The sequence below is a fragment of the Zea mays genome, chromosome 1, assembly GCF_902167145.1.
Source record: "Zea mays cultivar B73 chromosome 1, Zm-B73-REFERENCE-NAM-5.0, whole genome shotgun sequence".
Taxonomy (NCBI): Eukaryota; Viridiplantae; Streptophyta; class Magnoliopsida; order Poales; family Poaceae; genus Zea; species Zea mays.
The window spans coordinates 44081260-44151933 of NC_050096.1; the positions used below are offsets into that span (position 1 = coordinate 44081260).

Below are 70674 nucleotides of genomic sequence, written 5' to 3' on the forward strand. Positions count from 1 at the left end.
CTGGTATTCGCTCCGATACCAGCTGTGGCGGAACCTCCCGGATTATTCCAACTTAAGTGCCTAAGTCCCACTTTAGAGGCTAGACCACACTTAAGTAGGAATAAAACGTCAGTCCCTCGGATCTAGTCCGATAAAGCCACTTACCAGGATCGAATACCACTAGCTCACACGAAGGTGAGGCACAAAGAAATACAATAAAACATAATACCACAAATTTAATAAGCATAGTTAGTGATTACATTATCGGAGTTTCAGAAATAATAACCATAAATTTTAATGCAGCGGAAATAACTAACGGAGGAAACCGAGTAACATGGCGAAGCCTGGCCACGCTACTCCTCCTGGTCCTCTCCTGCGGAAGCAATAACCCACTCGACCGTCTATCCCGGTGGCTGGGATGAAGGCCAAGTCACACCATCACCTAAATCTAGGATGTACCTGCAAAAATTATGCCACAAGCAAGGCTGAGTATACTAATACTCAGCTAGACTTACCCGGTGCGAGGAGTCTACTCCTCTACCTCTAGACATGCAGCTGTTTGGCTGAGGGGTTTGGTTTGCCAAAAGCACTAGCTGAGTCTAAAATCAAGTTTTAGCTTTTCAAGTTTTAGTATGATCCTTTTAAACTAGATGTGTACCTAGCTAGTCATACATGGTATCAAACATTTTATCAATCAACATCTTTTGCCAGTCAACTCATTTCCACTTATTACTCAATGTAGCAGCATGGATCAAGCAGTCTCATTAGCTGCGAGAAGCAGACGATTCGAATCGAGTTTTTAAACCTTGCAAGGTAAACCTAAACACACGACATGCAGGGGCACTCCATCCCCACACACATCAACCGTCCCCATCGATTCCCCGTCAGCAGATCAGGGCTCACCGCCTTGGCGTACAATGCCTCACTGACCCCGACTGCCGTCGTGCAGTGACCGCACTTGTACCCACCATAACCGGAATGGGAGACCACGTCTCAGGTCGCGTGAGGGGATATGTCCACTGCCAGGTTCACTCAGGTACTAGGCTTACCGATTTACCATATTTCTCGGCATGTGCTTAGTACGTTCAAACGCTTGACTCACGGTACCACACCATAATCCTTATTCCAATTTCCGTCTCGGAGACGACGCATCCCCATGGACCGTCGTCAACAGACCATCATCATTCCGATATAAAATGGATACAATCAATTCCTGACCTCGCGCGAGTGCTAGAAAAATCACTCGACTTCTACCGAGATCCCTAATTAGTAAAGCAGCTACTCGACCTAGCATACTAGTATCCATCTCAAAGGTATCCTGAGTTCATGCAACTAGGGTTTCAGTCAACTCCTACACTTAAGTGCACAGTACAAGCCTACAAACATTAAATATAGTAAAATAGCATATATAAACGGTTATACATAAAACCGGGGCTTGCCTTTAATTTAACACTTAGGTAGTGTTTGCTGGGGAGATACTCGTTTGGCGAGTATCTACTGGTTATGTCCATTCTTCAGGTCGTCCACCGACTGCATCTTGTGGGGGGGGGCACCACATCACTTGCACGATCAGCATCTCTCGGTCCTAAATGAGATGCAAGATGCATATGTATGAATATAATGAAGTAGCACATGATACTTTAAGTACACGCTAGTGAATTAAACACTAAGTAGCGAGACATCACAAATAACCACACACACTAGCGTTAGCTAACTACATATCGTCGAACGCACAACATTAACACCACTAAAAAGACGACAAACATTTTGGACATTTACGCAACACAATACTACATCACAATTTACTAGAGAAAGAAACGTATAAAAACCTGACACATATGTTATCTCAAGCTTAGCCATGGTAATTCTATATGAATTTAGTGCTAACCAATCATTTTTAGCCAAAAGGGTGAACTAACAATCAATTAAGCACTAGCAGAATTTTTGGACAGCAATACAGCAGTCACTTGTTTTGATCATAACTTTTCAAATATTAATCCAAAAATAGAAAACTAGAACTTTCTGGAAAGCTTAAAAAGTGTTCTACAACTTTGGTATTTTCACCTAAACAAGATTCAACACTTAGCAAGGTTAAAAGTGCTAACACAACAGATCTGTCCAGATTTGGACAGATTCAGACTTGCAACTTCAAAAATTCACAACTACAGATTCAGACATTCAAACAAGGTGATCCTAGACTTTCTGGAAAGGTAATTAAATTGCCTACATATCATTTATAAACATCTCAAGGTGATTCAATATTTAACTAAGGATAAAAGACACTATAAGGCTTTGCTGTCCAGATTTGGACAGATTCAGTCTTCAGACTTTAAACATCCATAACTTAATCTTCAGATCACCAAAAATAGTGATCCAAGACTTTTTGCAAAGCTTAGAAAAAGCACTACATAACTTTTATAATCACCAAGAAGTGATTCTAGTTTTAATCAAATCAAACATTACAGTTTTCGAAATCTGTTCTGACAGAGGACACAACACAGCAAGCAGTTTGTAAAATTCATAACTCTTAAACTATTAGGCTTGTGGTTATGAAATTTTAACACAAGCCAGATAAGAAAAGCACCTACAACTTTCTTATAATGACCATGAACAGATTGTAACATTAACTTAAGCAAACAGTGCAGTTTCTGATATTTGTACAGAATTTGGACAGATTCAGTTACTGAATTTGTAAAAAGCATAACTCCTAAACTGTCAGACCTATGACTGTCAAATTTTAACACCAGCAAGATAATAAAGTTATCTACCACTTTTCTATAGCACATATCTACAGAAAACATAATTTAGTTCATCAAACATACAGCACAACTAAAACAGTGTGTGCAGTCCAAAACAGCAATCAATAAATTTCAGCTCCTATATAATTCAAGAATTGCCGCGTTCTAGAGATTTGAATTATTATAGCACTTTGACAATTGTTAGAGTTAAAATAACCAAGTGGGAACTAATAAGTCGACTTACTAATTTTTATCCGTGACATTTAGTGCACTAAAATTACCACATAAATTCAACAAACACATTCACCATGTAAATAGCATGATCACACATGATCTCGACTTAACCGCAGAGAAAGCAATGACTACTTCGGCATGTCACCACCTCTCTACAATCCAATCCATATTAACTACATCGATCGAACCTTATATCGCGCAACTCTCATAATTTACTACCTCAAATACAACCATAGCACGGCATGCACTTGAGACTCTTATTCAAGTTAACGCAATTACTACTACAACATACCTCGACATACACGTCCAACAACACAGTGCTCAACAAACCCACACTTCCAATCTACTTATCACATCCAACCAACTTCTAATTGAGTAAGACCTACACCTCCTTGTCACGAGTACAACCATACACTATGCGCGACGTGAAAATTAATGAACGCCTAATGGGTATTGACTCGGCTTATAAACATAGGGAAGCAGTGACTACTTGGGCATGTCACCACCTCACCTCACACGCAAAATCATTCTTAATTGGAATGACCAATTTGAACGACTGTTCTTCCAATTATTATTATTATTAATCCACATGCCTAGATAAGCATAATTTCACTCAAATTGCCCATATTTTAAATTTCGGCATAAGCTTGGCTATTGGCTAACGTCGTGACTATTTTCTAATTACCAACATACACCAGTTGTCACCATTTTCGGATACTCGTTCGACACACAGTTATTCTAAGACAGCACAAGTACATTCACCCCATCAGTAAAACACCAGCACATTTCCGAAAATTCCCCGAGACTACGACGACAAGGCATCGATCCGCCATACAACAAAAATCATGACGATGTCAATAGGTGCTATTAACTAATCGTTTAAAAATATTGAGCTTACTTCTCGCTTGCCACTATATCACCTTTTAGTCACATGACCATCGCAAGCCTTCTTCACACGGTTATACGACAGCAACCTAAACATTGTGTTAACAAGACATACACATTTCCTTGTTGCGAGTATAACCATATTACGACATATACCCGCACACCTCAACAAATATCTTACGCCACCACTACCAAAACACACCACGACACCACACACATACGTGTACTAATTAAATCCTCGCATCCCATGTATTTCCAATTTACTCATCATATTAACAACACAACACGTTTGCTTTACCTAAATGTTAAGGCAACCTTGCTACGGCATATAACCAAAACATTTTTATACCCACACACATTCCAACACCAATGTACACCACATCGACCAAAATATAATTATACAAACTACAAATCGCACACCTCAACAACCGCTTGTTCTTTAACCGCAAATGCGATCCTACTAACGTGTATTGCCGAAACATATTACACACATCCACATATATACATGCATTGTCCGACATCAACCAAAGCATATGTATTATAAACTATAAATCAATCAACCTGAACGGGTCGTGACTAGACGCATGGCTGTCCACATGGCTCGGTATTTCGTCGAACGGGCAAGGCACGACGTCGACCACTAGCTGCGAAAACACACAATTTGTTGGCGGCAGTTCATCGAACATCACACACATTGGAAAATAAACATCGAGAACAGCGGGGGTTTCTCACCACGGTTTTCGACGGCGTCGCGGATGGGATGCGCAAAACAGCGACCAACCGGTGAGCGTCGACGGTGCTGCAACAACACGTCTCCCTCGACATTTTGCCGAACACTTGGCACGCGCGCAGCGGTGGCAGCGAGACGAAGCAGGGAAGGTGCCGGGGCTGTTGGGTGCCATCTCGAAGGGGCGTCGGGGAGGAGATAGCAGGGGAGGTGCTGCTCCACCCAAACCAGAGAGAGGGCGCGAGATCCGGTGTTTCCTGGCCGTGACAGGGAAGAGGAGTGAGGGGGCGAGCTCACGTGCTGCTGCATTGGAGAGGGAGGGAGCAGAGAGCTTGGGCGCCATAGCTGCTGGGCGAAGCTGGTAGGTGGAGGCGCCATGGGAGGGAGCGAGCAGAGCCGCTGCGTTCCAGGGAGAAGGAGTAGGGGAACAGGGGCGCTGCGCAGAGAAGGGCGCAAGGATTGGCGGCCATGGACAGGGAGGTTCACAGGGGTGCCATGGACGACGGCGAGGAGGATGTCGCCGGGGCATGGGAGCTGCTGCTCCACGCCATGGACATGGAGCTCGGTGGCCCTGGAAAAAATGGAGCCCACGCCATGGCTGGTGAGCATCTGCTCCAAGGGAGCTTGGCCATGGAGCAGAAGGGGCGCGGCTGCCCTGCGCGCTGGAGCTTGGGGAAGGCTGGGCGCAGGGACGAAGAAGGTGTGGGCTGCTTCCGTGTGCCATGAACAGAGAAGAAGGAAGCTGCGCGTGAGAGGAGAAGAAGGCAGGGAAAATGGCTTGTGGTGGCTAGGGGGGTAGGTGAAAAATTGCCAAGTGCAAGGGGAGAGAGCTCCTATTTATAGGCATGTGCTAGGGTTAGGGTTTCAAATGGGCCAAATGGGCTGGGTTGGGCTGGCCCAAACACGTAATCGGGTCGCGCTAATTTATTTTCCGGAATAAAAATGTTCCTGCAAATTTCGTCTGTACGCAAAACAGAGTGAACTAAAGTTCAGACGAACGGACGAATGGACGATTGAACGGTTAATTCGGCCGAGAGTCTGATTTGATTTCGCTCAACAATAATTCCTCGCGCACTATTTTAGAAATGAATGTTTCTCTCAGACTTCTGATCGGCTTTAGATTTTTAGTCGGAGAAAGCGAATCGTGACATTTTAAAATTGTTGTCGATACGGGGTTTTGAATTCAGTTCGGACATGAGATATTTGGCCGAGTCAGATAAAATTGATTAGAGGACGACATATTGAGCGTTCCGTTTGAGAGTACGGACTCAGATTAAAATAGTCAGACATCGATCGAAGTTCAAGGAATTAGACTCGGGCTCATATCAAATAACAGCCATCGAGAGTGTGCTTGAACGAGCTTTAGATGAGATTTATAAATCGAGATTGATTAACGAGTCTGCATTCGCGCCGAGAATAAAAGTTTTAACATGCTCCAAAATTGGCTATTTCTCGCGATCGAATAACTTCGAATTCGGTGAACTTCCATGAGAAAGCCTGATAGACAGAGATAGACACGATCGAGAAATAGAAATTTTCACGGAGCATTCAAGATTAGGATAATTCTTCCGACATAACCCGAAATAGACACTTGGGGTGTCACAAGATAGTTCCGAAGCAGAATACAGATCCGGGATGGAGGGTGATCTTGCGATGGAAGGTAACGGCCATTGAGCTAGCTTAGATCGGCGACACACCCCCTACCTGGCGCGCCAGCTGTCGGTGTTTTGGGTCCGACCGCACACCCGGGGTTGCCCCTCAAGGTGTTTTAGGTGTAGGACGGTGTCGCCGACTGTAGCTAAATGGTTCGTGCCGGATGCACGAGGAACAATGGACAGTGTTTACAGGTTTGGGCCGCTTTGAGATGTGTAACACCCTACGTCCTGGCGAGTATGCTTTATGTAATGGGTTACAAGGGAGCTCTCTAAAGCTAGAAGCCTAGAACGTAGAGAGCTGGGATGGATGGCTGAGTAGTGGGATCGATCGTTCTGAAGGGGTGCCCCCTAGGCCTTATATATTCGACCATGAGGCAATACATGCGGATGAGATAACAAACTGCACCTAAAAGATAGTGAACTGATTGAGTCTATCTTCCTATAATTCTGCCGACTTATCCTCGCTTAGCTCCGTTGTATGGGGCTCCAGCGCGGGAAAGTCGGGTCTTCTGTTCTTGCTCAGCGTTGTTGGATCATTCGGGCTCGCACCGATCCGGCCTCATGTCGATCTGCTTCACTGGTCGTTCCTCCCCAGGCCCATGAAGGAGTGACCTTACGATTTATTGGGCCCTTGGGCCTTTCGTGAGGTCTTTTATCCTTCCAGTGGACCCAGGGGATATCTGTCCCCCACACGTAGTAGGTAGTAGACCACCTTCTTCATCGTCTTCTTCTTGTCACCCTTCCGTTGGGACTTGATGGAGGAAGAGGATTCCTCCTTGTGCTTGTGGGTGGACTCTTTTGAGTGCGTTCTCCCCGAGCTTGCGGACTTGTCGTCGGTCCTGATCTCCCTCTTAGCGGATGCTCCCGACATCACTTCGAGCGGTTAGGATCTAATGAAGCACTGGCTCTGATACCCATTGAAAGTTGCCTAGAGGGGGGTGAATAGGCAAATCTGAAATTTATAAACTTAAGCACACACTACAAGCCGGGGTTAGCGTTAGAAATATAAACGAGTCTGAAAGAGAGGGCGAAAACAAATCACAAGCGAATAAGAGCGGATGACACGGTGATTTGTTTTACCGAGGTTCGGTTCTTGCAAACCTACTCCCCGTTGAGGTGGTCACAAAGACTGGGTCTCTTTCAACTCTTTCCCTCTCTCAAACGGTCACCTAGATCGAGTGAGCCTTTCTCTTCAATCAAATGGGATACTAAGTCCACTACAAGGACCACCACAACTTGGTGTCTCTTGTTTTGTTACAAGTGAGTTGAACACAAGAATAGAGGAAGAAGAAAAGCAATCCAAGCGCAAGAGCTCAAAAGAACACAAATGTCTCTCTCTCTAGTCACTAATTTGTTTGGAGTGATTCCGGACTTGGGAGAGGATTTGATCTCTTTTGTTTATGTCTTGTATTGAATGCTATAGCTCTTGTATGAGGTGTGAAGGCTGAAAAACTTGGATGCGATGAATGATGGGTGGTTGGGGGTATTTATAGCTACAACCACCAAATGAGTCGTTGGTGGAGGTTGTTGTCGCATGGCGCACCGGACAGTCCGGTGCGCCAGCCACGTCACCCGACCGTAAGGGTTCGACCGTTGGAGCTTCTGTCTTCTGGGCCACCGGACAGTTCGGTGGTGCACCGGACAGTCACTGTTCACTGTCTGGTGCGCCTTCTGGCTCTGCTCTGACTTATGCGCGCACTGTAGCGCATTAACTGCTCTCTGTAGATGACCGTTGGCGTGAAGTAGTCGTTGCTCCGCTGGTACACCGGACAGTCCGGTGCTACACCGGACAGTCCGGTGAATTATAGCGGAGTGGCTCCCAGAATTCCCGAAGGTGAGCAGTTCGGAGTCGGGTTCCCTGGTGCACCGGACACTGTCCGGTGGCACACCGGACAGTCCGGTGCACCAGACCAGGGCACACTTCGGTTGTCTTTTGCTCTCTTTATTTGAACCCTTTCTTGGTCTTTTTATTGGTTTGTTGTGAACCTTTGGCACCTGTAAAACTTATAATCTAGAGCAAACTAGTTAGTCCAATTATTTGTGTTGGGCAATTCAACCACCAAAATCAATTAGGAAAAGGTGTAAGCCTATTTCCCTTTCAGTAAATCTATACCCACCAGTGTATATGGGTGACCCGATGGGGTTATTTTTGTGTCGTGGGTATGGGTATGGGGTAGTAATACCGGGTGGGTATTTACCCATTGCCATCTCTAGTCGTGCCTCAAATTCTGGCTCATCGGGCCCTTGGCATGGCCGGCACAAATAGGTCGGGCTTGGGGCAACACAGTCCAATAAAGCTCATATTGTTTAATTACTTTAATTTAGTAATCTATAAATTTTATATTTGTCGGCGTTTCGACCCCGGGTGGTCCCTGGACCGACGAGTAAAATTGTCGCTGCGTGTCCCAGCCCAGATGGGTTGGCGCGAGATGGAACACAAGGGGGGAAGAACGTGGCTCGTGTTATCCTGCGCCAAGGGGGGATGCGCTTGCAGTAGGGATTACAAGCGTTCGCGAGGGAGAGAGAGCGAGCATGTTCGTCAGCCCGTGCTCCCGCGCGACCACCCTCTCGTATGAGGGCCCTGGACCTTCCTTTTATAGATGCAAGGAGAGGGTTCAGGTGTACAATGGGGGTGTAGCTATACGCTAACGTGTCCGGCAGAGAGGAGCCAGAGCCCTATGTATATGCCAACGTGGCTGTCGGAGAGGTGCTAGAGCCCTGTGTACTCGGTGTGGTGGCCGTCGGAGGAGCGCTTGAGCCCTGTAGAAGCACAGCTGTCGGGGCTGCTGGGACCTTGCTGACGTCTCCTTGCTTCCGTAGGGGGCTAAGAACCGCCGTCGTCATGGACGCACGTGGGGAGCCATCATTACTTGTTACCGGGGCGAGCCGGGATGGGACGCCGGTCTTGTTCCCCCGTAGTCTAAGCTAGCTAGGGGTAGGGTAATGATGTATCCCCTGTGGCATGGTCGGTCCGAGCCCAAGGTCGGGCGAGGCGGAGACTCCTCCTAAGGCCGAGGTTGAGGCCGAGCCCTGGGGTCGGGTGAGGCGGAGACCACCTTTCGAGGTCGAGGTTGAGGCCGAGCCCTGGGGTCGGGCGAGGCGGAGACTGTCGGTGTTTCGGGTCCGATCGCGCACCCAGGGTTACCCCTCAAGGTGCTTTTAGGAGTAGGACGGTGTTACCGACTGTAGCTCGATGGTTCGTGCTGGGCGCACGAGAAATGATAGACAATGATGTACAGGTTCGGGCCGCTTTGAGATGCGTAACACCCTACGTCCTGGTGGGAGTGGTTTATGCGATGGGTTACAAGGGAGTTCTCTAGTGCTGGAAAACGTAGAGAGCGGGGTGGATGGCTAAGTAATGAATGATGTCGATCCTCTTGAAGGGGTGCCCCCTAGGCCTTATATACTCGACCGTGGGGCATTACATGTGGATATGATAATAACGTGTGCCAAAGTAATAGCGAACTAACTGAGTCTATCTTCCTATAGTTCAGCCGACTCATCCTCGCTCAGCTCTGATGTACGGGACCCCTGCGCGGGAAGGTCGGGTCACTGTTGCGATTACTGCTCGAATTTATTGGGCCGTCTGGGCTTGCGCCGACCCGGCCTTGTGCTAATCCGTTCCACTGGTCATTCCTCCCAGGCCCACGAGGGGATGACCTTACGAATTATGGGGCCCTTGGGCCTTTCGTGAGGTCTTTTATCCTTCTAGTGGACCCGGGGGATATCTGTCCCCCACAAGCCCCCGATCTTTGGGCTGATTTTGGAATAAACGGCCCAAAGATCCTAGGTCCAGCTTGCAGTATTTGATTTTAACAACGAATGCTTTGGAAATAAGTCTGCCAGGCCACTGCTTCTGAATTCTGAGTGATCCGGTTAACACGTTTTTCTTTTTACTGTCTTCTTCTGCTATTATTCCTCGAAATTTGGCGTTCTGTCTCAGGTTCATGCTTCGGAGGTCAGCATTTTGCACTGTTGGACTTCGAACTTCATTGGGTGCACCGAGGGTGCACCCAATGGGTGTAGCCCCCGAGCTTCGAGTGGATTTTTGCAAACAATCCACTCGAAGGTCTTCACTTCAAGTATTATCAGAAACCACTTTCATCTTCCACTTGTGCTTTTTCAGAGGTCAGCCTTGTCTTAATTTTGCCTTGTGGTTTAGAGGTCAGCATTTTGCTTCTTCGGGGATGATGATTCATTGGGTGCACCAAAGGTGCACCCAATGGGTGTAGCCCCCGAGCTTCGAGTGGATTTTTGAGAATAATCCACTCGAAGGTCTTCATTTCGTGCCTTTTTCTGGGAATCGTCCTTTCCTTTTGTCGAATGCCTTCGGAGATCCACGTTATATTATTAACACTATGCTTTAGAGGTCAGCACACATTTTTGTCTTTGAGGCTGAGTACACGATCTGCCCATATCTTGCTAGGTCCTGCAATTTATTTGATCTGTGACTGATTGGACGTTTGATAGATGGCCCTTGACTAGTCTTCATGTCACTTCGTGCTTTGATGCTTCTGTTGATTAGACTTGTACCTTATCGACTATATTTGGCTTTCCTTTGATCCTTGGTGATATCTCTCTTCTGTCTTGGAGTATTCATTGCATGTACTGCACAGATATGACCGTTTTGGAAAATATACTGATAATTTTTGGGCGTCCCCCCCAATGGGTGTAGGCAATGGATGGCTTGGTACGCTGAGCGTTTAGCAAACTGCTTCTGAGTAGTAACTTGACTGGAGTCCCAATGGGTGTCGTGTTACGTGAAATGGCGTCAGCCGCCTGACGTGTCTTCAGACGGCTTGAATTGCATATTGAATTTTTGTGACTGTTCGGTGGCCGTGGTAGGAGGTGAGCGGTTGCCTCCTTCTATAAATAGTGCTCTTGCTTCTCCGGCGTTTTCACATTTCTTGCTACTGCTTGCTATTTCATCTCCTCTCCTTCCTTCCACTCCTCCATGGGCAAGAGCAAGAAAGGTGGTGGCTCTTCGCATCACTCGGGCGACAAGCGCAAGCGCGAGCCGACTCCTCCCTCGGAGGACTTCGGTGACTCGGAGTACTCGGAGGAGGAGTTCTCCTCCGAGTCCGAGGGCTCTCCGGCTCCTGCCTCTCCCCCGGCGTCGTCTGATGATTCAGACGACTCCTAGGGGATCGCCGCAGAGGTATGGACTTACATCTGGGCCGTCGAGCGTGCCGGGCTCGAGGGCTCGGATGAGTCAGAGTACTCCTCGGACGAGGAGAATTCCTCCGACTCGTCCGAGGAGGGCAGCGGCGGCGACGACGACAGAGGTGATGGTGACGGCGGCGGCGACAGCGGCAAGGGCGGTGACGGCAGCGGCAAGGGTGGCAGCGGCGACGGCAGCGGCGGCAGCAAGGGCAGCAACAAGGCCAGTGGCTAGACGCCACTGGTTTTAGATGTTAGTGTAGATTAGTAGTAGAAATAGTATTAGCGAAATAATGTAGTAGTAGCTAGTAGTATAGTTAGTGAAGTGTAATGTAGTAGTAGGGAAAGCATCAGCTCATAATGAGTTGATTTGTAAGTTCGGTAGTGCTTCCCGTATAATGAAGAATGATTTCGCTCCATCTTGTGTGTATCATTTTGCCTTCTTGCTGATCGTCGATCGTGTTAGTGCCTACTGCAGAGGCTGTTTCTGAACATAATGCTTGAGTAGTGACTTAGAATCATTGAGTCGTGCTTCAGACTGCCTTCTTCACGATGCCAGCGCTTTAGTAGTGGTGGCCGAGTGATTATCAGCGATGTTGGGGCTTTTAGGAGTGATAGCCGAGCGATAGCGGGCCATGTCAGTGTTTTAGAAATAACGGCCGAGCGGTTACTGGCGATGTCGGCGTTTTAGAGGTAACAGCCGAATCTTTTGGAGCCACGCCACTATTTTAGGAATAACAGCCGAGTGACTGCTGGCGACGTCGGCGTTTTAGAAGTAACAGCCGAGTGATAACGGTTCACGTCGGCCGCTCTGGAAATAGTGGCCAAGTGATAACTGGCGATGTCGGCGTTTTGGAGGTAACAGCCGAATCTTCTCGAGTCACGTTACTGTTTTAGGAATAATAGCCGAGTGACTACTGGCGACGTCGGCGTTTTAGAAGTAACAGCCGAGTGATAACGGACCACGTCGACCGCTTTGGAAATAGTGGCCGAGTGGAGTCAGGTAAAGTCAGCGTTTTTAGAAATAACAGCTGAGTTAATTTGGGCTGCGTCGGCCGTTTTGGAAATAACGGCCGAGTGATGACATGGCGCGCCAGCGTTTTAGAAATAACGGCCGGGTGCTGACATGGCATGCCAGCGCTTTTAGAAATAACCATTGGGTGATGACTGGGCACTTTTTAGAAATGGCGTCTGGCCCGGGAAAACCCCATATGTACTGCACTGTCACACGCCTCCACGTTCTGTGCCCTAGTTTCTGCTTTTCTGCATCCAGGCTTTCTCTGCTCTCCTGTAATATTGCTTCCGCTCCGTTCGCTAGCAAGGTTGAGATGGCGCCCAAGCAGAAAGCTTTGAGTTCGTCTGTCGCAATCATTCCCCCCATCGATCCCAACAGTCAGTTGCCTTTCGCAGGTAACCATATGTCTGTTGTCTCTGAATCTGACCTTCTTCATCTTGTTTCTATCGGAGTTCTTCCTCCGAAGGAGCTCTGTTCATGGCGGATCTGCCGTGGGGTCACTGTTCCGACAGAAGACACCCACGAATCCGTCATTTACGTTCTTTTTCTTATCCGCGTACTTGCTCTTCCCATTTCTCCTTTCTTTCGCGGTCTCCTTGATTTCTATCACTTGAATCCGACCCATCTGAACCCCAATTCCATTCTTCAAGTTAGTGTTTTTGTTCATTTATTTAAAGCCTTTCTTGGTGTTTTGCCCCACTTTGGCCTTTGGAAGTATTTGTACCACTGTCGGCCTGGGATGGCTGGAGGGCAGCACCAGCTGGTGGGGGCGCGAGCTTGGAGATGCGCCATGGGAGGAAGACTGACTACCTCGACATCCCACTCAAGGATAGCATCAAGGGATGGCGCCTGGAATGGTTCATCGTGGAGAATCATGGGAATTCCCTCCCCCCACGGTCAGGGAGACAGCTGGATGTCCACACTCCGAGCTGGACCGAATCCCCCACAGACCAGGAGGTGGCTGAGGCAGGGGCTCTGCTAGCTGAAGTTGGATTGTTTAAAGAAAGGGGTCTGACTGCAGAAGTTGTGGTCGCTGACTTTGTTTTCAAGAACATTCAGCCGCTGAAAGACAGAGCGTATCCGGCCTATCTGTATCGAGGCTCGGCTGATTCAACCCGGGTAACCAACAGAAGAATTCCTGTTGTGGACTTGGTGAGCTGGCTCGAGATGATGCTCAGAGGCAAGGTGTCTAACATCAGCGCTCTTGTTGCATACTCGGCCTGGAATCTACCTCCTTCCCAGGCCTTTACTAGTTTCGTGTCAAATCCTCCTGCTGGTGATAGCGGTTTGGGCCTTAGAGTGCGACCCTCTCCCGAAGAAGTTAGTGCTTTGGTTGCCGCACTCGGAGAAATTCCTGACGACGAGAGGCGGGTTCATTTTGAGGTGCCTTTGAATCCAAGTGACGCAGAGATAAGTGCCATGCTGGATATGTTAGCTGAGGATTCTTCTGACGCTGCTCCTGCTGAGACACTGGTGGCTGCGCCCATCCCTAAGGCCGGCAAAGCTTTGGATGCTCAGAGGTCTGATAGTGTTCGCCCGAAGCGTTCTCGCCGAGCCGATCAACCCACTTCTCCTGCTGAGGGGCAGAAGAAGAAGAAGAGACGTCTTCGTCGAGTGTCTAGCTTGGATCAGGATGCCGGTCCTTCTGTTCCTGTTGCTGAGGAAGTGCCAGTGCATGAATTTGCTGAAGCTGACCCCAATGGGTGTGACCCAACTGCTGCTGACCCCAATGGGTGTAATCCTGCTGAAGTTGACCCCAATGGGTGTACTGTCCATGTTGTTGATGAGGATGATGAAGAAGAGGATGAAATCCCTCTGATTCGGAAGAACAGCCGGCGTTACATAGCTAGTGGGGAAAGTAGTGGTGTTCCTTCTCCTGCCTTGTCTGCCCTCATTGGTCTGCAAGAATTATCTCTGGCGAACTTTGATCAAACTCTTGAAGACATGGTTCCAGAAGATCTGTTGTCAGAGCCGGCAGATGGTGGCGTGATGGATGTTTGTGCTGATGTGCCCGATGCCGGGTTGGGGTCATCCCGGGCAGCGTCCCGCGCCTCATTGACCTTAGAGCGCGGCCTTGAGGGTCAGGAGGCTGGTCTGGATTGCACTGCTCCCACGGAAGTGACTGAGGGTCCTTCAGCCTTAGAGGTGGTTGTTGCAGAGAACTCGGCCCTCAAGGATGGCGCTGGCGCTTACCCAGCCCCCGAGGGTGTTGCCGGAGATGATCCGGCTCGGATGGGTAGCGCGAGCTGTGACCTAGCCCCCGAGAGTGTCCGAGTGGGTTCTCCCTCCCACACTTCCATGGATGTTCACGTAGGGTCTTCTCCTCCACACTCTGGTTGCATGGCGATAGCCCAAGCCTTGGGTCAAGGAGTCGCTTTAGAGGCCAGCGCACCCGATGACAGAGTTCTGGCTTCTGCTGATGACACTGAATTGGTTTCTGTTGATTCGTTGCGAGTTGTTCCGGTTGGTGATCCTTCGCCAAGCCATCAATTTACTTCTCACGACTTGGGGGTTCCCTCATTCTTCTCCAACCTCCAGGTATTTTGGTTTCTTCTGGTCTGACTTTACCCCAGGCAGATAATTGTTCTCATGCTTGTCTGTTTTTAATGCCAGACATTGGTTGATGAGATGTCTAGTCGGCTGAAGTTGCAGGGTGCCTCTGTCCCAGAAGGAGCTTTGTCTCTGGCGCATTGGAATCCAGTGCTGCTTCAGCGGTGTGTATCTGATTTGGAGGTGGCAAATGCTTGTCAGTGCTCTTTTGCTTCCTTTTTTGGCTACCTAGTTAATCTGTTTTTGTCTGAACACCTTTGCTTGACTATTTCTTGACAGATATGGCTCGACAGTACTCTGATCTTGAAGAAAAATATTCTCAAGGTCAGACTGAGCTGGCCCAGCGGTGCTCTGATCTAGAAGAAAAATATTCTCAAGGTCAGACTGAACTGGCCCGGGTTTCTGCTTCTCTGAATGTTGCTAACACGCTAAACTCTACTCTCCATGCTCAGCTCGACTCTGAAAAGGTGACCTGTGAATCTTGGCTTTGTTTGTTGTGTTCTTATTGCTTGCTCAATGTTTGGAGAAACTGATTCTTGTCTGCAGGAAGAAAAGCGTGCCCTCGCCACTTCTAGTGACAACCTTGACAAGCTATACCGCGACGCTAGCAATTCGTTGACCATCTTGGAGAGGAGTCATCGCTTCACCAGGGAGGAGTTAGATAATCATCGTTATAAGCTGCAAGAGTCCTTGGATGATGTGATTCTCCTCAGGCAGTTAGTGTCGACCAAAGATGTTGTCATCAATGATCTGCGTGCTTCCAAGAAATCCGTCGCCCAGGAGCTAGAAACCGCTCGGTTGGCTGTCAAGGCTGCTGAAGAGACTTCTGCTACTCTGAGGGCCCAGCGCGATAAAGCTATGGATAAAGCTATTCTCGCGGGGCGGATCATGATGAGGAGACCCGACGTGGTTGTTCCTGACGACATAGTGGCTAACGTGAATGCCGCTCCTGATTCCTCGAGTCGTCTTTCTTCGTCAGTTGCTCCTGATAAGAACATTACTAAATAGAAAACACTGAATGCTTTGAATGTGTGGTTAATGTGCTCGGATGTCTTGTTAGAGAACACTTTTGAATACTGAATGCTACTATTGTTTTCCCATTGTTAGAATTCCATAGTATCTACAATTGTAGAAGTAAATGCAGTGTGATGGTTTTGAAATTTCATCGTGGGGCATAGAAGTTGCCCTAAGATGGGTGATTGTAGACGTGCCAAATGTGCTGTGCCGTTTTAAGTCAGTACCAACTTAAACCGACCGCTCCGCTAGTAGGGCATAGTGGCCACCCCGAGTTAAGTAAGCGTGATAATGTTGCACCTGCCTTAAGTCATTGCCGACTTGAGCCGATTGCTCCGTTAGTAGGGCATAGTGGTCACCCCGAGTTAAGTAGGCGTGAGCATGTCGCACCGCCTTAAGTCATTGTCGACTTAAGCTGATTGCTCCGTTAGTAGGGCATAGTGGTCACCCCGAGTTAAGTAAGCGTGAGCATGTCGCACCGCCTTAAGTCATTGTCGACTTAAGTCGATTGCTCCGTTAGTAGGGCATAGTGGTCACCCTGAGTTAAGTAAGCGTGAGCATGTCGCACCGCCTTAAGTCATTGTCGACTTAAGCCGATTGCTCCGTTAGTAGGGCATAGTGGTCTCCCCGAGTTAAGTAAGCGTGAGCATGTCGCACCGCCTTAAGTCATTGTCGACTTAAGCTGATTGCTCCGTTAGTAGGGCATAGTGGTCACCCCGAGTTAAGTAAGCGTGAGCAAGTCGCACCGCCTTAAGTCATTGTCGACATAAGCCGATTGCTCCATTAGTAGGGCATAGTGGTCACCCCGAGTTAAGTAAGTATGCCAATTGACAGCGAACAATCTGAGTGCCTTTGAAACCTTTTTTTATTGATGATATATTTCTCGATTTACAGAATACATCGTCGTTCCAAGAGCTTCTGGGATGTAGCTAGGGGTAAAACTTCCTGAGGTGTTCTATGTTCCATGAGTTCCCAATTTCCGTGCCGTCCATCTGAGTGAGACGATATGATCCCGGCCGAGTGACTTCTGCTACTATGAATGGTCCTTCCCATAGAGGTGACAATTTATGTTGTCCCTCCCCCGTTAGAATTCGGCGGAGGATGAGATCTCCCACTGCGAAGGATCGATGTCGTATGGCCTTATCATGATAGCGCCTCAGAGTTTGCTGATACCGCGCTGATTGAATCACCGTATTCAGTCGCTCTTCTTCAAGTATATCAACATCCTCCAGCCTAGTAGCTTCAGCTTCTGCTATGTTTTCAAAGATTAACCTCGGTGCCCCAAACTTGAGATCAGCAGGTAGCACTGCCTTCGAACGATAAACCATAAAGAAGGGAGTATTTCCATGTAGAGCTCGGCTAGGTTGAGTTCTCAGGCTCCAAACCACATACGACAGCTCTCTGATCCACTTTCCTGCGAACTTCTCGTTTTTGTCGAAGACTTTCTTTCTGAGTGCTTCTAATATCATCCTGTTGGCCCTTTCTACTTGCCCGTTGGCTCTTGGGTGCGCCACCGAGGCATATTTGATCTGAATGCTCTTTTGCTCGCAGAAATCGAAGAACTCTGAACTAGTGAAGTTGGATCCTAGGTCAGTTATGATGCTATTCGGTATCCTGAACCTGAATATTATGTCTTGTATGAATTCCACTGCCTTAGCTGAAGTTAGAGAAGCAATGGGTTTGAACTCTATCCATTTAGTGAATTTGTCGATAGCCACCAATACATGAGTGTATCCTCCTTGAGCTTTCTTGAAAGGTCTAATCATATCCAATCCCCAGCATGCGAACGACCAAGTTACGGGTATAGTCTGCAGCTGCTGTGCTGATAGATGCTGCTGTTTTGACAAGTACTGGCAGGCTTTGCACCTCTGGACTAACTCGGCCGCATCACTCTTTGCTGTTGGCCAGTAAAAACCCGACTTGAAGACCTTCCCAACCAGGGTTCTGGATGCTGCGTGTACTCCACATTGCCCAGCATGGACCTCATCCAGAAGTTGCTTTCCAGTAGCTGAGATAAAGCATTTCATGAGGACTCCTGATGCGCCCCTTCTGTATAGTGTTTCCCCAATGAGTGTATAGTGAGCTGACTGTCTTGCGATGCGCTCGGCTGCATTCTTGTCATCTGGTTCCTCCTCGTTCTTTATATATTTGATGATTGGCCCCCTCCAGTCATCAGAATCTGACTCTGGTTGGCTCAGAGTATTACATTCTTCTGCCCGATCCAGTGAGATGCTTGGGTGTGATATTTCTTGAACAAAAACTCTAGGTGGGACCTGAGTTCGACTGGATCCTAGCTTGGACAATACATCGGCTGCCGTGTTTCGATCTCTCTCTACATGGTGAAATTCCAGACCTTCAAATTTGTCTTCTAGTTTCCAGACAGCAGTGCAGTATTTTCCCATGGAATCGCTCGAACAATCCCATTCTTTGTTTATCAGACTTATGACCACCAGAGAATCTCTATATACCATCAGTCTCTTGATGCCCAGTGATATAGCAATGTTCAGTCCATGAATCAGAGCTTCATATTCTGCTGCGTTGTTAGAGGCTGGAAATAACAACTGAAGGGCATATCTGAGGTGTTCGCCTCCAGGTGCAGTAAAGAGGATCCCTGCGCCTGCTCCCTGCAGTTTTAACGAGCCATCGAAATACATTCGCCATACTTCTGCGGTTTCTGGGTTATCCGGTACTTGTTGTTCGGTCCACTCCGATACGAAGTCAACCAGTGCTTGAGTTTTGATGGCAGTGCAAGGTCGAAATTCAATGTCATGAGATCCCAGCTCGTAGGCCCACTTGGCTATTCTCCCCATGGCTTCTTTGTTGTGAAGAATATCTCCTATCAGAAATCCAGTGACTACTATGACTTTGTGGTCGTCGAAGTAGTGACGGAGCTTGCGTGCAGTTAGAAGTACTGCATATAATAGCTTCTAAACTTGAGGGTATTTCTTCTTCGAGGGACCCAGGACTTTACTGATGAAATAAACAGGATGTTGTATTGGGTATGCATGTCCTTCTTCTGCTCGCTCGACTACCAACGCGGTGCTCACCACGTGAGTCATGCAAGAGATATATAACAGCAGATCTTCAGCTGGTTGAGTCAGTGTGGCTCGACACGGTGGTTTCAGCACTGGTGGTGTCGTCAAGAACTTTTCAATGCATCTAGGGCTTCCTGTGCTTCTGAAGTCCACTGAAATTTGTCCACCTTCTTGAGTAACTTATAAAATTGTAAGCCTTTTTCTCCCAGCCTGGATATAAATCTGCTCAGAGCTGCCATACATCCGGTAAGTCTTTGAACTTTCTTCTGTGATCGTGGTGCTTCCATTCCCATGATAGCCTCGATCTTTTCTGGATTAGCTTCAATCCCCCGGTGGCTGACAATAAACTCGAGTAACTTTCCTGTTGGTACTCCGAAAACACATTTTTCGGGATTAAGCTTCCATCGATATCGCCGTAGACTGTTGAAAACCAGCTGTAAATCTTCAATGGAATTTTCTGATTTTTCTGTTTTGATCACCACATCATCCACATAAGATTCCACACGCTTGCCCCAGTGATTGGCTAAGCATGTTTGAATAGCTCTCTGATAAGTCGCTCCAGCGTTTTTGAGGCCGAACGGTATGGAGGTATAGCAGAAAGCTCCGAATGGAGTGATGAATGCTGTTTTTTCCTCGTCTTCTTTTGCCAGACTGATCTGATGATACCCAGAGTAGCAATCCAAAAAAGACAACACAGAACATCCAGCGGTGGAATCTACCACCTGATCTATCCTAGGAAGCCCGAAGGGATCCTTTGGACAGTGTTTGTTGAGATCCGTATAGTCGACGCACATGCGCCAATCCACTTTATTCTTTTTGAGTACAAGAACAGGGTTGGCTAACCACTCAGGATGTAACACCTCTCTAATAAATCCAGCCGCGACCAAGCGAGCCAGCTCAGCGCAGATGGCTTCTCTCTTGTTGGGCGTGAAACGACGTAATTTTTGCTGAATTGGCCTCGCCTGGGGGTAGACCTTCAATTTGTGCTCGGCCAGTTCTCTCGGGACTCCCGGCATATCCGCAGGTTGCCATGCGAATACGTCTCGGTTATCTTGCAGGAACTGGACGAGCGCGCCTTCCTATTTATCATCCAGGTTGGAGCTGATGATGGCGGTTTTGTGTTCATCAGCGAACCCAAGGTTGATCCTTTTAGTTTCTTCAGTCGGTCGCATAGAGGTCGCGGCTTGAGCTTCGTTCGCGGGTACTGCGAGGTCTTCCTCAGGCTTTGAGTTCGCCTGCGCACAAGAGGTCGCCGATGGTTTGGTGGTGAGGGCCGCCTGAATGGCCACTCAGAAACATTCTGCGGCGCCTTGGAAGTCACCGCACACAGTTATGATCCCTTGTGGTCCAGGCATCTTCAATATCATGTATGTATAATGCGGAATGGCCATGAACTTTGCCAATCCAGGCCTCCCGATGATGGCGTTGTACCCGCAGTCGAAGTTTGCCACTTCGAACCTTAGGAACTCGGTTCTGTAGTTCTCCGGAGTTCCAAAGGTGACCGGCATGTAGATGTGGCCCAACGGGTATTCTCCTTCAGTCGGTACGATGCTGAAGAAAGGAGTGTCTGACTCGTGGAGCTCTTTGAGGTGAACTCCCAAGCCTTGAGTGTCCGGGGGAAGGTGACATTGATGCTGCTCCCCCCGTCCACTAATACCTTCTTCACCCTGCTCTCTCGGATCACCGGATCGACGAGGAGCGGGTATTTGCCTGGGTGGTCGAAGTTGAGCCACTGATCTGCCCGGGTGAAGGTGATCGGGTGCTTCGACCATCGGTATGGGGCGGGAGGGCCGGTAGCTGCCACTAGTATCTGGCGATCGTTGAGCTTTTGTTGTCTCTTGTTCTCCTGCGATCCATGTCCGCCGAAGATGACATTGACCTCTCTGTCGACGCGCGGGAAGGCTCCACCTCCTCCCTCCTCCTGTTGCTGGGGTTGTCGCGGTTCTCCTGGTCCTCCTCACGGCGGGGGAGGAGGTAGAGGTTGGAAGGGTCGGCCGTGCCCAACGGAGTGCTTGAAGTCTCTGCAGTTCCGAAGGGTGTGGCGCATGTCCTTGTGGTACGGGCACTGGGCGTCAAGGATGTCGTCCAGCGTGCGTTCGCCTCCACGAGGTCCTCCTCGGGCGCGAGAGGCAGGTGGTCCGGCGGCGTGGACTTCTTCGCAAGGCCTCTTCTCCCAACGCTTGTCGGGCTACTGGTTCGTGTCGCGCCGCGGTGCCGCTGGTGCTGGCTTCGCTCCTCCGATGAGGTCCTGAGCTCGCTCGTTGGCGGTGATGTAGAGGTCAGCTTCCCGGAATAGTTGCTCGGAGGTAGTCGACGCCTTCTATAATATGGTTCGGACGAAGGCCGAGTCATTGGATCCCCTGTAGAAGTCCTCGATCACTGCCGCCTCCGCGACCTCGGGGATACGATTTATCATGGCCTAGAATCTTTTGAGATATGACCGAAGAGTTTCGTTCCCTCGGCGCTTGATGGATTTGAGGTCCTATGGTTGCGCCGGTTTGTCAGAGAGAGACTGAAAGTTGGCGGTGAAGCACCGACTGAAGTCGCTCCAGTCGTCGATGCAGTGTCGAGGTAGGTGTTGCAGCCATTGCAGCGCGTCTTGCCCGAGGACGATAGATAAGTACGTGGTCATTACGTCCTCGGTTGCCCCAGCAGCTCGGGCAGCGGTGGTGTAGACGGCCAGCCAGCCTCCCGGGTCCTGCTTAGGTTCATATCTGTCGACGTTGGATACCTTGAAGTTAGGGGGCATTGAATGGCCCTGAGGCGCGGAGTAAGTGCCGATACTCCACATGTGTCCTCCTGTTGTCGATGATGTTGTCTGTCCCGGGGAGGGGAGTGGTCGTCGTGGTGCCTCGACCGTCCCCGGGTGGTGCCTCCAGTTGAAGCCGTGGCCGACTCGGTCCTGGTAGCCTGACTCCGTGCTAGGATGTCGTTGTCACACCCGGTTTTAGAAGGCAAACCGAATGCGAACCATGTACGTGCCAGGATCAGTTATTCACGTACACAACAGTTACATAACATGGACATCATCACACAGTGCTCAAATGGTATTAAAAAGGGAAATAATAGTCGATTACATCATACGTCTGAGACGTCCATATAGTTCTTACAATAAATCAAAGTGCGGAAAAGAAACGTAGATAAACGCGGCCTTCATAGGCAGCCGACTGGGGGTTGCCGCTAACCCACGCCTAGAACTCGTCGTAGTCTTGGAACTCCTGGAAGTCTCCTTCCACAGCTTCATCTTCTCTTGAGCAGTGGTTGCAATGCTGACAACCTGGGGATGGGGGGGGTTGGTGTGTAGAGCAAGGGTGAGTACACATCAACATACTCAGCAAGTATCCTGTTTGGCTGTAGTGGACTAGCTTTATGTGGGGGTAAGTCAAGCAGTTGCTTTTAGTTGGTCAGATTATTATTTACTAATAGAAAGCCAGGTTTTAGCATTAACCCAAGTTATTAGCCCGATGTACCCTTTCCAAACGGAAAGAATGCCACTTACCAGCACCATAGACATAACCAAAACCATCGATCTCATAGCCACCTGTAAACCAAAGTGTCTCTGATCAAGTACCACTAATCACTGGAGCTCCCTTGGCCGCTCATAACCGCGAGCACGGCTGATATATCAGTTTTCAAACACTCTGCAGAGGTTGTGCACTTTACCCACAAGTCGTGATTCCCATTCTGCCCGGAGAGAGCTACTCCCCATTAACCACTACCTAGGTGGCCTAGCAGGGCATCACTACGTAGCCTTTACAAAGATTCCTCGGGGCTGTAGCCACCCTTAGGTTTCCTAAATGCACCGCACTCCTCCCCAAGGGGCGAACCCAAACTTGGCAGAGCGAGCCGCATACACCGAGCCCCATTGATGGCACGACGGCTAAGTGAACTACACCTCAGATCCTCTAATTATTCAGCTAAGGGCATCCCATTCCACCCTCATGGTTGCACTGTTTTCCCGGGCGGTCATCCATAGAACAGGTCCTTACGGAGAGGCACTCGAGAAACCGCTCGAGCCCCCTTGAAGACCACAAGTACAACATCATAATAAGAGAAGGGAAAACAGCATATCATAGATAATCTCATCATGTTCATTGATTAGAGTTTGAGCAATAGCATAAAGCTAGACAATAATAATCCAACCCAAATAGGTAAACAAGGACATGGATAACAAAACTAGTCAATCCTTAGGCATAAATGTGTAATGCGGGAGGTGAATTAAAGAATGAATAGGACAAAGATAGGTCAAGGGACACTTGCCTCCACCAACCGACTGCTGCTCAGGGGCTTCTCCTGCGAGTTCCTCGGGTTCTTCGACCGGATCGTTCTCTATGCGATTGCAAGCATACATCCATTCATCCATTCAAATTAGGGAACAAACAGTACACCATACAAGAGAACAAATGAAGTAAATATGCATAGAATATCACATACGATAATAAACTTACCATGGTTAGAAAGAAATGAGAAAATGTCCTGCGAGGGTTAGAGCTTAAGCCTGAGACGCACTACGGGTTGGTGAATAACTAGACGTCACGTGTTCTAGTTCCAATTGGTTCTAACAAAAGAATTAGCTACATGCACTAATGTAAGCGTGACCACTTTTAGTAGATTAACATTGAATAAGATAGACGATTAGCTATACAAATTAACTAACGTAACCAATTTCCAAATTGAGACTCCTATCTTATTAATATAAACAACGTGATTAGCGCAGATAGGATACGGGGGGGGTAGACGATCGTGTCGCGAGCGCGACAGGGCGCTATGCGTCGCGTCGCGAGCATGACGAGCTACGCCAGAACGCTGCGCGAGCACGTGCACGCGCAAAACCATACTTAACGTGCCGCGAACGAGTCGCGCACGCGTCGGGGCCGTGCGCTGGCAGAGCTCGAGGCCGCGCGCCGAGGGCACGCTGGGCCGAGCTCGAGGCCACGCCGAGGGCCGACACGACGCGAGCAAGGCACGGCGGGGCGAGCGGGCAAACACGGCGCATGGGCGGGGCGAAGCACGGGTAGGACGGGGGCACGGCCGAGGCCGGGCGCGGGGGCGCGGGCGGTTGGGCCGAGCGCGGGGGAGGGGCGGCGCGGGCGGCCGAGCCGGGGCCGGGGCGGTTGAACCGGGGGGGCAGTTGAACCGGAGGGGGAGCTCGCCGGAGGGGGCGGGCGGACGAGGGGGGCGGGCTCGCCGGAGGGAGCGGGCGCGGGACGGGGCTCGCCGGAGCGGCCGAGCCGAACGGCCGGGGGCGGGGCCGAGCGGGCGAGGCGGCCGAGCCGGGGGGCGGGGGACGCCGGCGCTAGGTCGAGGCGGGTGGCCGGGCCGCGGCAAGGGGCGGCCGGGCGCGGAGCTGGCCGAGCGCGGGCGGGGCTGGGGTTGGGGGAGAGGCGGTGCGGGCGGGGCCGAGCCGGGCGGGGTCGGGGGCGCGGGCGGGGCCGAGCCGGGCGGGGTCGGGGGCGCGGGCGGCCGGGGTGACCGGGGCCGGGGCTGGGGCCGAGCCGAGCTCGCCGGAGCGGCCGAGCCGGGGTGGCCGGGGCCGGGGCGGTCAAGGGCGAGGCCGGGCCGGCCGGGCGCGGGGGAGGGCGCCGGAGGGAGGAGAGGGAGGAGGGAGAGGGAGGAGAGGAGGGAGGAGGAGGGGGAGCCTCACCGGAGAGGGACGGCGCGGCGGCGGCGCCGGGGGGGGTGGCGGCGGCGCTAGGGCAGGGGAGAGGCGGCGGCGGCGCTAGGGTTAGGGTGAGGGTGAGGGAGAGAGAGAGAGGGAGAGGGAGGGGATTTTTGGAAAAAGAAAAAAAAGAGAGGGGGGGAACGGTTGGGCCGACTGGGCCCAAAGGGGGGGAGAGGGGGCGCGCGGCTGGGCCGGCGCGGGGCCCACGCGGGAAGGGGGGGAGGGGGCGGCTGGGCCGCCAGCTGGGCCGGCCGAAGGGGGGGCGGTTGGGCTGAAAGGGGAGAAGGAGGGAGAAGAGAAAAGAAAAAAAGAAAAGGCTTTTTCTTTTTTTCTAATTTCTAATTTCTAATTTCCTCTAGATGAAAGCATTCACATTTTTAATCAATCAAAAAGTATGCATGGTTCGGCATGGTGCATCACACAAAATAAAGTGTTTTAAGGTTTTGCTTTACACGAGGTCTAAAGCCAAAACCCACTGTGACTTTGGAAAAGATCAAGGCTTAGCGAGAAGAAAAGGGAAAAGGAAAGAGTAACGCCTGAATTTGGTGAGAGAAAAGAAGAAAAAAAAAATCTACCCCCAAATTCAGGGCGTTACAAACCTATCCCCCTTAAAAGAATCTCGCCCTCGAGATTCAGGGTTGGCTAGCAAAGAGCTCTGGGTATTTAGCCATCAGATCATCTTCACGCTCCCAGGTTGCTTCTTCCTCTGAATGGTGCTTCCACCTGACTTTGCACATTCTGATGGTCTTTCTTCGGGTGACTCTGTCTGCAACCTCAAGGATTTGCACTGGCTTCTCAACGTAGGTCAAGTCCTCCTGGACTTCAAGACCTTCCACTGGCAACTGCTCTTCTGGCACACGCAAGCACTTCTTCAACTGAGACACATGAAAGACATCATGCACTGCGGACAAATTCTCTGGCAGGCTGAGCTGATAGGCCACTTCTCCACGCCTTGAGAGAATTTGGTACGGACCAATGTAGCGGGGTGCTAGCTTGCCTTTGACTCCGAATCTTCTGACTCCTCTGATCGGTGACACTTTCAGATAGACAAAGTCTCCGACTTCAAAACTCAGCTCTCTTCTTCTTGTATCTGCATAGTTTCGCTGCCTCAATTGCGCTATCTTCAGATTTTCTCTGACCATCTTGATGTTCTCTTCGGCTTCAAGCAAAATGTTTGGCCCGAACACTTGCTTTTCCCCAGGCTGATCCCATTGCAACGGAGTTCTACAACTCCTTCCATAGAGCGCTTGAAATGGTGACATCTTCAAACTGGCCTGGTAACTGTTGTTATAGGAAAACTCTGCATAAGGCAATCTCTTGTCCCATCCGGACTGATCTTGCAACGCACAGGCTCTCAACATGTCTTCAAGAATTTGATTGGTTCTTTCGGTCTGGCCATCTGTCTGCGGATGATAAGCTGAACTGAAATTCAGATGTGTGCCCAAGGCTTCATGCAACTACTGCCAGAAATGAGAGGTGAACTGTGTTCCCCTGTCTGATACTATCTTCTTTGGCACACCATGAAGACAAACGATCCAAGACATGTACAGCTCTGCCAATACTGCACTGCTGTAGTTGGTCTTGACAGGTATGAAGTGGGCTGACTTGGTCAAGCGGTCCACTACTACCCAAATGGAATCGTGGCCGGCTCGAGTGCGAGGCAATCCGACTATGAAATCCATACCGATCTCATCCCATTTCCACTGAGGGATTTGCAATGGTTGCAACAATCCAGCTGGTCTCTGGTGCTCTGCCTTGATCCGTCGACAACTATCACACATAGCCACATACTCTGCGATTTCTCTCTTCATTCCGTACCACCAGAATTTCTTCTTCAGATCCTGATACATCTTCTCACTACCAGGGTGAATCGAATAGGCTGTCTCATGAGCTTCCTTGAGAATCAACTCCCGAATAGACTGAACATTGGGAACACATAAGCGGTCTTTGAACCATATCACGTCTTCTGCATCTTTACGAAAATCTTTGCCTCTGCCGTCTAGAATCAGTCGCCGAATCTCACTGATCTTTTCATCATTCTTCTGCGCTTCTTTGATTTCGCGCTCCAAGGTAGGTTCCAACTCAACTGTGACTCCTCGCGAATTATTTAGAAATCCGAGACTCAACCTGTCAAACTCCTTGGCCAACTCGTAAGGCATCGGACGAGCGACCATCAGATTGACTTGACTCTTCCTGCTCAAAGCATCTGCCACTATGTTTGCTTTGCCTGGATGGTAGTGGATCTCCAACTCATAGTCTTTGATCAGCTCTAACCATCTTCGCTGCCTCATATTCAATTCTGACTGAGTGAATATGTACTTCAGACTCTTGTGGTCTGTGTAAACATCACATTTCTGTCCATACAGATAGTGCCTCCATGTCTTCAGTGCGTGAACCACTGCTGCCAACTCTAGGTCATGGATTGGGTAATTCTTCTCATGAACCTTCAACTGTCGGGACGAGTAAGCCACAACTCTTCCCTCTTGCATCAACACACATCCCAAACCTGTGTAACAAGCATCACAGTACACAGAGAAGGGCTTGTGCACATCAGGCAAGACTAGGACAGGCGTTGTTGTCAACTTCTCTTTCAGCGCTTCGAAGGCCTCTTGGCATTTCTGGGTCCAATTGAACTCAACCTTGTTGCCTAGCAATGCTGTCATTGGTTTCGCAATCTTCGAAACCCCTTCAATGAATCGCCGATAATATCCGGCCATTCCAATGAAACTCTTGATTCCTCGAGCATTTGTTGGCGCTTTCCAGTTCAGAATGTCTGCCACTTTCTTCGGATCCACAGCCAATCCTTCTTTGTTGATTATGTGACCCAAGAACAGGACTTCACTGATCCAGAACTCACACTTGCTCAACTTTGCATACAACTGGTGCTCTCGCAATCTCTGCAATACCATCTTCAAATGATCTGCGTGCTCTTCTTCGCTTTGAGAGTAAATCAGAATGTCATCAATGAATACCACCACAAACTTATCGAGATAGTCCATGAATACACTGTTCATCAAGTTCATGAAGAATGCTGGTGCATTGGTCAAACCAAACGACATCACTGTGAACTCATATAACCCATACTTGGTAATGAATGTCGTCTTCGGAATGTCCGAAGGTCGGATCCTGAGCTGATGATAACCTGACCTCAGATCAATCTTGGAGAACACACTGGCTCCTCTCAACTGGTTGAACAGATCTTCTATTCTGGGCAAAGGGTACTTGTTCTTGATCGTGACTTCATTCAGAGCTCGGTAATCGATACACATTCTCTTGGTGCCATCTTTCTTTTCCACAAATAGGACAGGGGCGGCCCAAGGCGAGGTGCTTGGCCGGATGTAACCTTTCTCTGACAGCTCATCAATCTGCTTCTTAAGCTCAACCAACTCTGGTCTGGATATTCTGTAAGCTCTCTTAAAGATAGGGGCGGTTCCAGGAAGAATCTCTATGGCAAACTCAACTTTCCGCTCTGGTGGCATACCCGGTAAGTCCTTTGGAAACACATCCGGGAATTCGGACACAACCTTGATACTCTCAATTGGGTCTGCTTCACTGCTATCGACAGCTATCTGATAACAACTTCCTTTCTTTGGCTCGGGCGGGACTAACCCGGTCACCACTTCCTCTCCTAGTGGGGACACCAACTTGATTGTCCTTTTATCACAACTGATAACTGCCTGATACTTATCTAGCCAATTCATCCCTAGGATGACATCTATTCCCTGAGTACCCATTACTATAAGGTTAGCGGGAAACGCTATCCCCCTTATTTCCACACTTACATTCAAACAGATGATATCAGTTCGAATTCTACCACCGGCTGAGTCAATTTGAATGGGGGTTGACATGGTAGTAATTGGAAGATTATGTGCTTCTACCCATGATGCAGTAATGAAAGAATGTGTTGCTCCAGTATCAAATAACACTTCTACAATATGGGAGTCGACTGGGAACATACCTACTATCATGCCGGGGGTCTCCTGAACTGCTTCAGCCTCCCATGGTTATAGCGTGGCTGGGAGCGGTTGCCTGCTCCAGGCTGAGACACGTTCTGCTTTGCTGGGGCATTGGGGCCTGACTGCTGCTGGGCTGCCTTCTTCGGACATTGCATCACCCAGTGGCCTTGCTCTCCACAGTGGAAACATGCTCTGTTTCCAACCTGAGCTGGTGCTGCCTGACTGTTCTGCTGGTTTGCTAGGGCAGGAAGACGAGGTGCCTGCTGATTCTGCCTCTGAAACTGACCTCCTGACTGATTGCTCTGACGGTTCTGGTACTGATGCTGAGGATACTGCCTTTGGGACTGCTGATGCTGTTGAGGTGGACGTTGGTTCTGCCTGAACTGGTGAGGTTGATTGCCTGAGAAACGAGGACGATTGCTGCTTCCAGGCTGGGGTCCACTGATCTTGCGCTTACGATCTTCCATCTCCTTACGCTTCCTCTCTGTCATGATTGCTCTGTCAATGAGGTGCTGAAATGTCGGGAAGGTGTGATTCATCAGTTGGTACTGCAGAGGGTCAACCAAGCCTCTCAGGAAACGGTACTACCGCTTGGCGTCGGTGTTGACATATTCAGGAGCATAGCGAGACAACTGCAGAAACCTGTCCCGGTACTCACTGACAGACAATGGCCCTTGCTTGAGGGCCAGGAACTCCTCCTCCTTCACTGTCATCAGACCCGCAGGAACATGGTACTGACGGAAGCTTCCTCTGAACTCTTCCCAGGTGATGGCGTCAGGGTGGGCATGGGTGGCGAGGTAAGACTCCCACCATGACTGAGCTGCTCCTCTCAACAGACGGGGACCATACAGGACTTTCTCCCTGTCGTCACACTGAGCGGTATGCAACTCCCGCTCCACAGTGCGCAGCCAGTCTTCAGCATCCATGGGGTCAGAAGAATGAGCGAATGTTGGTGGATGACCTCTCATGAATTCAGCACGCTTGTCTCTGGGCATCTGAGGCATCTAAGGCTGAGGTGGTGCCTGCTGCTGCTGCTGCTGCTGCTGCTGAATGGCGGCCAAAGTCTGACCGATGGCTTGAACTGCCTGAGTCTACATCAGAAACATCTGCTCGATCGACATCGGGGGCGGGGGCGGCAGGTGCTGTTGCTGGGGCACCTCATCCTGCTGAGCAGCTCGCTCCTGCTGAGCACGCCTTCCTCCTCTGCGCCTGTTCTCTGACATCTGCAGAATACAACCACACATCAGAACTGATCTTGCAGCATAAGAAAAGAGTATAGAATTCTTCAACAGCACTGAACAGTTGAGCATCTTCACTGATCTCCAACACAGACCACACAGCTTCTCAGATTAAGAGGAAAGTGGAATAAAAGGTTTCCCAACTATATAACTAACTCCATTAACATAATATGTAAACCAAAATGCAGGGGGTACCCACACTCTGGTGACAGTCATTACAAAAATCCAAACCAAACATAGTTCATCATGACAAACACAAATGCACAGGATATAGCAAACTACCCTATCTAACTAAGACTAACTAAAAGCGAGACTAACGCTAAGACTGTAGCTTCTACGTATATATTTTGTATTAATTACAAGATCCAACTCTAACGATCTATGGTTCTAGATTTATCTTGGTATTGCAGTCGGGATTGCCATAAGGCTGGTGTCCACGCCGAGGTTAGCGGTACGGGTGCTGAGTCCCGACGGGAGCGGGGGAACCATCATCCAGGTGACGACGTTCCGCGCGCTCAGCCCGCAGCAAGGCGATCTCAGCACGAGCCCTACTCAGCTCGTCTAGCGCATGGTCCAGCTCCGTGTTTAGCACGGCGGCTAGGTTGACTGTGCTGCTCAACCTAGGATTGTCCTCACCGACAGGTGAGACAATCATGCCTCCTGTGCTGCCAGATGGACGGCGGGGGTAATACTTCAGGTCAAGACCATCAGCTACCCCACCGAGAACCGAGCAGTAGTGCGAAAGCGCACGCCGTGCAGCATCTTGCATGGCCGCCTCAGCTGAGTCCCGCTCAGAGATAGAATAGTGCTCTGAGCAGGCCTCCGCACCTTGGAGACTGTTCTCCGGACGGCGCACCAAGCAGGTTGCCACCCAGCGGTCCGGGTAGACCCCGCGACTATGCTGGTAGACCACACAGCGATACTCGATGGACCAAGTACGCCGGTTAAATGCCCGACGTAGCAGGGTGTCGAGCGCATCATGGAAGTGACACCCGCGAGCAGCATCGCGGGTGATGGGTCGAGCAACCCATCCTTCCGGCTCATGGTCAGTAGAGAAGTCGGTGTCGTGGCTCGAGCTGTCGTCGCCACCTCCGTCGTCTGGGTCTCCTCCAGCAGCTACTCCAGAAGCTAGGGCGCTCAGTGGTGGTGCAGGGGGCGCCTCCAGAGGAAGCACGGGGGAGCAGCTCCTCACGGACTCTATCTCCTGTTGGAGCGAGAAGGAAGAGCCCTGCTGCTCCTGTCGTCGACGTTCCTGCTCCTCATGCAGGCGGTGGTGCAGTCTCTCCAAGTGGCTGGACTGTCCGGCCACGGGACGGCGAAGCGGACGCTCAGCAAGGCGGGAGGGTAAGAAGGGGATGACGGATTTTCATGCAGTGTGTCTAAGTCGAGCCATCTACAAAAGACATCGCAAGCAAAAGGGTGAGAACAGAATTAATATGACCAGCAAATAATGAATCATAAATAAATGAAGGATTAGAATAAAACACAATTTTCAGCAAGGTATAATGTATAGTAGAACATAGGTTTGGTCGGTATGACCAACTTTTGAAGGGATATCAAAGTCAAGGCAGGGACAAAGGTCTATAGTCCTTAGAACGACCATTCTATTCTAGGTTAGCGGTCCTACAGTCAGCACGGCTTTGATACCAGCTTATGTCACACCCGGTTTTAGAAGGCAAACCGAATGCGAACCATGTACGTGCCAGGATCAGTTATTCACGTACACAGCAGTTACATAACATGGACATCATCACACAGTGCTCAAATGGTATTAAAAAGGGAAATAATAGTCGATTACATCATACGTCTGAGACGTCCATATAGCTCTTACAATAAATCAAAGTGCGGAAAAGAAACGTAGATAAACGCGGCCTTCACAGGCAGCCGACTGGGGGTTGCCGCTAATCCACGCCTAGAACTCGTCGTAGTCTTGGAACTCCTGGAAGTCTCCTTCCACAGCTTCATCTTCTCCTGAGCAGTGGTTGCAATGCTGACAACCTGGGGATGGGGGGGTTTGGTGTGTAGAGCAAGGGTGAGTACACATCAACATACTCAGCAAGTATCATGTTTGGCTATAGTGGACTAGCTTTATGTGGGGGTAAGTCAAGCAGTTGCTTTTAGTTGGTCAGATTATTATTTACTAATAGAAAGCCAGGTTTTAGCATTAACCCAAGTTATTAGCCCGATGTACCCTTTCCAAACGGAAAGAATACCACTTACCAGCACCATAGACATAACCAAAACCATCGATCTCATAGCCACCTGTAAACCAAAGTGTCTCTGATCAAGTACCACTAATCACTGGAGCTCCCTTGGCCGCTCATAACCGTGAGCACGGCTGATATATCAGTTTTCAAACACTCTGCAGAGGTTGTGCACTTTACCCACAAGCCGTGATTCCCATTCTGCCCGGAGAGAGCTACTCCCCATTAACCACTACCTAGGTGGCCTAGCAGGGCATCACTACGTAGCCTTTACAAAGATTCCTCGGGGCTGTAGCCACCCGTTAGGTTTCCTAAATGCACCGCACTCCTCCCCAAGGGGCGAACCCAAACTTGGCAGAGCGAGCTGCATACACCGAGCCCCATTGACGGCATGACGGCTAAGTGAACTACACCCCGGATCCTCTAATTATTCAGCTAAGGGCATCCCATTCCACCCTCATGGTTGCACTGTTTTCCCGGGCGGTCATCCATAGAACAGGTCCTTACGGAGAGGCACTCGAGAAACCGCTCGAGCCCCCTTGAAGACCACAAGTACAACAGCATAATAAGAGAAGGGAAAACAGCGTATCATAGATAATCTCATCATGTTCATTGATTAGAGTTTGAGCAATAGCATAAAGCTAGACAATAATAATCCAACCCAAATAGGTAAACAAGGACATGGATAACAAAACTAGTCAATCCTTAGGCATAAATGTGTAATGCGGGAGGTGAATTAAAGAATGAATAGGACAGAGATAGGTCAAGGGACACTTGCCTCCACCAACCGACTGCTGCTCAGGGGCTTCTCCTGCGAGTTCCTCGGGTTCTTCGACCGGATCGTTCTCTATGCGATTGCAAGCATACATACATACATCCATTCAAATTAGGGAACAAACAGTACACCATACAAGAGAACAAATGAAGTAAATATGCATAGAATATCACATACGATAATAAACTTACCATGGTTAGAAAGAAATGAGAAAAGGTCCTGCGAGGGTTAGAGCTTAAGCCCGAGACGCACTACGAGTTGGTGAATAACTAGACGTCACGTGTTCTAGTTCCAATTGGTTCTAACAAAAGAATTAGCTACATGCACTAATGTAAGCGTGACCACTTTTAGTAGGTTAACATTGAATAAGATAGACGATTAGCTATACAAATTAACTAACGTAACCAATTTCCAAATTGAGACTCCTATCTTATTAATATAAACAACGTGATTAGCGCAGATAGGATACGGGGGGGTAGACGATCGTGTCGCGAGCGCGACAGGGCGCTATGCGTCGCGTCGCGAGCACGACGAGCTACGCCAGAACGCTGCGCGAGCACGCGCACGCGCAAAACCACACTTAACGCGCCGCGAACGAGTCGCGCACGCGTCGGGGCCGTGCGCTGGCAGAGCTCGAGGCCGCGCGCCGAGGGCACGCTGGGCTGAGCTCGAGGCCACGCCGAGGGCCGACACGACGCGAGCAAGGCACGGCGGGGCGAGCGGGCAAACACGGCGCACGGGCGGGGCGAAGCACGGGTAGGACGGGGGCACGACCGAGGCCGGGCGCGGGGGCGCGGGCGGTTGGGCCGAGCGCGGGGGCGCGGGCGGTTGGGCCGAGCGCGGGGGAGGGGTGGCGCGGGCGGTTGAACCGGGGGGCGGTTGAACCGGAGGGGGAGCTCGCCGGAGGGGGCGGGCGGACGAGGGGGGCGGGCTCACCGGAAGGGGCGGGCGCGGGACGGGGCTCGCCGGAGCGGCCGAGCCGAACGGCCGGGGGCGAGGCCGAGCGGGCGAGGCGGCCGAGCCGGGGGGCGGGGGACGCCGGCGCTAGGTCGAGGCGGGCGGCCGGGCCACGGCGAGGGGCGGCCGGGCGCGGAGCTGGCCGGGCGTGGGCGGGGCCGAGGTCAGGGGAGAGGAGGCGCGGGCGGGGCCGAGCCGGGCGGGGTCAGGGGCGCGGGTGGCCGGGGTGACCGAGGCCGGGGCTGGGGCCGAGCCGAGCTCGCCGGAGCGGCCGAGCCGGGGTGGCCGGGGCCGGGGCGGGCGAGGGCGAGGCCGGGCCGGCCGGGCGCGGGGGAGGGCGCCGGAGGGAGGAGAGGGAGGAGGGAGAGGGAGGAGAGGAGGGAGGAGGAGGGGGGAGCCTCACCGGAGGGGGACGGCGCGGCGGCGGCGCCAGGGGGGGTGGCGGCGGCGCTAGGGCAGGGGAGAGGCGGCGGCGGCGCTAGGGTTAGGGTGAGGGTGAGGGAGAGAGAGAGAGGGAGAGGGAGGGGATTTTTGGAAAAAGAAAAAAAAGAGAGGTGGGGAACGGTTGGGCCGACTGGGCCCAAAGGGGGGGAGAGGGGGCGCGCTGTTGGGCCGGCGCGGGGCCCACGCGGGAAGGGGGGGAGGGGGGCAGCTGGGCCACCAGCTGGGCCGGCCGAAGGGGGGGCGGTTGGGCCGAAAGGGGAGAAGGGGGGAGAAGAGAAAAGAAAAAAAGAAAAGGCTTTTTCTTTTTTTCTAATTTCTAATTTCTAATTTCCTCTAGATGAAAGCATTCACATTTTTAATCAATCAAAAAGTATGCATGGTTCGGCATGGTGCATCACACAAAATAAAGTGTTTTAAGGTTTTGCTTTACACGAGGTCTAAAGCCAAAACCCACTGTGACTTTGGAAAAGATCAAGGCTTAGCGAGAAGAAAAGGGAAAAGGAAAGAGTAACGCCTGAATTTGGTGAGAGAAAAGAAGAAAAAAAATCTACCCCCAAATTCAGGGCGTTACAGTCGTGGTCCCGGTCGTACTCTTCCCAGCAACGGATCTCGTTCTCATGTCGTCGTTCACGTGAAGCATTGATGGAGCTCCGTGCGTCCCGACGACTGTTGATGGCGTGTCGTAGATCGTTCGGTGGGTGAGCGAGGGGTAGAAGGTGATTGGCTGCTTGAGTGAACAGCCGCCGATAGCCCTCGGCGTCGGGAGTTTGAGGGAGGCCATCAGCTATCCGAGCCAACACCCCTCCGACTTCACTCGGCGTGTTCATGGCTCGGGCGAAGTCGGGGTTCAGGTTGCGCCCGAAGAGTGGATTTTCCCGACGTTGCCTTGCCTCCTGCTCGGCCTGTTCTTGAGCCCGTCGACGATCGCATCGTCGGGAATTCCTTCGTTCCCTGAAGACACGTTCCTCCGGTGTTTCTCCTATCTCCAAGACCTCGTCTCGCGATACAGGTTGCGCCGGGTCCCGCTCTCCGGCCTCGTGATGTCGCCGGATATTTCGGCGTCGGTTCCTTTGTCGGCGAGATTCCCGCTGAGGAGGTTCCTCCCCATGTGCAGTCGGCTCGTCGTCGGAGATGGGGGGCGATTCTACTCTCCCGATGAAGAGGACGTCGGGGAAGAATGGAGTAGTTGTCACGGTGATCTTCTTTCTGTTCTCCTTTGAGGGCGGAGGCACAGAAAGATCAGCTTGATGATCCTTTGCTTCCTTTTTCCTTGTGATCCGTGTCCATTCTCTCGTCGGAGAGGTGGACAGCGGGGTTCTCCAGGCTGAAGGACCCTCGGCTCCTAGCTTGCTAGAGGTAATCTTTTTTAGGAGCGCTGGAGGTTGTGCTTTTTCTTGCCTCGCCCCAATTTTCTCGGAGATTTCTGAGGAAGGCTTTCTCTCTGGTGGATCCGCGAGGCGATGCAGAGTTCCCTCCTCATCCGCTACAGATGAGATAGTACCGAAGCAGAATATGGATCCGGGGCGGAGGATGATCTTGTGCTGGAAGGTGACAGCCATTGAGCTAGCTTGGATCGATGGCACACCCCCTACCTGGCGTGCCAGCTGTCGGTGTTTCGAGTCCGATCGCGCACCCAGGGTTACCCCTCAAGGGGCTTTTAGGAGTAGGACGGTGTTACCGACTGTAGCTCGATGGTTCGTGCTAGGCGCACGAGAAATGGTAGACAATGATGTACAGGTTTGGGCCGCTTTGAGATGCGTAACACCCTACGTCCTGGCGGGAGTGTTTTATGCGATGGGTTACAAGGGAGTTCTCTAGTGCTGGAAAACGTAGAGAGCGGGGTGGATGGATAAGTAATGAATGATATCGATCGTCTTGAAGGGGTGCCCCCTAGGCCTTATATACTCGACCGTGGGGCATTACATGTGGATATGATAACAACGTGTGCCAAAGTAATAGCGAACTAACTGAGTCTATCTTCCTATAGTTCAGCCGACTCATCCTCGCTCAGTTCCAATGTACGGGACCCCTGCGCGGGAAGGTCGGGTCACTGTTGCGATTACTGCTCGAATTTGTTGGGCTGTCTTGGCTTGCGCCGACCCGGCCTTGTGCTAATCCGTTCCACTGGTCGTTCCTCCCAGGCCCACGAGGGGATGACCTTACGAATTATGGGGCCCTTGGGCCTTTCGTGAGGTCTTTTATCCTTCTAGTGGACCCGGGGGATATCTGTCCCCCACAGAGACCACCTTCCGAGGCCGAGGCGGGGGCCAAGCCCTGGGGTCGGGCGAGGCGGAGACCTCCTCCTGAGGCCGAGGCCCAAGGTCGGGCGAGGCGGAGCTTCCTGTTGCGCCTGAGGCTGGACTTAGCTGTTGTCAGCCTTACCCTGGCGGGTGGCACAGCAGTCGGAGAGGGGCGAGCGGCGCTGTTTTCCTGTCAGGTCGGTCAGTGGAAGGGCGAAGTGACTGCCGTCACTTCGACCTTGCCGACTGAGGCGTGTGTGTCAGGATAAGGTGTCTGCGGTCACTTCGACCTTGCCGACTGAGGCGCGTATGTCAGGATAAGGTGTCAGGCAATCCTCGCATTGAATGCGCCTGCGATACGGTTTGTTGGCGAGGCGATTTGGCCAAGGTTGCTTCACAACGAAGCCTGCCTGAGCTGGGGTTCGGGCGAGACGAGGGTGCGTCCATTGCTTGAAGAGGCCCTCGGGCGAGGCGAGAATTTGTCTGGGACTACTGTTCCTGTCCGAGGCTGGGCTCGGGCGGGGCGAGATCGCGTCCCTTGAGCAGACGAAGCCTTGACCTGAAACGTGCCCATCAGTCCCTGCAGCTCGTGCTGATGGTGGTTACCAGCCGTGTTTAGGAGCGTTGGGGGTACCCCTAATTCTGGTACCCGACAGTAGCCCCCGAGCCTCAAAGGGAGTGTTGGTACTCGCTTGGAGGCTTTGTCGCACTTTTTTGCAAGGGGGCCGGCCTTTCTCGGTTACACTTTGTTCCGGTGGGTGCGCGTGAGCGCACCCACCGGGTGTAGCCCCCGAGGCCTCGGAGGAGTTGTTTGACTCCTCCGAGGTCTTAATGCCTTTCGTGATGCCTCGGCCGGTCTAGTTGTTCCCACATGCGATCTGATTGTAGCCCGGGTGCATGGTCGGGTTCCGAGTTCTCAGGCTGGTTTGTTGACGCTGTCAACGGTTCACATGCGATCTGATTGTAGCCCGGGTGCATGGTCGGGTTCCGAGTTCTCAGGCTGGTTTGTTGACGCTGTCAACGGTTTGGCTGTAGCCGGGTATGCGAGAGCAGCCCCCGAGCCTCTGCACGGAGCGAGAGGACGATCAAGGACTGTCTCGACTTTTATCATACGCCCCTTCGTCGCCTTTCCGCAAGGAGGAAGGGGGGAAAGCGCCATGTTGCCCTCGGAGGGCGCCGAACATGGTGTCTCTAGTGAGTTGCTAACGGGTGATCCGTGTGGACGCCCGTGCCCCATTCGATAAGCATCGGCTAGTGGCCCAGAGGCGCGCTCCAAAAGTACCTGCAGGTGATTTGCCGGACTCAGAAATGCCCTAGGGTACCTCGGGAGCGTAGCCCGAGCCTCGGCCATGTATCGGACGTACCTAGAGTCATCTCTCGCTCTGTGTGGTTTGAGGCGGCTGTCGAACCCTTCCGAGGGGCCAGCCTTCGAACCCCTGATCAGTAGTGGGCGCGGAGCCCAAGTGCTCTGAGGCGGCTGTCGAACCCTTCCGAGGGGCCAGCCTTCGAACCTCTGATCAGTAATGAGCCTAAAGCCCGAGTGCTCTGGGGCGGCTGTCGAACCCTTCCGAGGGGCCAGCCTTCGAACCCCTGATCAGTAGGAGGGCTCAGGGCCTACTTCCTTTGCAGAGAAGGATCCCTCTCGAAATATCCCCTTTCTCGGTCCCTGTAGCAAGAGAGAGAAAGGGGAAGAGGAAAAGGATATGAATTTAAACGGTGTGGCGCACCTTTTTTGACGCGGTCATCATGGCGGAGGTGAAACGACGCCTTCTTCGCCTGCCAAAGGTGGTGCTTGCCCTGCCGAGGAGTTAATGCGATGGGACGGGCGGTTCACGGGGCGGCCGTTGCGCGTGCGCGAGTCGTTCGAGGAACGGGCGTTTCGCCTTCGAGTTTGAATTTTGTGGCGGGTTCGGGCGAAGTGTTGAACGGATCTCGCCCGGGCCTTTATATACCCGGAAGAGGGGCCGGTGGTGGTTCTTTACTCTGCTGTTCGCCTTCTGCTTTGGTTTCCGCAACCTAAGGGAATAGCCAGAGAAAAGAAAACCGCGCACCTCGTCCACTCCGCCTCCACCCCCTTCGTTTGGCGATGGCCGACAGGGTGACTGTCGTTTCGCCACGCGACCCGTGGCCTCTCTCCACTGTCACGGTGGACGATCTGGAGGCCCTCGTCGCCGATGGTTTGCTCTGTCCCCTTTCCAGTGACCCGCAACCGGAGTGGATTGTCCCTGCGAGCGAGGTCGTCCCGACTCTGCCGCCGGGGTATGTGGTTAGTTTCGTCTCCTTCCATGAGCGGGGGTTCGGAGTGCCAGCGAGCCGTTTCATGCGGGCGCTCCTGCACTACTACGGGGTGGAGTTGCACAACTTCAACCCCAACTCCATTGCGCAAGCGGCCATCTTCGCGGCGGTTTGCGAGGGCTTTTTGGGGATTGACCCCTACTAGGATCTGTGGACCCATCTCTTCTCCGCAGAGCTTTTTGCCCTGACGACGGGGGAAAAGAAGGTCTGTATGGCGGTGCGGGCCGGTGCCTGCACCCTCCAGTTGAGGCAGGGGCACGCGCAGCAGTACATCCCCGCCATCCTTGTGTCTTCGAACAAGGGGTGGCAGCGCCGGTGGTTTTACCTCCGGAATGACGACGGAAGGCTCCCGTCGTTTTCTCAACGAGTGGTGACTGTCGCCGGCAGCAACTGGCGCCGCGGGGCCACGCGCGAGAAACAGGAGAAACTCCAGCCCCTTCTGGAGGCCTTGTAGGAGCTACGAGATGGGGGGCTCACCGCCGCGGGGGTGGTTGTCGCCATCCATCGCCAGAGGGTGCTTCCCTTGGCAGAGCGGCAGTTGCCGCTTTCGGAGATGAAGCTGGGGGTTGACTTGGAGGGCTCGCAGATGTCCTCGGCCTCCCTTTCTGTCGATGACCTCCGCAGGCGGGTAGCGGGCATGGTAGGGAGGCTGGATGCCGGCGCCCTTACCCAACCCGTCATGCGTCCCGAGCGTGGGTACGTGTCCCTGGTGAGTGTCCGCTCCTTCTCCTATCTTGTGTCGGGTTGCCTTTGATTCGTACGCGGTGGACCAAGCCGCGCAGAGGGTCGCCGCGGAGAAGAAGAAGGAGAAGAAGGACGCGGAAAAGGCCCGGGCTCGCGAGCGGATGCGGGCTCGGGACGCCTTGGAGAGGCGACGTCGGAGGCAGGAGAGGGACGGGCTCCCGAGGGAGCCGTCGCCGGAGACGCCTGACGACGATGATGATGACGATGATGACGAGGACGACGACATGGTGGCCCGCCTTGGCCTTAGCCCGGATCTGAGGCTGGGCCAGGGGTCGTCGAGCCAGCCTCCAAGTGGGTTGGTGCCATCGGTTTCTGGGGCCGGGACATCAGGGTCCCGGTCCGAGGAGCAGGGGCAGGCTAAGGGGGTGCTTGACCCCTCGGTCGAGGTAGTTGAGGTGACTCCGGGGAGTCAGGTCGACCCGCCTGTCTCTTAAGAGCAGTCGCCCGTGTCGGCTGTATAGGAGGTTGATCCTCGGGCCGTCGTGACGGCGCTTGAGCAGGCCGTCCCTTCGGTGCCCCAGGCGCCCGAGGTGGGAACGGCGCCGAAGCCGGCAGCGAGGCGAACCTCGGCGGCGCCTGGGGGGCCCGAGGGGCCTCCCCGCAGGCACGATTGGCATTGGTCCGGAGCGGGTAAGTATCTGAGGATATCTCTGTTTTGGCTCCTTCTCCGTGTGTCCTGATCCTGCTTTACCTTTTCCTTTCAGCAAACGGAGGCATGGTTCGGCCGGTTTGGCCCCCCGGAAAGCCCTTAAGACGGTGTCGGCATCCGCAGCCAGCGCCGCATCGCGCCACGCTAGTTGGCTAGCCTCCGCACAAGACGCCCTCGAGCGGGGGGCCCAGGCGGCACGAGTTGCCCTGGGGCAAGCCTCCCAGGCTGACCCTTCCATCGGGGCGGCCATCGTGCCGGGAGAGACTGCTGGCATGGCCGCGGCCCTGAGCCCACCTGTCGGGTTGCCGGCGCCGGCACCAGCTTCTGCCGAGGTCGTCGTTGTTCTGCCCGTGGAGCCACCCGTCGCCGCTGATGCTGGGATGGCTGAGGTGCCGCTGCTCGAGGTTGTCTCCGACCTCCCCAGTCTTGGCCATAAGGTGAGGGCGACCGCCATTGCCGAGGTCGGTGATCGGAAGCCTGCCTCCTTAGTCGAGGGGAAGCCCAGTACACCGTCAGCGATGGTCCCCGATGCGTCGACTGCAGGGGGCCCCGACGCCTTAGAGGGGGGGCGCAGAACCGTGGCCCGTCTTGGGGAGCAGCGACCTTATCCCCGCGCGGCGCGATCCCAATGAGTGGTGTGGGCAGGCGCTCCGGTTCTGGACCCGCGGCACCTCGAAACCCCTCTTCGTCCTTGACGATGAGCGGGAGGAGCAGTCTTGGGATGAGCTCCGTGAGTATGCCGAGGCGGCGATGGGGTCGCTTCGGTCGACCATGGAGATTCTTTCCAGGGACGTTCCTAGGGTCCTCCAGGTAAGGATTTTAGGCATACCTTTTGCGTGACTAGGGCATTCTTTGTAATACCCTGCTTTCCTTCCTCAAGAACTGATGGATGTGAGCACCGCCAAGTCGCTGTTCATCCGCCGCGAGACCGACGTCTGGGGTTCGCTGCGGTTCCTGAGGGCCGCGCTTGCCGAGGCTAATGAACGCCTCGCCCAACGGAGCACCGAGGTGGCGGACCTTCGGTTGCTCTGTGACGAGCTGGAGGTGGAGGCAGCGGCGGCGCGGGCAGAGGCGGCGTCGGCACGGACGGAGGCGCAACAGCGGCAGCTGGAGCTTGGCCATGTCATTGGTGAGCGGGACCAATCTCGGAGCCAGGCCGCCGAGGCTGTAGGCCGGGCTGAGGCCCTTGGGGGTCAGCTAGCCGAGGTGTCTGCTCGGGCCGGAGCCCTTGCGGAGGACCTGGTCGTGGCCGTCGGGTCTGCTCAGTCCGCCCAAGCCGCAGCCTCGAAGCAACGTGCCCGGGCTGAAGGTATGTTTCGGCCGCTTTGTGACTTCGATTCAACTTCATTCTTCAACTCGTGTCTGAAGAATTCTGTTTGGCTGTCTGCAGAGTTCGAGACAGCTCTCAACGAGTCCGTCAAGGCACTTGTCCAGGCGGCTGAGCAGAAGGAGGCCAACCGCGTGGCCATGTTCGAAGCTATCTCGGCCTTCTACCAGGTCTTTGGCCTTGAAGACATCCCCTCGGGTAGCTCCCCCTAGAGTCGCCTGTGGGCCTTGGGCGGCCATGTGCGCAGCAGACTCCGCGAGGTGCTGCATCACGGCGTTAGGCGGGCCTTCGCCGTGCTTGCTTCCCACTACGACGTGGATCTGGAGCGGGTCAGCGAGGGGTACTGTCTGCCCGACGAAGACGAGGCTGCCCTAGCCGAGGTTCAGAGGCTTGACGCGGCCGTCGCGGGCCCAAGCGTGGTGCTGGCGTCCTCCTTCGAGGTGGAGATCCTTCCGCTCGCGTCGTCGTCCGGGGCCGGGCCAGATCTCGCCGAGGGTGGAGACGGCACCGAGGGTGGGGACGAAGCCGATGGCGCCGCTCCTCCCCTGGGTGATGCCTGATTCTGCCGGAGTAGTCTGTTTGGAACATACATGTGTTTTTCGCGGCCGCCGAGGCCTAAACACTTTATTGTCGTGTTATAAAACTGTGTTTCTTTTCCTCTCATTTCGAGTATCCGGACTTGTTTGTCAGTAGCAGAATCGCTTATCCGAGTAAGAGTTACTTTTCACGGAAGGTGACGAGTGAGGTATCCGTATCTCGGAGGCGTAGGAGTCCCACGGCTCGGTCGGCCTTGCCGCTTACGTGCGCTCTTACTCGTTTTGTAGGATTCTGTTATCGATATAGTCGGAAAGCACGAAAGTCGTTTTGGTAGAAAACTTTTCCGAAGAAAATTTTGACGCAGAGGGGGTTCCCCCCTTCTAGCCCCCAAGGGAGGGTCGGGCTTTGCCGAGGCAAGGCTGACCCTTCCTTGACGGTTAGACTTTATTTGTGTATGTATAGAAAACGAGGTATATGAACGACTTGAAAACATCTTAAGGGTAAAAGCGACGTAGTTGTCGGATGTTCCAAGCGTTGTTGTAGACCTCGCCTTGATTGTTGGCTAGCTTGTATGTTCCGGGCTTCAAAATCTTGGCGATGATGAACGGCCCTCCCCAGGGAGGAGTAAGCTTGTGGCGCCCTCGGGCGTCCTGCCGCAGCCGAAGTACCAAGTCTCCCACTTGGAAGTCTCGGGGCCGAACCCCTTGGGCGTGGTAACGTCGTAGAGACTGCTGATACCGTGCTGAGTGTAGTAAGGCCACGTCCCGAGCCTCTTCCAGCTAGTCCAGTGAGTCTTCTCGGTGGGTCTGGTTGCTTTGGTCGTCGTACGCCCTTGTCCTCGAGGAACCGTATTCTAAGTCTGCGGGCAAGATAGCCTCGGCCCCATAGACTAGAAAGAACGGCGAGAAACCCATGGCTCGGCTTGGCATCGTCCTCAGACTCCAGACCACCGAGGGTAGTTCCTTCATCCATCGCTTGCCGAACTTGTTGAGGTCATTGTAGATCCTCGGTTTAAGTCCCTAAAGAAGCATACCGTTGGCACGCTCCACCTGCCCATTCGTCATGGGGTGAGCTACGGCGGCCCAGTACACACGGATGTGGTGGTCCTCGCAGAAGTCTAGGAACTTCTTGCCAATGAACTAGGTGCCATTGTCGGTGATGATGGAGTTCGGGACCCCAAAGCAATGGATGATGTTGGTGAAGAACACCACCGCCTGCTCGGACCTGATGCTGGTTAGGGGTCGGACCTCGATCCACTTGGAGAATTTGTTGATGGCGACCAGCAGGTGCGAGAAGCCCCCGAGTGCCTTCTGCAAGGGACCGACGAGGTCCAGACCCCATACAGCAAATGGCCAGGTGATGGGTATTGTCTGCCGGGCCTGAGCGGGCAGGTGCGTCTGTCTCGCGTAGAATTGACACCCTTAGCAGGAGCGTACAATCCTAGTGGCATCGGCCACCGCGGTCGGCCAGTAGAAGCCTTGTCGGAAGGCGTTCCCGACGAGGGCTCGAGGTGCTGCATGGTGACCGCAAGCCCCCGAGTGTATCTCTTGCAATAGCTCTTGCCCTTCGGCGACGGATATGCATCGTTGGAGAATGCCTGAGGGGCTGCGGTGGTAGAGCTCCTTTTCGTCACCCAGTAAGACAAACGACTTGGCGCGCCGCGCCAGTCGCCAAGCTTCGGCTTTGTCGAGGGGTAGCTCTCCTCGGTGGAGATATTGCAGGTACGGGGTCTGCCAATTTTGATTAGGCGTGACCCCATTCCGCTCCCCTCGACACGCAGTGCCTCACCCTCGGCGGCCGAGGATACCTCGGGATGGGCCGAGGCCTCCTCGAGGTGGGCTGAGGCCTCCTCGGGGTGGGCCGAGGCTTCCCCGGGCTCGGGCGTGTCGTCGGTCTTGACGGAGGGTTGATGTATGTCTCTGGAGAAGACGTCCAGAGGAACCGTTGTCCGCCCCGAGGCTATTTTAGCCAGCTCATCCGCAGTCTCGTTGTACCATCGAGCGACGTGGTTGAACTCGAGCCCGTAGAACTTGTCTTCCAGGCGCCGAACCTCGTCGCAGTAGGCCTCCATCTTCCGGTCGCGGCAATGGGAGTTCTTCATGACTTGGTCAATGACAAGCTACGAGTCACCATGAGCGTCGAGGCACCGAACCGCTAGCTTGATGGCGATGCGCAACCCGTTAACCAGAGCCTCGTACTCGGCCACGTTGTTTGACATCAGGAAATGGAGGCGCAGCACGTAGCAGAGGTGCTTCCCGAGGGGTGAGATGAAGAGCAGGCCCGCACCTGCTCCTGTTTTCATTAGCGACCCATCGAAGTACATGGTCCAGAGTTCCGGTTGGATCGGAGCTGTTGGTAGCTGGGTGTCGACCCATTCAGCCACGAAGTCCGCCAAGACTTGGGACTTGATGGCCTTCCGAGGAGCGAACGAGATTGTCTCGCCCATGATCTCCACCGCCCACTTTGCTATCCTACTCGAGGCCTCTCGGCACTGGATGATCTCCCCCAGGGGGAAGGATCGCACCACAGTCACCGGATGAGACTCGAAGTAGTGTCGCAACTTTCGCCGCGTTAGAATTACTGCGTACAATAGCTTCTGAATTTGCGGGTAGCGGATCTTGGTCTCGGATAGCACTTCGCTGATGAAGTAGACCGGCCTCTGGACGAGCAGTGCATGCCCTTCTTCTCGTCTCTCGACTACGATCGTGGCGCTGACTACCTGAGTGGTCGTGGCTACATAGACCAAGAGGGCTTCTCCCGCAGCGGGGGGCACTAAGATGGGCGCGTTTGAAAGGAGCGCCTTTAAGTTTCCGAGGGCTTCCTCGGCCTCGAGGGTCCAAGTGAAGCGCTCGGTCTTCCTTAAGAGGCGGTCCTTTCAAATCTTTGATAGGCCCCATGTTGGTGATGGCCGCGATTTTCTCCGGGTTGGCCTCGATGCCCCGCTCGGAGACGATGAACCCCAGGAGCATGCCTCGGGGGACTCCGAAGACACACTTCTCGGGATTTAGTTTCACGCCCTTCTCCCTCAGACACTTGAATGTCGTTTCAAGGTTAGAGAGGAGGTCAGAGGCTTTCCTCGTCTTGACTACGATGTCATCGACGTAAGCCTCGACCGTTCGGCCGATGTGCTCTCCGAACACGTGGTTCATGCACCTTTGGTATGTCGCACATGCATTCCTCAAACCAAATGGCATAGTAATATAGCAGTACATACCAAAAGGTGTGATGAAAGAAGTCGCGAGCTGGTCGGACTCTTTCATCTTGATTTGGTGATAACCTGAGTAGGCATCAAGGAATGACAGGGTTTCGCACCCAGCAGTGGAATCCACGATTTGATCGATGCGAGGCAGAGGGTAGGGAACCTTCGGACATGCCTTGTTTAGACCAGTGTAGTCTACACACATCCTCCATTTCCCACCTTTCTTTTTCACAAGCACAGGGTTGGCTAACCATTCGGGATGGAATACCTCTTTGATGAACCCTGCAGCCATCAGCTTGTGGATCTCCTCGCCTATGGCTCTACGCTTTTCTTCGTCGAATCGGCGCAGAGGCTGCTTCACGGGTCGGGCTCTAGCTCGGATATCCAGCGAGTGCTCGGCAACATCCCTTGGTATGCCGGGCATGTTCGAGGGACTCCACGCAAACACCTCGGCGTTCGCGCGGAGAAAGTCGATGAGCACTGCTTCCTATTTGGGGTCGAGCTCGGAGCCGATCTGGACTTGCTTGCAGGCATCGTTGCTGGGGTCGAGAGGGACGGACTTAACCACCTCAGCTGGTTCGAAGTTGCCGGCGTGGCGCTTCACATCAGGCACCTCCTTGGAGAGGCACTCCAGGTCGGCGATGAGGACCTCGGACTCGGCGAGGGCCTCAGCGTACTCCACGCACTCCACATCGCATTCGTACGCGTGTCGGTACGTGGATCCGACGGTGATGACCCCGTTGGGGCCCGACATCTTGAGCATGAGGTAGGTGTAGTTGGGGACGACCATGATTTTGGCGTAGCATGGTCTCCCCAGCACTGCGTGGTAGGTTCCTCGGAACCCGACCACCTCGAACGTGAGGGTTTCCTTTCGAAAGTTGGAGGGAGTTCCGAAGCAGAGGAGCAGATCGAGTTGTCTAAGGGGCTGGACGCGCTTCCCAGGGATGATCCCGTGAAAAGGCGCCGCACCGGCCCGGATCGTGGACAGATCGATTTGCAAGAGCCTGAGGGTCTCGGCGTAGATGATGTTGAGGCTGCTGCCTCCGTCCATGAGGACCTTGGTGAGCCTGACGTTGCCGATGACGGGGTCGACAACGAGCGGGTACTTTCCTGGGCTCGGCACGCAGTCGGGGTGGTCGCCTTGGTCGAAGGTGATGGGCTTGTTGGACCAGTCTAGGTAGACTGGTGCCGCCACCTTTACCGAGCAGACCTCCCGGCGCTCTTGCTTGCGGTGCCGAGCCGAGGCGTTCGCCATTTGCCCACCGTAGATCATGAAACAGCTGTGAACCTCGGGGAACTCCTCTGCCTTGTCGCCCTCCTTCTTGTCGTTGTCTTGGCCTTTGCCACCTTCCGCCGGGGGCCCGGCCTTATGGAAGTAGCGCCGAAGCACGACGCATTCCTCAAGGGTGTGCTTGATGGGGCCCTGGTGATAGGGGCACGACTCCTTGAGCATCTTGTCGAACAGGTTGGCCGCTCCGGGGGGCTTCCGAGGGTTCCTATGCTCAACAGCGGCGACAAGATCTGCGTCGGCGGCGTCGCGTTTTGCTTGTGACTTCTTCTTGGCCTTCTTCTTCGTGCCGCGCTGGGCGGATGCCTCAGGGACGTCTTCCTGCTGGCGTCCCTGAGGCTGCTTGTCCTTCCGGAAGATGGCCTCGACCGTCTCCTGACCAGAGGCAAACTTGGTGGCGATGTCCATAACCTCGCTCGCCTTGGTGGGAGTCTTGCGACCCAGTTTGCTCACCAAGTCGCGGCAAGTGGTGCCGGCGAGGAATGCCCCGATGACATCCGAGTCGGTGATGTTGGGCAGCTCGGTGCGCTGCTTCGAAAATCGCCGGATGTAGTCTCGCAGGGATTCCCCTGGCTGCTGGCGGCAGCTTCGGAGATCCCAAGAGTTCCCAGGGCGCACGTACGTGCCCTGGAAATTTCCAGCGAAGGCTTTGACCAGATCGTCCCAGTTGGAAATCTGCGCAGGAGGCAGATGCTCCAGCCAGGCCCGGGCGACGTCGGAGAGGAACAGGGGGAGGTTGCGGATGATGAGGTTGTCATCGTCTATTCCACCCGGTTGGCAGGCCAACCGGTAGTCCGCAAGCCACAGTTCCGGCCTCGTTTCCCCCGAGTACTTGGTGATGGTAGTCGGGGCTCGGAACCGGGTCGGGAACGGTGCCCATCGTATGGCCAGGCTGAAGGCTTGTGGACCTGGTGGTTCGGGCGAGGGGCTCCGATCCTCCTCGCCGTCGTAGCGTCCCCCACGCCTGGGGTGGTAGCCTCGGCGCACCTTCTCGTCGAGGCAGGCTCGACGGTCGTGGCGGTGGTGCTCGTTGCCGAGGCGACCCAGGGCTGTAGGCGTCGCGTCCCGCGTAAGCCTGGTGTGGACCGAGGCCTCCCGCATAAATCGGGAAGTTGCTGCGCGATGCTCCGGGGGGCACCCCTGCCTTCAGGAGGCAGAGCTCTCGGCCCGTCGGACCGTGGCATCCTCCAGGAGATTCTTGAGTTCTCCCTGGATACGCCGCCCCTCGGTGGTGGATGGCTCTGGCATCGCTCGGAGCAGCATTGCCGCTACAACTAGATTCTGGTCGACCCCGCTGGAGGCGGGGGCAGCCTTGCCCTGGCATCGTCAGTGGTACGGCGCTAGACGTCCCGGGCCTGATGACATGCTTCTCCGACGAGTGCTCGGCCTGCCCACTCCTGCTTGATGTTTTGTCGGAGCTGCACAAGATGCCCTGCTTCCTCGTCGAGCTTGGCCTGCATCTCGCGGATTTGCTCGAGCTGTGTGTCCTGACCCCCCGCAGGGACTGGGACCACAGCTAGCTCCCGCAGGATGTCAACGCGAGGCGCAGGCCTAGGGGGATCGTCATCCTCCGGCATACCAAGGTGGTTGCCTTCGTCGAGACCCCCTAGATCGACGTGGAAACATTCGCGACTTGGGCCACAACCCTCGTTGTCAAGGTTGTGGCCATCATCAGAGTAATCAGAGAGGCAGTAGTCACATGCGGTCATGAAGTCTCGCATGGCACTGGGATTACCGAGCCCAGAGAAATCCCAACCAGAGTCGGGACCGTCGTCTTCCTCGGAACCCGGGGGCCCGTAGGTCGAGACGGCCATCAGTCGGTCCCAGGTTGACCACATATGGTACCCCGGAAGGTTAGGATATGCCTTTATGAAAGCGCTCACCAAAACAGGGTCGCTTGGTGGATCGAAGCTGAATTTAAAAGGCACAGGGTGGAAAACGGACGGTACCTCTCGATCGACGGACGGTAATGAAGTCGTGTGGGGGACGGACTGCACCGTTATCTCAGGTACGAGGCTAACGCCCAGCAAGTTCTTCACGAGCGTGCTGGTGTCATCTGTCCGCTTAGGGTTGGCACGTTGCGGGGAAACGACACTCGCCGTCGTCTCAGGCGCGAGGTCAACACCCGACATGTCCCCCGCTGGGGTGCCGGCGTCGTCGACTCGCTCGACAGCCGACGAGGTGCCGCCTCCTGCTTGGCCACGGTTGCCCCGCCTCCTCCTCCTGCGGCGAAGAAGATGGCGGGACAGACCCGGATGCTGCTCTTCCGCCACGGGGGGAAGACATCGTTGAGTCTGCCACCGCCGGGCAGGCTGACGGCCGTCGTTGTCGCTGTCGCGCTGCGGGGGAAGGAGTACCATGTCGTAGCTGCCGTCGAGGAACATGAACTCGAGACTCCCAAAACGGAGCAGTGTCCCGGGCTGAAGAGGTTGCTGGAGACTACCCATTTGGAACTCAACGGGGAGTTGTTCGTCAACACGTAGCAGGCCCCTACCTAGCGCGCCAACTGTCGGCGTTTCGACCCCGGGGGGTCCCTGGACCGACGAGTGAAATTGTCGCTGCGTGTCCCAGCCCAGATGGGTTGGCGCGAGATGGAACACAAGGGGGGAAGAACGCGGCTCGTGTTATCCTGCGCCAAGGGGGGATGCGCTTGCAGTAGGGGTTACAAGCGTTCGCGAGGGAGAGAGAGTGAGCCTGTTCGTCAGCCCGTGCTCCCGCGCGACCACCCTCTCGTATGAGGGCCCTGGACCTTCCTTTTATAGATGCAAGGAGAGGGTCCAGGTGTACAATGGGGGTGTAGCTATACGCTAACGTGTCCGGCAGAGAGGAGCCAGAGCCCTATGAACATGCCAACGTGGCTGTCGGAGAGGTGCTAGAGCCCTGTTTACGCGGTGTCGTGGCCGTCGGAGGAGCGCTTGAGCCCTGTAGAAGCACAGTTGTCGGGGCTGCTGGGACCTTGCTGACGTCTCCTTGCTTCCGTAGGGGGCAGAGAACCGCCGTCGTCATGGACGCACGCGGGGAGCCGTCATTACTTGTTACTGGGGCGAGCCTGGTTGGGACGCCGATCTTGTTCCCCCGTAGCCTGAGCTAGCTAGGGGTAGAGTAATGATGTATCCCCTGTGGCGTGGTCGGTCCGAGCCCAAGGTCGGGCGAGGCGGAGACTCCTCCTGAGGCCGAGGTTGAGGCCGAGCCCTGGGGTCGGGCGAGGCGGAGACCACCTTCCGAGGTCGAGGTTGAGGCCGAGCCCTAGGGTCGGGCCAGGCGGAGACCACCTTCCGAGGCCGAGGCGGAGGCCGAGCCCTAGGGTCGGGCGAGGCGGAGACCTCCTCCTGAGGCCGAGGCCCAAGGTCGGGCGAGGCGGAGCTTCCTGTTGCGCCTGAGGCTGGACTTAGCTGTTGTCAGCCTTACCCTGGCGGGTGGCACAGCAGTCGGAGAGGGGCGAGCGACGCTGTTTTCCTGTCAGGTCGGTCAGTGGAAGGGTGAAGTGACTGCGGTCACTTCGACCTTGCCGACTGAGGCGCGTGTGTCAGGATAAGGTGTTTGCGATCACTTCGACCTTGCCGACTGAGGCGCGTGTGTCAGAATAAGGTGTCAGGCGATCCTCGTATTGAATGCGCCTGCGATACGGTCTGTTGGCGAGGCGATTTGGCCAAGGTTGCTTCGCAACGAAGCCTGCCCGAGCTGGGGTTCGGGCGAGACGAGGATGCGTCCATTGCTTGAAGAGGCCCTCGGGCGAGGCGAGAATTCATCTGGGACTACTGTTCCCGTCCGAGGCTGGGCTCGGGCGGGGCGAGATCGCGTCCCTTGAGCAGACGAAGCCTTGACCTGAATCGTGCCCATCAGTCACTGCATCTCGTGCTGATGGTGGTTACCAGCCGTGTTTAGGAGCGTTGGGGGTACCCCTAATTATGGTACCCGACAATATTGTTATAATATTTAAACTTTATGTGATCAAATGATACTAGCATTGTTTAATATTTTTAATGTAGTAAGCTATGAACTTTATTTGATTGTAATATTTGAATTTTATGTGGTTCAAATATATGAGTTGGACTTGGGCCAGCACGGCCCAACAAAAGCATGACATACTTTAAGGCATGGACCACTGTTTCTACTCTTTAGACTGGCAATGCACGCAAAAAAAGAAATTAGATCTTCTTGGCCCAAACCCGTTTGGTCCAAATCACGACAAGCTCAGACTGAGTCAGTCTAGCCCGACCTAATTCCCCGCTGACTCAGTCTAGCCCGACCTAATTCCCCGCACTAGGCACAAGCCAGCAAGCAGTTGTTAGAAAGGGAAGAAAACACGAACAAAGGAAGAAGAGAGAAAAAAAAATGAACCGATATATAATATTAATAATGGGTATTTTTTCTGGCTACATCAATTTAAGTTTGACAGAGTACCTATCAAAGACCTTCACGTAAATCTGATCCTAGATCTACTCTTTTGGTTAATCTGAATTTTCTAATGCTAAACCATCTATTTTTTTTAATTTTAAGTTAATTGTTTTAGTAGATATAAGGGGGTGTTTGAATGCACTAAAACTAATAGTTAGCCACTAAAATTAGTTGAGACATCTAAACACTCCTATCTAATAGTTCAACAATTAACTATTTTTAGTAAATTAGTTAATAGTTAGGTAGTTATTTGTTAGCTAGTTAATTTCACTAATAATTTTTAGGCAAGTAACTATTAGTTTTAGTGCATTCAACACCCGTAAAGCTGATGGAACGGTCTTAAAACAGATTTTAAAGACGTCGGAGAACTAATTATGGTGTGGTGACTGGTGACTGATCAGCGCCCCTATGATAGGCCCAGCCACATCCTATTATCGTCCAATGCTTCAAAACTCTTGGATGGACGCGCTTGCTCTCGATCCTTCTACCTGTCATGGACAGCTCACTTTTTGGTTCTAGAAGCAAAGATCATGTGCAAAACGAATAAAGCTACCCAACTTGCCTTTCGTTATACAGTTTTTTTTTCTTTTGACTCTTAAAATAATGTCATGGGCAATTATCGTCTACACAATCCAGCTTTGCATCGTAATCACGTCGCGTGTCTTTCATGGAATTTCGCTCGAATAAGATGATGTCTGATGGACCAGCACTCCAGCAGATTCTCTCTTGAGGCACGTGGCAATGATTCATCACGGTTCAGTTGTCCCCTTCATTATATCAGCTCTTTCCTCTGGATTTTATTTGTTAATATCACCGGTCCACTTTGTAAGACATTTTGCTAGTCTAACTTTATAATCTTTGACCCTTATAATTTGCTAATAGTTTTAACTATTCCAATACAAACTTGATACGATCAATTTTATAATCAAATGTAATATCCAATAATTATAAGTTTACAATCATAAATAATATAATATAAAGTAAATAAATAGTCAAAGTGTAAGTAAGATAGTCGTCTCATGTCAAGCATGCGTGGATCCGAACGGTGGATAGGGGGTTCAGCCCCCTACGTCGTTGAAACTCCATTAGACATAGAGAGGTGTAGTATAGAGGAGAAAGGAGAAGAAATAAGAGAGAGAAATAAGCCTACACTCCATTGAAGAATAAAGTAGAAGAAAGGAAGAAGAAGAAGAGAGAAAAATAAATCCTCTTAGTGCCTTCACCACTGTCACCAGAAAATTAGGTCCTATTTAATCCATTCATGAATCCACCACTGATGCCAAGAGACACCTTATAAACTGAACTAGAGAGAGTAAAATTTAACAACATAATTTATTGTGCTTGCAAAAATACGGAAGCCAAGATGGTTCATGTGGAAAGAGAAAAAAAACTATTATCTCCATCATAACATATCCATGTAGTCTTCGATTAGATAGGTTAAGAAAAGTGGTACAATATCGTAGACTATGACTACATTTATTCTTTAATCGGAAAGTGGTATAATGCCACATACAGTATTCATTGACTTGTTCATGCGCGCATAATCTTTTTTTAACTCCTCTAGCGTATATAGCCACACTGGTTTGCTGTACCAAAACTAGGTATTGTTTGGTTCAAACGTTGTTAAGAGAATGATAATGGAATCAGTACCCATTACCCATCAGTAGCCACACTCGGTGGTAATGGTTAATAGTTATTATTGAATTGAATAGTAGTACATAGTATTACTAGAAAGAGCTCAATCAAACAAAAGTGTCAGTATCCATTACCCCATGTAATCCATTTATGTTACATTTTGGCAAATCAAACACCACCTTAATCATGAGCAACTACTGATTATTGTGTTTATCACCGACAGTTTACCTACGCCGGCCAATCAATAAATCAATCAGCACAACCGTTGGTAACACACCACGTGCCAGGCGCCCATTGGCCATGTATATATATACCACCACTGATGCTACAGTACCACGGATCTTGCTCCAGTGCTGGATAAACCCAAGACGCAGAAAAGGTGAGCCGCATGCATCAGCATAGCACAGACCCCACCGTGGCACTGGCGCCGTCCATCTCGAGCTCCAGGCTCCAGCCATAGTAGAGGCGCGTGGCACGCCACCCGCGAGGTCGCTGTGCGAACCGGAGCACGCGATCCTGCCGCCCGGGGTGCGGTGGGCCGTGGGCGCCCACCCCACCTGCCCGAAGCGTAACCGGTACGCGTGGGGTGGCTCGGATCCCCGTACGGCGGCGGCAGCTGTGAGCCTGTGACCCGTTCTGTTTTGCCGCCTCATCGTGGCGTGGACTCGTGGTGGCCCGGTGGAATTGGCAGGTGGCGTATCGGGGATTCGGGACCTTGGGTGATGGGCATGCGATGCGATGCGAGGGGCGGTCGCCGGTCGGTCTCCGCCAGCACGTCCAGCCGTTGCAAGCGTCCACACTCTCTCGTCCGGTTGCGCGCCGTCCCAAACTTTCAACCAAAATATGCTAGAGCAACACAAGGGGTCTCAAACTTTCAACGACTTTCGACACACTGAGCAAGCGGCTAAGAGCAGCCCAACACGTAAATTATGAGATAAATTTCATATTTGCCAAATCATTTAGACATTGTAGATAGGAATCAATATTTTTAAGTCACATGATATCCTATTTTAACATTCTTTATCATTACTCCATTCAGGAATAGAGCTAGTGACGGGGCGGGTGGGGCTCGATCCTCACTACCGCCTCGAGCCCATGGAGTACCACTAAAGTCTCTCCTAAATTTAAAATGTACACCATATAACATAGAATTGGCTTATATCGGTAACACTGTAGTTCAGTCCCTGTGAAAATTATTTCGGGCTCCATCCTTGACTCTATTCATCCATGTAGGACGGACCTATGAAGAGCTTATTATGTTGCAGGTAGTAGAATTGCAGATTTATAACATGAGGCTCCCTACTCAACATAATTTATATGTCTCCACTTTGATATTTGAGTGCTCATCTTTACAGTTGTATTTAGAATATAAACATAAAAACAAGAGCTATAGCGAATACTATTTTGGGACAAAGGGAGTAATATTTTATCTATACATTTGGTTAAACTTTGGACACTTTAACCGACAATGCATCTATAATTATATTTTTTAATCAGATTTAGTATTGATTAAAATCACTAGATCACCAAACTTGAAAACTATTGTATGTTTAAAATACTCAGTTTAAGCACAAAGTGATTGAAAGTGTTTTAGATGATAAGAGTGTCACAAACCCCTTTTAAGAACATGTAGTATGTAACTATGTATAGCCATTACAAACGTAATACACAGACACAAAAACACAAAAAAGGGAAAAACTATGGCCATTTTCCACAGCAAAATGCCCCGATGAAAAGCCAAGATCCTAAAAATAAGAGACCACAGCACTTAATGTTATTCATAGTTGCATGTATCTTCAATTGCTACTAAATACCCCGTCCGTTTTAAACTGTGTATAGTTTTAGTTTTGGTATAAGTATTTTTTTTTCAAACTTTGACTAAGGGTCTGTTTGGTTGGGCTGTGGCTGTGAAAAAAGTTGTTGTGGTCTGTGAGCTGTGGAAAAAGCTGCTGTAGGCTGTGTGCTGTTAAAAAGCTAAAAATCGTTTGGTGGAAACCACTAAAAGTCGTTAAAAGTTCTTCGATATATGTTTTCACAGTTCCATCCAAAAGCCACTAAAAGCAGGTACAGGGGTGCTTTCAGTTTTGCACTACGAGAAAGTCGGCTTTTAGAAAAAGCTGCTTCCTGATCCAACCCTTTGGTTGACTTTTGGCTTTTAGGGGGCAAAAGCCAAAGCCAAAAGCCAAACCAAACACACCCTAAGTCCATGAATAAAATAGACCAGTACCTATAGCTATGACATCAATTTCATTTCTGAATTTTGTTTACACAATGCACTAAACTAAACTAATGTGCGGGGCAACGTTCAAAACTTCAAATATCTGTGAACAGTTTGATTCTTACATTTGCATGGGTACTCTCTTAAGTTTTATTGTCAGTGAACGCAGGAACAAAATGGGACCACTGCTTTTGAAATTTTGTGATCACTTCTCCTGCAGGCCCAAGTACTTACTCCGCCGTGGTACGCATAGAGCATCTCTGTCAATCTGACCGTCCATTTATAAGTGGCAGTTGCGAGCCGCCGTGCTGCCTCTCACATCTCCTACGGCCAAGACCCGTGGACACTAGTGGGGAAGAAAGCAACCACGGAACCACCGAAGAGACCCACCGGAAACTCCTACAGCCCTAAGCACACAGCGTAGCGGGACCCACAAGTCAGCCAAACGTCTCAAGCTCGCCATTTCGCCTCCGTTTCCAACTCCCAGTGCCGGTCTTCCACTCCTCCCTTCTTCGCCTCCCAATTTCCAAACCTCTCTCTTGGGACTGGGAGCACGTACACGCGGAGGAAAAGCGATCGGCGCCGCGGCGGCAAGATGACTGCGGCGGCGACGATGACGTGGCACGAGGACCTGGCCACTCTCGTGGGGGACACGGACGTTCACCTCACCGGCGCCGGGGGGCACGCGCCGGCGCCGGCGGATGTTACGCCGGCGGGGGCCGGGTGGTACGGGGAGGAGGAAGAGGTGAGGGCGGAGGAGGGGTGGGCGCAGCAGGCGAAGGGGTTCGCGGAGTCGACGGCGGAGATGCTGCGGGAGCTGGGCCGTGGGCTGTGGGACGTCGCCGCGCAGAGCCTCGCCGGCGCCGAGGACAGCGAGCTCGGGCGGCGGCTGCGGAAGCGGGCGGCGGCCACGGGGGAGCGCCTCAGCTTCATGAACGAGTACCTTCCCGAGGAGCGCGACCCAGTGAGGTGTTGGCTCATCGTCGCCGCAGTCTCATTCGTCACGCTCCTAGGTAACCGCTGATCTCGCGCCCACCGCTCTTCTCTGCGTCAGCACCGCTACACACCGCGCTGGCGTGACTCGTCTCTGCCTCCAGCGGAGCGTGCAAATGTGGTTTCTGGCGTCCCGCAACAGGCTATATGGGTTTTTGTCTCGTATTTGTTCTTTTGTGGGGATGGATCTAACGGACTGTGGAGAATCGGGAATAAGCGCGCAGTTTCTGTTGAGGGTTTTATTTTGAGTTTTGGATTGTAATCTCTCTCATCTGTGAGCAGATATCTAGTAGCCTGTAGTACGTTTCACTGTCGAATTGGTTGAAAAAACGTGATATTTGCAGCCATACATTTTCAGACCCTCGGATCCATGACTAGTTTGCTTGGGCAATGTTGTGTTGACAAGAAAAAAAACCCCACAACTACACTACTGCTTTATGTGTATTCTGGGTTTGTGTTTGATCCACTGAATCAGTGCGATGGTCAAGGATGCCACTAGTCAATTGTTTTACCTTTTGAGTTCCTTCTCCCGGAATGGGACAAGGGCGACTGCTTGACCCTATTTCATTCACATTTATACAGATGGTTTGTCTAGTGTGTCTGGTTTAAGTAACCGTCTAGTTCTCATTTTTAGTCCGATTTACTCTGTCACTGATTTCTTACGTACATTTTGTGAGCAGTTTGGTTCATTGTGGACCAAAGCTTCTTACTTGAGAACTGCAACATGTCAGTTTATATATTTTTCGAATAATATTATGGATTTAAGTTGACTTCATTCTTGATATCCTCATGTTATGAATTTATGGCCATCGGTTATAAACACAATGCTTCATCTATCCAGTAGTGCCAAAATGTTCATACCTGATTGACTCAGTTATGCATTAGACATCCATTTTGTCAGTGCACTGTGGTCAGTTGATGCACATTACAGTTTGTCCATGTAAGGATCAGTGCACCACTTTAATTGCTTAATGAGAATGTTCTCTATGCAGTTTTAGGTGCTGGGAATGGCAATGAAACTCCAGTAGAGCTTCCAAAGAAACTTACCATCTGTCCCCCAAGTGCTGATAGAATCCAACTTCCTGATGGACGACATCTGGCTTATGAAGAACAAGGAGTCTCAGCTAACAGAGCAAGATTTTCACTGATTGCTCCTCATTCTTTTCTTTCATCAAGGCTAACAGGTAGGGAGTCTAGTTGAGTTGGTACAGTATGTTAGTATAATCAGAGGGCTATATCATTTACCGGACTCTGTTGGCATTTCCATGCTTTCTATTTGATCTACATTGTTCTTTTTCATGCAGGAATTCCTGGAATTAGTGCATCTCTTCTAGAAGAATTTGGAGTACGACTTGTGACCTATGATCTTCCTGGTTTTGGTGAAAGTGATCCACACATAGGCCGGAATCTCAATTCTTCTGCACTGGACATGCTCTATCTGGCTAATGCTCTCAATATTCCAGAGAAGTTCTGGGTTGTGGGCTATTCTGGAGGTGGCATGCATGCCTGGAGTGCTCTTCATTACATTCCTGATCGAATTGCTGGTACCTACTTCATTTGGTTTTCTTCTATATTGTTTTGGATTTCTAGATTTATATGTTGGCAAGTTCTTGATGGGGATGCCTCTTTGGCTGCAATTGTCTGACACTAGCACACTGGAGCCATTGTTCAGCCTGTGGATATGCAATGCCATACCTTATTTATGCCTTTTGAACTTCAGAAGACTTAATTATGGAAATGATTGTGACCTAAACATAATGTGATCCATGTTTTACATTTTTTGTAATTTTATTAGTATACAACTTTTGCCTCGATGATAATGAAATGTGAGTGCTCCATTCAATTGGATTACTCAGCACCGTCTGAATCTGTAACAATATTTTTGTAACTGAAAGCACAGATGCACATATGTCTTCCTTATTTCGGAACCTTGATCTGGTTAAGTCATAGTAACTGCCATTGCATCTTAAAATTAAGATGTGATTATTTCAGTCAAAGCATTTATTACTTTTGTCTTCAAAGAACACAGACCTTACATGCTTATTGTATATGTAAGTATTACCATTAGGTCTACTGATATGTGATTCATTATTCTGAGTCCAGGTGCAGCAATGTTCGCACCTATGGCAAATCCATATGACTCCAAGATGACGAAAGATGAGAGGAGTAAAACATGGGATAGCTGGTCAACGAAACGGAAACTGATGCACATTTTAGCTCGGAGGTTTCCGTCACTGCTACCGTTCTTTTATCGCCAAACCTTCCTTTCTGGAAAGCAAGGACAGCTGGAGAGTTGGTTGTCACTGTCATTAGGGAAGAAGGTATGCTGTTATCAGTGTTATGTACTATCTCAAAGTACCAAAGAAAAATTGGGATGCTGCTACAGAGCAATATGGGAATGTCATTATTATTTGCTCTATCATTCCCTGCTCTCACTATCCATCATCAGGGTTCCTTATAAGTTATAATGTAGAAACCTTCTGTTTATTTCAAGGCATAGGAAAATCAGATGCAAGATGTGTGGTATCTTGTACAACAGACAATGACGCAAGGAATAAGTGGCACTGGATTTTAGTTAGATAAATATTTTTTTAAAAAAATAATATTGAGCTGAAAATTCGAAGCATCTATGTTTATCTTCCATGTGCTACTATACACTCAACATCTGTTCCACATAGGTAAACAACTTCAGCCCTTTTTTATGAATATGTTAGTAATTGATTTATCCATGCCTGATTGATGCTAGCTTAAAATTCTCAGTACTTATCCCTTTGATTAAATGTGAACATTTGCCCTTTCTTGTGCCAAGTACTAATATTACGGCATTATTCAGGACAAAACTTTACTGGAAGGTCCTGTGTTCAATGCATTCTGGGAAAGGAATGTTGCAGAGGCTGTGCGCCAGGGAGATGCAAGGCCATTTGTAGAGGAAGCTGTGCTGCAAGTATCTGACTGGGGTTTCAGCTTATCTGACATCCAAATGCAGAAGAAAGAGGCTGGGGGATTTTTTGAGCTCATCAAGTCTCTGTTCAATCAGGCCGAAAGAGAGTGGGTGGGATTTCTGGGCCCAATACATATATGGCAGGTTTGTACTCTGTTCCCAGAAACTGAAAGTGATCCGAGCGTTTAGTAGAAACTAAAGAAAGCTTACTCCAGCGATTTCACACATAGCGTGCTTGTACACAATGACTTGTTTAGAAGGTGCCCTGTATCTGCCTAGCATCTGAGCCCATCAGTTTCTGTTTATTTTGGTGCATACTGTCAAAGTCTGTGCATGTCAAGGTTACCACATGTGGTGTAGTGGTAGCTATGAGCACATTTGCTTGAGGGGTCGCGAGTTCGAATCTCTTTGGGGCCATTTGTGTTTTTTTATTTAATTTTAGCCACGCGTGGGATGTACATGAGAATGAGAATGAACTTTGTGGGGAGGGGGGAATGAGAAAGGAAACAGAGAATGGTGACCGAACATGAGAATGGACTGTGCGGGTGGGGGGAATCGGAAAGGCAGAACAGGTAATGGTGAGAATAGACTGTGCGGGGAGGGAGGACTCGGAAAGGCAGAAGGGAATGAGAATGACAGAACACGGAATGACAGCCTACCCCTTACTGCCTTAATAAGTAGTAGAGATTGTAGCTTAATAGTCTTGGTTTTGCATGATTCAGGAAAATTGATGCACAAATGTAGGTAGTATCGTAATTGGTTCTGTATGTATCAACAAATAACAACTCCCAAATGGCATAAGAAATGGGAAATGGAGACGCTATATCAATTGGACGCAATGAATTGGATGTGTCCATTATGTTGCTTGGTGGTTCAATTTCTCAAACTCCATGCCTTGCATGTCTGAGGGAATACGGGTTTCCTGAAGCACTAACCTTTCACATCTCAACAGGGGATGGACGACCGAGTGGTCTCGCCGGCAGTGGCCGAATTTGTGCGGCGGGTGGTTCCAGGAGCCACGGTCCACAAGCTTCTTGACGAAGGTCACTTCTCATACTTCTGCTTCTGCGACGAGTGCCACAGGCAGATATTCTCCACCCTCTTCGGCATTCCCCAGGGCCCTATCAACCCTGCACCGCCGCAGCCAGGCGAGGTGGTTTCAGAGCTCACCGAGGAAACAACAGTGCCAGACAATGCCACAGATGAGGAACAAGGAAAATCAGGCCTGCCCTGATTCAAGATCGGTTTCAGGACCCACAAGTATAGATACGAGACCTTACTGCTACTAAAACACAATACCTCAAATAGACGGGCTTTTCTTCGCTGCCCATGGGAGCAGCCTGTGAATCGAGCTGCTCCTCTTGCGGAAGTCGTGAAGGCAAAGCATTGGATGGAGGAGGTTGTGCCGTCTCAGTTCGATGTACAAAAATGCTCATCACAAATTCGCACGGCACCTGCTCGGTGCGCTTTTAGTATAGTCGGTATTACAATTCGATTAACCTGTTATGACTCAGCTATATTATAGGCTTCTTTTTGCACATTATGGTTGAATTGCGCCCGCAGCTGAATTTTTGTTCCTTTACTAGCTATGGCATGATCCAACATCCCGATCCAGCTTAAGGCCAGTAATGTATTCGCCTCTTGCATGATGTAAAAAAGTTCGTCTCTTGCTGCGGATGTGCGGTGCTGTGTGATACCGTGTGAGTGTTTTGTGTGTTAGGTGTTGTAGAGCGCAGTACATTTGGACTGTGCCAAACGGGCTGGGAGCCTGGGACAAATCACGAAATTGGAGGCACGATCTAAGACTGACACGGCCACGAAATTGGAGGCACAATCTAAGACTGGCACAGAGTAGATTAATCGTGGGCCTAAGCCGGTATAGCATAATATGTGAGTGGTGTTTGGACTTCAACTAAGCACACGGTCTGGTCTGGCCTGACACGACCTATTTAACTAGGATTCATCAAAAATCACTGAATATTAAATATTTTTGAGCTAGTTATATTTTTTTATGACCGAAAGTTTTTAATGGGACAACCACAAAAGGCTCAGTTTTTTTGGTCATATATGTTCCGTACTTTTGTTTATGTTTTATTTCATATGATTTGTTTCATTACAACACATAATTGAGGTTGTGTTTTAGTGGACCATGCTTTAATGTGTCTGGGCCATATCGGAGCGGGCCGACCCAGACGTACATATACAGGACCTACGTAGAGGTGAGTGACGGTTCAAGCCTCAACTCATTTCTCCGTTGCAAGCGATAGAGTCCGGATTTAACCATTTAGTCCCTCGTTCAATCCAACTTAGGCCTTGTTCATTTATACCAATCCAACTCTGGATTAGTATGGATTGGAATTAAATCCATGCCTCTAAATAATCTAAGCCTACTCATCATGGATTATAACCTAAGAGTTTGGGATTTTTTTAAAACTATGTAAGACATGGATTCTATCTATAGCTCATTAGGTATGAAACAAATCCATGAAGATATTGCACAAGTTTATATTAGAATCCATGGATCAAAAGAATATTAGCTTTGAGAGATACATGGATTAAATGATAAATTTAATCCCACCATGAGATTGGGTGAGGTATGGATTCACCCAACCCAGACCGGATTAAATCCATGGTGGGATTTCATCCCTTGTAACCGAACAAGGTTTTAGATGTCTCCATTATGACATTTTTGGTGCTCATCTTTACAAGTATACTCTCACCCCCTATTTTGTTCTAGGTCCGCTCCTGCATGGTGGAGCATTGTTTCTCAAACGACCCATCGAGCGAAGTCCATTTGAGCATTTGATATTATTCGTCCTCTAGGCTTCCCTCTCCTAGGTGGCGAAATTGGATCACGTCGATGCTGGCCACATCATCGCCATAGGTGCTATTCAATGGAATTCTAGGATGATTGTTTTATTCTACCATGGAGGGGACTGAGATAGGGAGACCTGTTGTCGCTGTAGTTTCTTGTCTTGGCAATGGACCCGTTGTAAAAACTTCTAAACTTGGCGATTGAAGTTGGAATACTATCACAAATCTCCAATAACATAACACGACTTCGTGCCTCTATGTATGCAGATGACAGATGTTTCCATCAAACTCGTCAAACGTGAGTTATATGCTCTGACCTACATACTACGATATTTCAGACAAGCGTCTGGCGTAAGAACAAATATTCATAAATCATAGTTCCGGGCTATTAGAAAACTATGTGCAACTTCTCGATGGCTAGAGTGTACTTTCCACCAAGTGTACTTTATGGCCTCTGTCTCTCCGCGTTAGCGCAGCAAAAATGGTTATCACCACCACCAGCAGAGGTCGGATCTACCGAGGTGATGGGCTCTTCAGAGACCCATGTCGTCAGTCTAGTGTTGTCGTCTGACTGGCTGCCAAGACACGTCGAGGTCGGACGAGAACACAAAGACATGTTGGTCGGTGGCGGCGGCCACAAGCCCCTCGCTGTGGCACCGCCGACGAGGAGACTATAGTCAAGCGGCGTGGCGTGGGTGTCGTTCCGCGTAGGGAGGCGCTATCCGCTCTACATTGCGTCCCATCGTTCCATGGTAGTTAAGGTACCCGTGCCACCGACTCTCTGACTCAAACGATCAATCAATCTGCTTACGCCAGAGAGGTCTCGATTGGTAGATGCAGGTGGAGTGCTCGCGGTACTGATGCGAATGGAGCTTGGAAGTCAGATAGGTGTGTATGGGGGTGAGTGATCAGCTGCTTACTTGCTCGTTTCTAAATTGATGGAGCATGAAATTGAGTTGTCCGTGTTTATGGCGGTGACGGCGGCTATGAGGATGCATAACATGTATTTGTGGAATTGCGGCAACCTTCACTGAGTCTTGTAAAGCTACTTCTGCGTCGTGATCTAAAGAAGGTTCTCAAAGCATAGATATCTCTTAATTTTGTCGGATGATTCTAATTTACATATGTTTCCATTTCAATATTCATTTTATTCTGTTAACAACATGTTTTCTTAAGTAACATCATATTTAGCTTCACAAATATATTTAGTATTTTTTACATACATATATTTTTCAATTAGTAGTTATACCAAATTTACAAATTAAAACATGTTAGAGGAAGGTAAGGCACATCATGAAAAATAGAATAACTAAAAATTTCAAACACCTTGGTTTTTGGACGTTTAACTTCTCTGTACTTTATAGCCTATCGCAGAAGCCTTGCTGGATCGTTGTGGTCTCCATCCTCTTACAATTTTATCATAGAAAAGCTCTAACGAAGGAAACTAGAGTGAAATTATGTATAAGTCAGTGTTTGAACTTTGGTTGTTGGCTTCACATTCACACCCACCTAATCTATATCTAAACGTTTAAAACCTGCTTAAAAATACGGTGACACTGATAAATACAACGCTTTTTCCAGACACGGATAAGCTGAAGGACTAAGGCTGCCCGCAGTCGCGGACTGTGAAGCCAACTCTAAAAATTTACAGTGAAGTGGATGGCTGCAGCGATTGACTGGATGGCGTACTCTATTTTAGCGTTTGCTGCCCACAACTCTATTCCTGGCGTTTGCTGTCCGCAACTCTATTCACTGTGACGCTGTGTAGAGCATAGGTGGTGAGGCCCACAGTGGGTTTGCTGCAGACGCAAAGGAGATGGGTGGTGGGGCCCACAGTGAGTATTTTTTATAAAAAAATATGGTAGTTTGTATAGGGTTGAGATATAGAGTAGTTGTGGATGCGGAAGTTTGGCTACTGTATTTTAAAATATTGATGACTAGGATAGAATATTCCTTTTAGAGTAAAAATTTAGAGTAGAATGAGTGCGGATAGCCTAACCTACAAACGTATATTCTTAAATACCTTCCCCGGCGCGATGGCCGCGGCCGCGGCAGAAACACAGATGGGCGACGGGGCTCCGCCGCCAGGGGCTCTATACTCCTTCGGAACGCCGTGGCCGGAGCTCAATCAAGGCCTCACCTACACCGACACGTTCCGTTGCGCTGGTTTGCCTCCTTATCTCCTTTCCTCTGGTTTGCTGTTTTGTACTTGTTCTGATTACTTGCAAGCAGATGCGGACGCCGCTACCACCTTGATTGAGTTCTACTCTACTAACCACAAGAGCTCGGCGCCATTGCCAGGGCAAGTGCCTATATGCTACGCTTAATTCCTGATCTCCGTGCTCAGTTGATGGTTTTTCTTGTGGATTTAATGATGATGGTGGTGTGCTCCGCAGGTGGATCAAGAGGATTCGTAATGGGCAGGTAGGGAAAAATAGAATTTTAGTGAAGATTTACTGTCTTCTATTTGGTGCTATCCGTACCTGAGCATGGTGTTTCGTCTGCTTTTACAAGGGGTTCTAAAAAGGGTTTTCAGATATATGTCAATATGAAAATCAAGTATCCTAAAGATGCCATTATAATTTGTGATACCTGGTGGTTGCAATTATCCGATCAGAAAATTCGGTCCACGCCATTATCTATGTTTGCACGTACAGGACTCGCCTGAGAAGAAAAAATGCCCTTATTGACTTGCCACGCCGCCGTCACGACCACCGTTGTCGCTGGACACGCCCTGCTCCAGTGCCGCGACCGCCGCCTCGCATACCAGATACATGCCCAGGCTTGTCGTTGTGGCCTGACCACCTCCAACCCCATCCTTGTTTGCTCCCTCCTCATCTTCTACACCGTTTGTGGCTTGCGGCTTGCGAGGACCGGAACAATGCCACCAAGGTGTTTGGCGAAATGCCGCACCCAGACGCTGTGTCCTACACCGCCATGATCTACGCCCTCCTCCGCACCGGGGACTGCCACGGGGTGCTCATGCTCTACCCGTGCATGCTCCCCCTTTGCACCGCCTCCATGCACTTGAACCGCCATGGCACCCAGCTCCACGCGCAGCTCATCCGCTGGGTTGACGTTGACGACCCCTCCGCCAGGGGCCTGCCTCCCCACAGCCGCCAGCAGCCAGCGCACCAGCCCGACCGCCAGCACGACACGACGGTGTTTTAAGGCGGAGAGGGTTTGGAACTAGGGAGGAACAACGGGGAGGGAGAAGAGCAGCAAGGAAGATGGGTAAAAGGGGCAACACTAATGGACAATACATGCACGAGTGTAGATAATGGCAGAGGCCAAATTTATTGATCAAATAATGGCAACCGGCGGGTATCACGAATTATAATGCCATCTTTAGAATACTCAATTTCATAATTCATAATGGCATATATCTGAAACCCCCCAAAAATGTCATGTGTACTTTGGAAAAATGAGAGTTTATGATTTTTCTGGCAAATTTTCTTGGATGTGCAAATGATGGTTTCGTTTGTTTGCAGATAACCGTTGATGGTGAAGTTGTCACTGATCCAGATATGACTCTGGTGTAATTTTTTTCCTCTCAGCAAGCTTATTATTGTTATATTCTTCCCAATCTCCAATTGCATTCGATTGTTTCCTTTGGTTCTGTATTTATTTTTTAAAGAAGTTCATAAACCTTAATAATATGACAGGTACCTAAGCTAACTCTTTTGCAGGGATGGGTCTAAGTTGGTATATCATCGTTTTCCTTGGCAGGAGCCATTTGCGCCGTATTTGCTGGAAGTGCTCTACGAGGATGATGACATGGTATGCAAATGACCTTGGTACTATTTATCAGTTTGTGAGATAAAGATTGTTCTGTAAATTTGGCATATGTTTTCACATTTCATGCCCCGAGCTGATTGCAAGGTTCAACTTTCAAGTCCCATCTAATTTTAGTCTACGTTTAGCTGAGGACTGGAAGATATGGATTTAAGTTTTTAACTTTATTGACTTATGAATATCCATGTGCATGAACTATGGATTAGATGTTTAATGCCTTAGTTTTTCTTTTTTCTTTTTGGTGGATCATGTTGGGTTGCAACTCTAGCTTACACCCAACCTAGGGGCTTTGTTGTTGTTCTCGTTCTCCGACTTGTGAACACCCATCTTGCTAGCTTGAACTTGCAAGTATTATGTACACTTGGATCACTAGTGCACCTTGTCTAGCTAGGCTGGGTCAAGGTATTGTGTTTGTTTGCTCAGAGATAAAGCACAGGAAGACCATGATCTTCTATGCAACTGCCCGCCTGCTAGTTGCCACTGATGGAGAGCCAAGCAAGCCGTTTCTTGCTGTTACATGCTAGATTGCCTTCAAAAAACAGAATTTTCTAGTCTTACAAAATAGCAACATGCAGCCAGCAGGTCCAGGATAGTTATTGCTGGGGATCCAAACACACCCGCCACTTCCAACTGTCCATTTTCATAAGGTGTAAGTTTTTTTTCGTTCTTGGCGAAAGGGCCTCTAGCTGAGTTGGTTCGGTGGTCTGAGTAGCACTCCTTAGGTCCTAGGTTCGACTCCCCGTGGGAGCGAATTTCAGGCCGGGATTAAAAAATCTCCTCGCCTGTCCCACGCCAAAGCATAGGTCGAAGGCTCGGCCCCGGTCGCGGTCGTTCTCACATGGGCTTCGATGCCACTGTGTATGGGTGGTGCAGGGGTTCAGGTGTTTTCTTGACCTGTGTGAGAAGGTCTTCTTCTTAAATACAATACTTGGGGGCTGTCTTACTCTCGCAAGTCGAGTTTTTTCCCGTTCTTGTGCATGTTTGCCAAAATCTGTAATAACACATGAAGCTAATTTCCAATTTTACATTTAGAATTATGAATCTTAGCCAGGGAATGTTTTGTCAGGTTGCCCTTAATAAGCCTTCTGGCTTGCAAGTTCTGCCTAAAGGACTGTTTCAGCAGCGAACTGTTTTAGCACAGCTTCAATTGAAAGACTGGAAGATGGCCTCATCTTGCCGGTTCAAGAGAAAAGATGTGCAGTCACATCCAGTACCTGTTCATCGTTTAGGGAGGGGAACATCAGGTTTGTTTCTTTTTTTACAGCTCAGTCCTCACTCCTCAGAAAGTCTGGTTCGCTGACACTCACTTGAGGTCTAGCAGATGTAAGTTTTTGTAGCTTCTGCATGAACATGAGAATCTAGGAGAAATATACCTTAGTTGCTCCAAAAAGCTGAAGTTCAAACCAACAAGTAATATGAGGGAAGTTCAAGTCATGGCACAATGACAGATCAGGAAGTCATGAACATGGTGATGAGACTTTTTTTAGGTAACTATGATGTGTAACAAGGACAAGGTGAAGAGAGGAGCAATAATAGCCATGGTTGACTGTGAGAACCCATGTGTGGGATAATTTCAATGGATACTGGTTCCAACTTCCAAGAGCTGCAATTGTTTGTGGTTGCTGATTTGGGTGGGTGTGTGTGGGGGGGGGGGGTATGGATCGTGGGAGGCATGAACCGTGACTACATGACCTAGGATGCTGGTTTTCATTGTCCACATTTCCACTAAAGGATGAGCTTCCACTGTAAGATAATCTGCTGCTGGGTCTTTTGATTTTGCTGCAGGAAGTTGGCTTTGTCAATTCTTTTCTCTCTTTTCCTTGCCTCTTCCTACTGCTGCTAGTTGGCAATAGGCCATTAGGCCACCCAGTCATGGCTTGCATCAGCCATGTAGAGTAGTTGGAGCTGAGATCAGCCAGGTACTAGTGTACCTTTTCTGTTGAAAATAGTTGGTAATCTACCATCACTATTATGTATATGTATATACTAGTGAATGGAAGTATGGAACAGAACAGGCAGTTCAGTTGCTGCACTTGTGTGTGTGCTGTGTTCTGTGCTCAACCCCTTCTACCTCCAGCCCAAGGTGTTGTGTGTGTGTGTGAGAGAGAAAGAGCTGCTGCTCACCTGTGCAGGGAGCCCGAGAGCCAACATCCACTTGTTTAGACAGAAAGGTCTACATGTTTGTTCAACTGGTAACCAACTGCTTTTTGCAATAATGTGTATCGCCAAAGAAATGTTGTTTAGCCAAAGCTGGTCATTCAGTATAAGCTCATCTGTAATTTTCTTTGCTTGTTTTCCTAGAACAAGCAGGACAGCTGCACCTCGTTGTATTAGAGGAGAATTTGCTTCGCTTGTTGTTTTGTTTTAGTTTGTAATGTCTGTATTTGCTAATTGATGCTGACTTATATATTATTTTGCTAGGCCTCCTGCTTTGTGCCAAGACAAAAGTTGCCAAAGTTCGACTTGCATCTTATTTTGCTGAAGGTGCTATAAATGCTGCAAAGAAAAGGTGTAAAAACTTATCATTAATTTTAGAAGATATTTTTTCAAGTATTCACATTATGTATGCAGTTCAAGTGATTGAGATGATTTATAGGGATAAATCAGAGTTCAGTGAAGAGCGAAAAATTTCAAAATTTTATCGAGCCTTAGTGACTGGCATACTTGATGATGATGAGGTACTATCTCTTATTTGATACAGTGTTCTGATCTCTTATATGTTGGTCAGGTTATGAACCCCTGCACCCCCCCCCCCTAAAAAAAGTAGTCTTGCATGCCTCTTTTTGTATGCATGATCCCTTCCCTCTCTCATGTAATTTATCTCTGTCACACATGCAGGTTGTTGTTACGCAACCTATAGGGTTAGTTCATTATCCTGGAGTTGCAGAGGGACTTTATGCAGCATGTTCCTCAGGTATTGCAATTTCAATACTGTAACATGGAATTGGTGAAAGTCCTTGGGGTCGAGTAACCACATTACTGTTGATATAAATTCATATTGAGTAAATTTTAATCAATGGTTCTTTTTGTTTGTTATGTTATCTTGTGCCATTGATTTCAGGAAAGCCAGCAATGAGCAAAGTATGTGTTCTTGAGAGACTTGCACACCAAAATCACACACTGGTCCAGGTAGAGTGTGTTGTTTCTTGACTGTAAACAAGATATATGTTTTAGCTCCTGCTCTTACATGTTCACAAATGTGAATAGCATCATCTGCTTTTGAATTGCGATTATGTATGCTGGCAAGTTTTCTTTTGCTGCCTTGGGCATTTTAATATTTGATGTTTCCTTTTCTCATTGATGTAGGTTGAAATTCATTCAGGACGACCTCACCAAATAAGGATACACCTTGCATACATTGGGCACCCACTTGTAGGTAAGTCCCTCGCTCACTCTACTTAAAAATCCGTTTCTTGAGTTGCTTATTTAATTAATGAACTTGGCAAAACTCATCTCCACATCCATGGATGAAATACTTTTGTATTTATCAATACAAGTCTTTTTTAAGTAATGATAGGCCCTACTATCTAGCATCATCATCAACATAGCCTTTTAGTCCCAAGCAATTTGGGATAGGCTAGAGTTAGAACCCAACAAGAAGTCACCAAAAAAGATAAAGAGAGAGGGGAGGGGAAAAAGCTTTTTAGAGCACTAAAAGGGAAAAGGCCTAATCACGGTTCGTGCACGTGGATAGCTTCTTTCCAAACACTTCTATCCAAACACAATTCCTTTGAGATATTCCATTCCTTCAAGTCCCTTTTGATTGCCTCCTCCCATGTCAAGTTTGGCCGCTCTCTACCTCTCTTCACATATTGTCTCGTCTTATGATGCCTCTGTGCACCGGTGCCTCTGTGGGTCTCCGGTGGACATGCCCAAACCATCTCAACCGGTGTTGAATAAGCTTTTCTTCAATTGGCGCTACTCCTAGCCGATCGCGTATATCATCATTTCTCACTCGGTCCAATCTTGTGTGCCCATATATCCAACGCAACATACGCATCTCTGCAACACTTAGTTGTTGGATATGCCGTCTCTTAGTAGGTCAACATTCAGCCCATATAACATAGAAGGCCTAATCGCCGTCCTGTAGAACCCTTTCAACTTCTGTGGCATTCATGATTATTAAAGTGGTAAAACGTTAAAACATTATGAACCACCTTTTTAACATTTAAACATTTAAACGAACGTTGAAACGCCTTTTCAGACATTACATAAAATTTCAATTATTGAATATGTTCATACATAAGTTAAGTACTTGAGTTCACAAAACAAAATGAAACAGATCAAGTTCAACCACACAAGTTACAACTTGTATCTATGATCAGTAACCATAAACTGTTGATGACTGAAAGTCTGAAACTAGGGAGGGCGTCACTGTCTGAACTGGAAGAATGAACCTGGAACTCTTGATGATTGAAAGTCTAAAACTAGGGAGGGCACCGCTTCACTGGTCTGGCAGCGCTGTACTGTTGGAGGATGGAGAGGGAGGAGGGGGCAGATGAGAGGAGAGGAGGGAGGCTGTCGGTGCTGGACACTCGAACCAGAGGGAGGGCGACAGGCGAAGCTGGAGATGGATGCGGGTGGGTGGCGACGACGCTGGAGGAGAGGAGTCGGGCGGCGGCGGTGGAGGAGGGAGTTGGGCGGCGATGCTAGAGGAGGGAGTCGGGCGACGACGCTAGCAGGACCTGGAGGAGAGGATGGAGACGGGCGGCAGCGCTAGCAACAACACAAAGGAGAGTATGTCGTGCCGTATGCCCTGTGTATTTTTTGGCATGTGAAAGGCCCAATAACACGAAGAACGTCCTGAACACGCCTAGAACGTCCGAAAACGAGAAAACGACGTTTAAACGTGATAAACAGACGTTCTACATGTTTTTGCTAAAACGACCGAACGTTCTAAACTCTAACCATGTTTTGTCGTTTAAACGACGCTTAAACGACGTTTTAATAACAATGGTGGCACTCTTGTCACATAGGACTCTCGATGCTTGACGCCATTTTATCCACTCCGCTTTGATCGTATGGCTAACATCTTCATCAATATCACCATCTCTCTGTAGCACCGATCCCAAATAACAGAAGGTGTCCTTTGGTACTACCTGGCCTAGCAAGCTTACATCTTCATCCTCACTAATTGTAGTACAAAAGTCACATCTTATATACTCGGTTTTGGTCCTGCTAATTCTATATCCTTTTGACTCTAGGGCTTGAGCCATAACTCTAGCTTTCTATTTACTCCTTCCCGGCTTTCATCTACTAGTACTACATCATTAGTGAAAAGCATACACCAAGGGTATCTCCTTGTATATCTCTCGTGACCTCATCTATCACTAGGGCAAATAGATAAGGGCTCAAAGCTGAACCTTGACGTAG

General features: G+C 50.6%; 2 protein-coding genes and 1 long non-coding RNA gene across 9 annotated transcripts in view; 2 read left to right on the forward strand and 1 right to left on the reverse strand.

Moving 5' to 3' along the window:
* Positions 1 to 1418: 1418 nt before the first annotated feature.
* LOC109943614 (uncharacterized) lies at positions 1419 to 4968 on the reverse strand. The gene is made up of 3 exons (XR_002266657.3): positions 4569 to 4968; positions 4398 to 4480; positions 1419 to 1564 (listed from the first exon to the last, which is right to left on the reverse strand). It is a non-coding gene; the product is annotated as an uncharacterized lncRNA (long non-coding RNA).
* A 50126-nt stretch (positions 4969 to 55094) lies between these two features.
* On the forward strand, positions 55095 to 60344 carry LOC100191424 (alpha/beta-Hydrolases superfamily protein). Its single transcript, NM_001136857.1, has 6 exons — positions 55095 to 55771; positions 56744 to 56935; positions 57056 to 57295; positions 57855 to 58072; positions 58585 to 58836; positions 59645 to 60344. The coding sequence occupies exons 1-6, from the start codon at positions 55354 to 55356 to the stop codon at positions 59924 to 59926; spliced, it is 1602 nt and encodes a 533-aa protein (NP_001130329.1). The 5' UTR covers positions 55095 to 55353; the 3' UTR covers positions 59927 to 60344.
* A 3152-nt stretch (positions 60345 to 63496) lies between these two features.
* LOC100272393 (uncharacterized) overlaps positions 63497 to 70674 on the forward strand; it is an 11101-nt gene continuing 3923 nt past the window's right edge. For 4 of the 7 annotated variants that reach the window (XR_004855852.1, XR_002266904.2, XM_020547373.2 and 1 more), the window contains exons 1-11: positions 63497 to 63672; positions 63739 to 63808; positions 63903 to 63930; positions 64998 to 65044; positions 65196 to 65286; positions 66368 to 66545; positions 67723 to 67810; positions 67898 to 67979; positions 68140 to 68215; positions 68363 to 68430; positions 68608 to 68677. Coding sequence is in view for 4 of the 7 variants with exons in the window: in XM_020547373.2 (XP_020402962.1) it covers positions 63543 to 63672; positions 63739 to 63808; positions 63903 to 63930; positions 64998 to 65044; positions 65196 to 65286; positions 66368 to 66545; positions 67723 to 67810; positions 67898 to 67979; positions 68140 to 68215; positions 68363 to 68430; positions 68608 to 68677 (928 nt within the window). In the remaining 3 variants the exon portion in view is untranslated. The remainder of the gene's footprint in view (positions 63673 to 63738; positions 63809 to 63902; positions 63931 to 64997; positions 65045 to 65195; positions 65287 to 66367; positions 66546 to 67722; positions 67811 to 67897; positions 67980 to 68139; positions 68216 to 68362; positions 68431 to 68607; positions 68678 to 70674) is intronic. The other 3 variants (XR_004855856.1, NM_001146873.1, NM_001359612.1) reach the window with 3 other exon arrangements.

What these genes read in the sequence shown, in the direction of transcription:
- LOC100191424 (NM_001136857.1), top strand. Translation starts at nt 55,354, where the DNA reads ATGACTGCGGCGGCGACGATGACGTGGCACGAGGACCTGGCCACTCTC. An exon ending in TCTTTCATCAAGGCTAACAG is followed by an intron (nt 56,936 to 57,055) that starts GTAGGGAGTCTA and finishes TTTTTCATGCAG; the next exon opens with GAATTCCTGGAATTAGTGCA. An exon ending in CATTCCTGATCGAATTGCTG is followed by an intron (nt 57,296 to 57,854) that starts GTACCTACTTCA and finishes TTCTGAGTCCAG; the next exon opens with GTGCAGCAATGTTCGCACCT.